Source organism: Vigna angularis, chromosome 3 (assembly GCF_016808095.1).
Source record: "Vigna angularis cultivar LongXiaoDou No.4 chromosome 3, ASM1680809v1, whole genome shotgun sequence".
NCBI lineage: Eukaryota > Viridiplantae > Streptophyta > Magnoliopsida > Fabales > Fabaceae > Vigna > Vigna angularis.
Window position 1 is genome coordinate 34,803,053 of NC_068972.1, and position 72,089 is coordinate 34,875,141.

A 72,089-nucleotide genomic window follows, 5' to 3' on the forward strand; every position below is an offset into this window, starting at 1 on the left:
AGACATGGAGAAACTATATGAATAATGGAAAAGCATGAGATAGTGAAACCCTAAGAGTAGAAGAGGAAGCTCCTGCCTCTAGATCTGCCTTTAGAGAGTAGAGAAGTGTGTTGTTGTGTATCTCCAGCCAAAGATACAAAACCTAGAGCGCCTGGGTCCTTTAAATAAAGTTGGAGAAGAGTAGAAACAAGACTCGGTCCAAAAGAGTCGAAACAGAGCAAAAACTAAGTCGGATCTGCGACGCACGACGCTCGGGCGCCCCATTTAGGGTGCCCGGGCGGTGAACGATCTCATGTAGGGCTTGAGCCTTCAGTTTCACCCAAGCTTCGGGGTTCGTCGCTTTTTCCACGCCCAAGCCTCCTGCAGCTCGTCCAAGCTTTGTGCGGTTCCCTCTTCTGGTGCTTTTCTAGGCCTTTCTGAGCTCTATATCCTTAGTACTTCATCTCTGCTTCCTTTATTAACTCATTTTCTATCAAAACAAAGGGAATTAGTCATAAAATCATCAAATTCAACTTCAACTCTCTTATTCACACAACTTAATGGAAAAGCATGAGTCCAAGCAAGTTTCTAAGTGAAAAAGGTTGCTTTTAGTATCAAAATTACATCACAGATAACACTATTTTAAACCGTTATCAATCACCCAACAACAACAATAGCAACAACAACAACAACAGTCACAGCAGGAGGACGCCCCTATAGATGATCCTACTGCACCTCGTGTGAGCACCAAAGGCTCATGCTCTATTGTAGATCGTCGTACTGATTACAATATTTAGTATGAGTTTTTGGTTTATGAGGATCCTCCGCGCGTAGTGGCCATGGGACGACAGATTACAGGAGGCCAAACCATTCATGGTGCTCCTTTATTGCCCACTCACGCGCGGGTAATGATTGATTATCCAAGAGACCCCCAGGCTCGAGTGCCAATGCCTACATCTGAAATCTAATTCGTGGGTAAGGTCTTAGGCATATTTATAGCTTGGCCTAAGGCTATGATGATGCCATATTTTGGCCCACCAGCGGTATTATATTCTTCTTTTTATTATCTTAAATCTTTAAGTTATAATTAAATGATTCCTAACTTTTGTAAATGTGAGTTGCAGGTCTACCGTCCTGAGAAACAACCAATGGCTCAACCTGTGAATGAGGCTCGTGAGGAAGCAGAAGACGATGATCATCTATCCATATTGACCTCTAGATTAAATAAGTTGAGAAAAGGACTGGCAAAGCTACTGTGGGAGTTAAGAACATTTGGCCTCGAGTGCCATGTTCCATTGTATATTAATTTCGATGATGCATTTGAGATCATTGATGGAGAAAAAATGTTGAACATTGCATGCATACAACTATGGTCCATGTAAGTTTTTTATTTGTTATTTTCCAATTTGTATATTAGTATTATTACTTTTTAATAAATATACTTAACTTTATTCATATAGGTACATGGACACCATCGTAGTGGAATCAGGTCGGCCGTCAGTTTATGGCTTTCTTGAACCTCAGACCATTCAACCATCTGGAAACACATTAGATTCCAGAAAATCATATATTCAAACATGGATGACTGAGTCTAACAGAGAGATATATATCGCGCCATACATTGATGCTTATGTGTTTCCCAATATTGTCAACTTTTATCAAATTTTAATCAATAAACTCACTAGGACTTGGTACATGATAGGGGCCATTGGCAACTCATGGTGATCATTCCAAAAAAAGCACAAGTTGTATGGTTTTGTTCTCTTCATAGGAAGGTGAAAGCGGAGTTGAAGTCCTTGATACAAACGTAAGTATTACATTCATTCTTATCAATTCATTATGATATTAATATACTAACTTATGTTTCAAATGTTTCAAATTTGTTTAGAGTTGTGACTAGGACCAGAGGACAACGACTTGAAATTATATATCCTAAGGTTGGAATTCGTTGATCTTTAACCTTTAATTTTTGTAGTCAAATTCAAACCATTACATTTGACTAAGTTCTTTCACATGTTTTGTGTAATAAGCAGAATGATTCCTGGGCATGTGGCTACTACATCATGTCATGGATGAAGGTAATCCGAGCAGAAATCAAAGGGGAATGGACTGAGGTAGAAATTTACATTTGAAAATATTACAAATATCAATAAACTTTTGACATTAAAATGAATATAATAGTAAAGTTTCCTTGATTTTGCAGCGGTTCAACACTACCTCTTCATTGTCCAATGTAGTAACAAAGACGATAAGAGAGGATTGAGCACGATATTTGAATAAACATTTTAAATAGCTATAGCTTTAGGTTTTTCCTTTCATGATAGTAGCATTTGCTTACTTGTGCAACTTTTAAATTGTGAATAGATGAATATTGTGAATAGATGAATGGAAAACTGGGTTCTTTTAGGTTTTGATGATAGCATTAGCGTCTTTTAGTTTTACTATTTAATTGGAATTGATGAATTAATGATAGCATGGTTTAAATTAATTAATTATGTGAATATATATGAATTTGAAAACTGGTTTCTGTATTTCAGATTTGGTTAAATAAGCTAAAACGAATCAAATCTAAAAAAAAAACACTGACGGTAACGTCGAATTATACATTGTTCGACATTTATATAGGTATCTTAATGTTGAACTATGCATTGAATGACGTTCATATAATGCAGTGAATAACAATAATAATGCAACGCTGGGCGAGAATCTCTACGGCTCAGCGATAGTAACATCACATATCGACAAGTTCAACGTCACATATCAACAACTACATGAGACGACAAATCTTACTATACATATAAATATTTATTCAAATATTGGACGTCACGTTCTTTACTAGTCGACGTAACGTCACGTTGTTGTACAAAATCGATGTTAAGATTACGTCAATTCTCTATCCATTCGACGTTAAGATTATGTCCTTTCCCCTTATACGTGACGTAAAATATTTCTTTAAATATAAATATTTATTCAAATATTACTCAAAAATTAACGTCCACTTTGAACTTCGACATGAACATTACGTCAAATATCTTCCACAGCGACGTCCATTTTACGTCAGTTCCCCCATACATGAGACGAAAAATCTTACTATAAATATAAATATTTATTCAAATATTGGACGTCACACTCTTTACTAATCGACGTAACGTCACGTCATTGTACAAAATCAACATTAAGATTACGTCAATTCTCTATCCATTCGACGTCAAATTGTTCGAGTAACGTTTCCCAGTAATGTTTGACGTAAAATTTACGTCACCAGATATGACGTCGGACTCGAATTCGTCGTTAAAAGCCAAAAATAACTGACGTAATACGCTATTTTTGTACTAGTGCACTGTTTTTCCTAGATAGATGCATCATCGATTATCCACAGATTATTGTTCAATTGATTATTGTTCGGGTTTCATATTAACTGAAGCACATTCTCAATTAATTTGAGATCGATCAAACAATTAACCAAAGTAGATTATCAATCGAATCCAAGACCTTTCTAGATTATTCACATTGAATTCAACCAAAGTACATTCTCAATCAAATCCTATTGTATTTAATTATGCCTATTCTTAAATCTCCAAACCAAATTAAAAGTTAATTAATCAAAGTAAATTCTCGAGTAATTATAGTTGAAATTCTTACCACCAATCATATTGGACGTTGAAGTTTGATAGCTCAATTGACCAAATTACCATCTCTGTTTGGTCAGATGAGGCTTCCTCAAAATCTTTCCAACAAGATAATCATACACTTTACCTTTAAGTTAATCAACATTAAGGTTAATGTGCTTTGATTCATGGTCGACCTGTTTGCCTTGTGGTCGACCAGTACGCTAGTGATACGCTTGATGATCTGAACTACGACTGATAGTTTGGTCTTTGATTGATCGATCGGTCATACGATACAGTTCGAAAAATCCATTTGTAACCAATTATATTAGCATTAGCAGGTCGAGAGTTAAAGTCCACGTTTTATTTTTAATTAAAGAATTATATTCGTCTTTCTTTGCATCATACAGTGTTAGATCTCGTCTTTCATTGCATCATAATGTACTGGATCTCGACTTTTATTACATCATACCGTATTGGATCTCATCTTTAATTGCAGATAAATATACAGTATTAAACACTTTCGGTTTAAAAACGCTTGTTTTAGCTCTTATGATTTTGGGGTCATTATTAAGTGGAGATGGTACCTGATACGCTGTCGTTGAAGCTATCAAATTAATTATACTTTACAAGGCAACTTCAAAATTGTCGAGTTAGTAGTCAACAAAATATATAGGGTTAAAGTAACCCTTAGTCAATTCCCAACGAATACGGAATTGTTTTTCAATACTTGATTCTTATAGAGGCTCTATAAGATTAGTAAATGATATGCAATGCTTAAAAATAAGAATGAAAATTTATCCTAATGAATTTAATGTTCAAAAATGTCGTGAGTTTAATTGAAGAACAAACTTAGAAACAATTATAATTGAATAGACTAATTCCACTATTTTGCCAAGATAGATTCATCATCGGTTATCCACAGATTTTTGTTCAATTGATTAATGTTCGGATTTCAAATTAACTAAAGCACATGCTCAATTAATTTGAGAGCGATCATACAATTAACCAAAGTAGATTCTCAATCAAATGCAAGACATTTCTAGATTATTCACATTGAATTCAACCAAAGTACATTCTCAATCAAATCCTATTGTGTTTAATCATGTATATTCTTAAATCTCCCAACAAAATTAAGAGTTAATTAGTTAAAGTAAATTCTCAATTAATTATAGTTGAAATTCTTACCACCAATTAAAGTACATTCTCAATTAGTACCAAAAACCTATTTAATCATTTGAAAGTTCCTAAATTCAATAAAGTTCATTCTCAATCAAACCTAGAAACCCTTGAACTCATATTATCAATATGCATGTAGATTCAAACACCTTATAATGCAAAAATCATGACTTTTAATGTGATTGAGAGATGAAAGACATAGAAAAGGATAACCCAAATCAATAATCAAAAGAAACAAATACATTAATTCAACTTAACCTCAGAATCCATAATGAAATTACACTAGAATAGCCCTAGAAGCCTAACCCTCCATGAATGGAGTAGAGTACATGGTAAAATAAAAGTGAGAGGAGTGGTGGATGATTGCTTCCAGTGTAAATAGGCTTGATTGGGCTTAGATTCTAAATATTGTGTTGATAAAATCTTTTATCTTATATTTTATATCTTTCAAATATTCAACAGATTTAATTAGTTTTTAAGAATATTTGATAGATATTTCCTGTTGATATTTTCAAATTAAATTAAGGTTTAATCATTTTTAGGTCCCTCTTTATGCAAAAATGTATCAAATAGGTCCTTCGTTTATTTTTATCTCAAATAGGTCTATATTCGTGTAAAATTGATTCAATTACGCCATTGCTGTTAATTTATGTGAATGGCATTAAAAATGCAGTTACGTGGCATGCTGACTTTGTAAACTTGAACCATGTAGCACATTAACGGTTTTAATAATGTAGGTTTTATAATTTTGAAGTAAAAAAAATTGGTATTTCATTAAATCCCTAATTTGAAAACGGGTGTTTAAGGTGTTCGAAGTTCTTTTGCGACGCTAGTGCCTGGGTTGTTTTTCTTCGTAAAAGTTAAAATTTTATGTTTTAAAAGACAAAAGCATAGATAGTTGGGAAGTTCATACTCTCTGATTAAATGACTAAATAAAAGAGAACCAAAAGAAATTGGTGTTTTGAGGTTCTTTCTATTTTGGCTATCGCGGGTTTTCGAACTCGTGGTGAGGTGGTTTTGATTTGAACTATGTTGGTGATTTGCAGCTTAAGGTTTCATGGTGGACGCACAACGAAGGAGATGGACGTTGGTTGATGAAGGTTGATCGAGGCTTTCTTCTAATCTGGGGTTTTGGGGTTTGCAATTAGAGTTTTTACGTTTTACGATTTAGGTCTCTAGTGGTTGCTGGTTGCAAGTTGCGTCCATGGCGGCGCGAAGGATAAGAATGAGGTGTTGCGTTCTACTTTGATTTGGGTGTTCTTGTTGTTCAGGTATGATAGTGGTACGGTGGTCCTGGTTTATGCGCGAGAAAGAAAAGGAATATAGTGGAGGCGAAGTCGCAACAGCTCGCGATCTATAGTTCTTGATTTTGTTTGCAAGTTGCGATTGGTTTGATGGAGAAGATTGAAGGAGGATTTCGTCGAGGAGATGCACTACTGGCAATGGCGCATCAAGATGACAGAGATTGGGGATGAAGGTTTGTGATTAATAATGGCCAGCGGTGGTTGAGGTGACCTGAAGTTGGACGAAGATTGACGACTAGCAGCGTCAAATGAGTTGGAAGACGAAGTGTCAGGCCAAATTTAATAAAAGTCAGCTTTGCAACTTAAGAATCAAAAACTATTACGCTTTACAAGATCAGTTTTTTTGTGTTCTCTTTTAATTGTTGTACATAGCAAGACGATTCCAATTATCAACATGAGTGCATTTTTATAGGATTCAATTACTGAAAAGTTTATAAATGTTGCTTCACATTCGTAATAATATAAAAGAATAAAACCTAACTTAAATCCAAGGATAAAAATGTAATTTTAATTTTTTTAGCGTGTAACGGGTACCTGCGGGTCGGGTAGTATAGTATCAGTACCCGACCCGTTTATAAGCAAGTATTAAAATACTCGTTACCCGCAACCCACGGGTAGTAAATACTCGCGAGTACTAACTGTCCATCGCAGATTTTATACGCGAATATCCGCGGGCGCGGATATTTTGTCATCCCTACGCTTCACTGAAGGAGATAAATGGATATATCCCTTATATTGAGAATGATATCCAAGAAAAAAGTCACATTCTAGAACAAAAAGAGAATTTATGTGAGTTATATAGTCGTGTTAAAAGGGTATATGAAATCAGGTTTAAAAGGCACACCCAAAAGCTTTAAAAAAACTTGTAATCAGGTTGCATATGAAATAGTTTATAAAAGGGATTACCATGATCAATAACAGGTGAAGGGTGTGTTTATTATGGAATCAACAAAAACAAAATGATTCACCCTAAAAAGATATAGATAAAGATGAACCTACAAGAAAAGTAAGACAAGTGCTTGCACTGTGATGGTGTTTTCTTTTGATAGACCCTTTTTGTTTATGTGTGTGGACAAATGAGACAATGTTAAATGGCATAAGAATGAATAACTTGTTTGAGACATAGAAATTCCTTGTTGTTGTCTATTTAAGTGCTTTTGAGTTTGTATCCAATTTGCATTTCAGAAACACTTTTGAAGAGCATGAAAACAAAAGATACTTGTGATTTGTTATGTCACAGATATAACCATGTATATTTAGAAAAGGTATTCATAAAAGAAATATAATATTAAGCTTCAATCATTGTTGGTATGGGTGAAGGACCCCAAACATGATATGATCCTCTCTAAGAAATAATACAATCTTTTTTTAATTTAAATCTTCAAGAGGCACAACAAAAATAAATCAGAGAAGAAAATGAATAAGACAGATATGGAGACGTTAAAATCTAGCATATTGATAAGATTTTCCACAAAGATGTTAATTTTATATAAGAATCAAAGTTCTAATCTAAGAACCAAGAGAATCCTCTCTCAAAAAAGCAAATGCATACATTATGACTCAAAAGTGTTTACATCAGCTTTTGGTACCTCTATATGTAGGCACATAAGTTTAAGAAAACTTAGAAACCCTAAAATAAGCCTAAAACACATAAAAATAACACAAAAATTACATATGTCTTTTCCCTAGCGAGGTCTGCTCGTTCAACAAACACAAATTGCCTCGTCCAACAAATAACATTTTGTAAAATTAAAAATAAAATTACTAATTATTTAATTTCCTAAATCATTTTTCAATTACACTCATGATCTTCATGTTCTTTAAATTCTCTCTTTCATAGAACATTATAATATTCAAGGAGACATGTTTCTATCTTGAACCTTATCATAAATCCTTTTAATTGCAAATTCTCAAGTTTTTCTCATATATGTTTCAGAAGATAGTCCTTTATCATACCTTCCTTGAAGAAAATTTATCCTCAAATTCGCACTACTTGAAGATTTTTTCTTAAAACATAAATGAAAACAAGTTAAAGTGGGTGAGTATACGCAGTATCAGATTTAACAAAAGGTAATTGGTGAGACTTAGCAAGTATACATAGTTCATAGAGGTCACGTTTTGTATTACATGTAATATTACAATTTTGAAGAACACGTTTAACTAAAGAACCATAACCATGACTTGATCTTGTATGCCAAATAAAAAAACATGAATTAAGCACAATGTTATTTACATGAACTTGATTCGGAGAAAAAGGAGGAAAAATGTAAATGTCATTGCTAACTTTTCCTTAAAGGAATATTTGTCTGCTTGCTTGAGATTTGACAATAACATGGTTAGAATAGAACTCAAAATATGCATCATTACCATGGGCAAATTTAGAGCCACTTAAAAGGTTTTTTGATGATAAATGAGATATTTTGCAGAACCAACATGGTTAAACCTACATCATTTCCAAGTTGCACCTTATCCGAGTCTATGTATTGTTGTTTATTAGTGAAAGAAGAAGGATTATACACCATGTGGTGTGATGCACCACTATCAGGAAACCAAACGTTATTTGCAATTGGACTTCTACGAATCGAGGATTCAAAATCATTCTATGAAAAAAAAGGAAAACATAAAAGCGTTAGCATGAGCACTTTGTGAATCTTAATCATATTGATGCCAGCATTTTGTGGCAACGTGACCAATTTTTTTGCAAATTTGGCATTGAAGATGTGTAGAAGGTGATGAAGAAGTCTAAGATCGATTAGCCTATTGTTAGCCTTAAGAACGTGCATTTTTGTAACTGTTTGAGTTGCAACTATTGAGCGTTATCTTCGGCAAGTGCACCAAATCATACAAGTAATATAAATGGTAAGTCCAAGTATCGTTTTCCCAAGAGACTCGTGTAATACTGAAGAATTGTACGATTAGCAACCCATTTAGACTTAAGAACAATACAGAGATTTACAAAACAAGATAAATATACAAGGTGGATTTTGGAAGTGAAGGCACTTAAGAATGTATAAAGGTCAAAAATGATATGGATCGACTTTGCTAAGGATAAGTTTCACCACTTTACTCTCATGCACAGAAAACTTCATCTCATCTACATGAAATACTAATGTCAACCCACAAAAACACTATAACCCTAATCCCTTAGGTGAAAGAGCCTAGATTTTCTTATTAAGCACAAATCCCTTGATCACTCAACAAGCAAATCCGCATTAAGATCTAGGGTCTAAGACAAAAAAATGGATCATGTTTCATCCCTAGAATCCATGTCCTCATTAGGTCTCTTGTTTCAAGTCTAGGTCACAAAAGATATGTCCCCATATCAAATGAACCATAGATCAAGTCATGAACGTCCCCATTACATGCAAGCATTAAGATCGGAAACAAGAAAACTAGCAATTAATGGCAAAAACATATATATATTCAAATCATTCAATAAATACACAAGAAGTTAGTAGCTACATCTATTCTTAACAAGATGGATTCAGTTCTCCATTTCCATGGAAAACCTCAACCTTACAAACATGAATGATGTAAGAAGAAGGAGAACTAAGGAGGAGAAAATGATGTTTCTACATGCCTCAAGCGGCCTTCATGAGCTCCTGAAGTGAAGTCGTGCCTCCATACCTCGTCCCTAAGCTTTGGCAATGTTCCCTCCTCAAAACTCCCCTCCATCTTCATTCTCGAGCCTATTAATGAGTTCCCAAAAAAAGTCAATTCGCTTGAGCGAATTGCATCATTCGTGTGAGTTAGAAATACTCGCTAGCTTGAGTGAATCACATCATTAGCTTGAGCGAGTGCATTTGTTTAGGCGGCTTGGGTGCATTTTCTTGCTAGCTTGAGCAAGTGGATTTGTTTAGGTGGCTTGAGTAAATGGTGCAGGTAGAGACCATTTCTTCCTATCCAATCCTTATTTTTCTGCAAAATAAACACACAAAGACAATTAAACTAATCTAAGAACGTTTAAACACAATTTTTACATCTTTCCATGATAATTATTACAAAAACACATGAAATAGAGATTGAAATAAGTGTGAATATTAGGTAAATATCACACTTATCAGCGACAACTCCTTGTTTGTTGTCCAAAGTATCCTTATTTGTAGAAGGAAGAGGTTGAACATAGATTTGCATCAAAACTTGTGGTTTTAGTATATTTGTGCTTCTCCATATGCTCTTCTTAAGCTAATAACAAAGCTACCATTTCGTCAACGGTGTAAAGATCGAGTCTTGAAGTGATGGAAATGACGAAGGGGTCATATTCTTAAGGGACACCATCCAAGAGATGCTCGATATGTTCGTTTGGTGTAATCGAAAAGCCTATGACAGCAAGAGAATCAGCTACTTCTTGAGATCAAGGAGATATACCGATATTGAATGATCTTTCTTTGGTTGCACTAGTCCAAAAAAATAAAATCTTTCAAGTCTCACGTTCAACATCGTAATACGAAAAGGTCAACGTAAAAACATGACCGGTGGCATTTTTTTAAATAAATGTTGAATTTTGACAATAGAATTTATATTTTCCAACGTCACATGATCATAGACGTCGAAATTCTCGATTTTCGACGTCATATTAAGGAAATTTGATGAAAAAGTTTGGTGCAAAAGTGAAAATATATCCATGTATGATGTTAAATGCCTTAGTTTCAAACGTCAAAGAGCTATAAGACGTTGGAATATCGCTTTACAAACATTATATGTTAGTGAATTCATTAAAACTTTGGACAGGAGGGTGAATATTTATTCAATTTATCTCTGCTCAAATTCAAACCCTTCTTGGATGAAGCTTTCGACGACCAACACATCAAATTTTTCTTTTATTTTACACAAATGCACGTTCAATAACAACTTTACGTATGATTTTCTTTCATTTTAACCGATTGATTTCGTGCACAAATACCTTTTGGAGCATAGGTGTGCTCTCATTTCTCCATTACTGGCAGAAATACTTTCTTTTGGCAACGAACCCACCTTCAAGAAGGTTAGTTTTGATTTGGGATTTTGATGAATTATTGTTTTCATTTTCATTTTTTATGGCTTATAAATTGGTTGAACTTGTTAGTATTGTTGAACTTGTTTGTTGTTCTTACACTGTATACATCCAAAGTTAGGATAAAATTGAGAGTATATTCAAATGAATTCCAAATTACTTGAAAATTTTTTGAAAGCACCAAAAAATCATGAGAAGCCCCCACAAAAAATTTTAGATGAAAATTCAAAGTCTAAGTATGTGAAATATTTTTGCAAAGTTTAAAACACAAAATAAATTGACGAAAAATAGAAAATAACCTTTGTTTGAAAATCTAGAAGGAACAATTGGTCAGGTAATTCGAAAATCTTTTCTACCCCAAATCGATATATAATACTGTTAAATCTACCAATAGGAGCAAAATTTATGGTCGTTTAAAAATATGTAACATATACTTTAGTTTATATTAGTTCATACAAATTTGAAAATGAGTTCTGAATATATGAAATGTCAAAATTGAGATACATTTATTGGTTTTCTACTTCTTAGGTTTCGTAAAACTCAAAATGATTCATTTATTAAAGAAACAAAGAAGATGGACGTCTAGAAGTGCATTTTTGGACGTCATTTAACTCATTTGATGTCAGAAATGGACATTTTCTGACATTAATTGACGTCGAAAATGGCCATTTTCAGAGGTTATTTGATGTCGAAAAATGGTAATTTTCCAACATTAATTAACATCTGAAAATGGACATTTCCAACGTCAATTAACGTCTTCTAATATGACATCGGTGTTTTTTTGGACGTTAAAGACCGAAAAACACTAACGTCATAGCCCATTTTTGTACTAGTGTTGGTAGAGTTGCATCTAAAAATTTATTGGCTTGAGCTCTTGTGTGCGATGCATAACAAGTTAGCCTAAGGTCAAACTGAGATAGGTTGAATTGAGATGATTGGACCCAGTTCAGCCTAGATGGGTAGAGCCATGGTAAGACCATTCAGGTCATGTTATGCCAGACACATGTTAGGTTTCGTCAAAGTAAGGAAAGATTGGATAGTTAGGCCTAAGTCATGCAATGTTGAGTTAAAATGAGCTCAAGTCAAGTTAGGTTGGACAAAATCCAAGTCACGTTGGATTAATCCAAACCTAGGTGAGATTGAGATGGTTTAGGTCAATGTCACGTTAGGTGTGTGCTTAACTCAATGGGTGAATTTTTAAGAATTTAGCCTAATACTCTCTCACTAAACTCCTCTTCCAGACTATTTTGTGCTAACTCCTTCCATATCTGGTTCTCCCTATATGTTGAGTTTCCCTATATGTTGAATTTCTTCATCTTTTTCTTTGAGTTTCTTCTTCAAAACCTCTTGTTTCACTTTCACTAACAATTCCAATTTCCTCACTCTTTGCTACTACTAGAGCTTCACCCACACTCTCTCAATGTGTTGCATGATGAAATCATTAATCTCTAATATATTATTGTGTTTTATCCTCGTTATTGCTATCTTGAAGTTTGTTAACCTCATCATCATAACCTCAGTCATCTTTCGAGCTAATCTTAGGATCCTCTGAAATAACTTTATCATTGATCAAGCTTATCTCATCCATCACCAAGCTCTACACGTCCCCTAGCACCTCCGAGCTCTTCAGTTCCTCTAGCACATTTAACTCATAATCAATCGAGCTACCCTCGTCCAATTTTCATCTCTTCATGTCCACGCTCTTTACAACAATTTCTAGGCTATTTAGGGATCCCATCAAGCTGGCCAAGCTTGTCACATACTCTATCAAGCTCCCTACATACTCTTCCAAGCATTGTAGAGGCATCATCAGCCTATTCAGATGTCTAACTGACTTATCTGAACTCTTCACTTGCTTTATTGGGCTTTCCAAGCTCTCCACCAAGCTCATTGTCAAGCTCTTTACATACTCTTCCAAGTTCTCCATAAAACTCTCCACAAAGATCTTCATTCTACTATCAAGAGACCTTCATGGATTGTTCGAGCTTATTTTTCTCCTCTTTGGGTTCTCAGTCATTTGGTCGACCATTCCATGATAGTCGGTTGCCTAGCCGAGTTCCTCTTGCTACCCAACTATTTTGTCGAGTTCCCTATACTTCCCATTAAGCTTTATGCCAAGCTCTTCACCAAACTCTCCATCGAGCTCTGCTCCAAGATCTCCATGCACAATGCCAACATGTCCATGTTAGTCGGCTATATAATCGACCTCTCCTTGCTACTCAACAATGTAGTCGATTTCTTCTTATCATTCAACACACTTATCGAGCTCTACCTTCTACTCGTTGTCATTGTCAGGCTCTGCTTTTTATTGATCAATGTTGTCAAGCTCTCTTTGTTTAAGCATACTTGTTTACGCAGGTCCGGATCTAGTTTCCCCATCATCACGAAACTCGGGTTGAACTCAGCAACTGGTATCTAATTCAGCGTCTGAGCTCTTTGTCATCAACAAAATTCCTATCTCTTCCTCCGCTTCTTTAGTAAGGAGTTTTGTCTCCCCCTTTGTCTCAGCCCGGTAATCCTTTGCAATGTGGTCAGCCTTACCACGGTTATAACATTTTATTCATCTGCACTCATTTGCATAATGGTCGTGCTTACCATATTTAAAGCATTCTACTCCTAACCAACCTTCCCGATGAAGTACTTAAAAACACTAAAAGGGGGGTTGAATAGCGTTATTGGAAAACTTTTTTGCAATCGATCTGATATAGCACTTTCGTCGAGTATAAAGATTTTACGTAAGTTGTTTAAATGCTCGACCTTGAGATTAGTTCAAACGATAAATTCTTTTCAAGTACTATTTAGAATGTTTACTGTAGTGTTTTAGTGAAACTTCCTTTTCAATGAATAGTTATTTAATATAGGAATCTTTTCTATTTGAAATGAAAATGCAGCTGCAGGTTTTTATAAGAGAAGAATTAGGAGAGAATAAAATAATAAGTGCACAAATATTTTTATACTAGTTCACTCCAACTAAGCTACTTATAGTCTCCTCTAACCTTAGAGGGTTCAACTATAATATTCAATAAGATTACAACTGAGTATTCTCACCACTCCTAGTATCCCTAGACAATCTTGGTATCAACCTGATACGTTTCCTAGTTGAGTTTCGCTTACTCCTGGTTGCACAATATTTTTCAGCACTCATGATATCCCTAAACGCTCATGGTATCCACCTGATACACCATTTAGTTGAGTTTCACTCACTCCTGGTTTCCACTAGACAATCTTGGTATCAATCTGATATGTTACCTAGTAATCCTTAACTCACCTGAGTTAAACAAAAGTGTTTGAATTCTCTTCAAAATTTGTAATCAATCTGATTGCATACAAGTTGTTAGAGGATTACTCTCATAGAGAGGATATATGTTTTATACAATATTGTCTACAAACTCGATAAGTGTTTTTCTTTCTTTTCTCTCTACTTAAAAATAGTATGGTAATATTACAATGAAGTTTGAGAGTGTTTCTTGACTTGGGCCTTTTCTTCTTAGATATTCTATCTTTGATCTTGTGCTCTTTTGTTCTTTTCTCTCAATGATATTTTCTTTTTTCTTTATAGGACGTATTCTTTGTAAGTTATTCTATTCAAAAATTATCCTCTTGATTCTTTCTTCGAATCATCTTCTATTTAAAGGTTTCTCAAAAGATATCCGTTAGACTGAGCTTTTGTCCGAGTCTTGTGTCTTCTTTATCTTGTCGTGTGAAACAGCTATTGGTTAAAATCAACTTATCATAGCAAGCTTGCTTTTTCAGTACTTTGATTAAAGTAAGTTGTACTATTTTTTCTAGCACGACTTTTGATGGAGAGAACATTTCGTGAATGTCTTCTTTGTTTTTAAGGTCCACTTTTGATATAATTTTGAATAGAGTAGGTGGATATTTGTAGTAGGTAATCTGCACAAAGTAGAGTAGATATGCATGCAGTAGATATGTCTTTTCTCTTATCACTTTTTTTTGTTTTTGAATGTTGACCATTTAATGTCATTTAATGTTTGTTTAGAACAACAAAGTTCTTTTTACGTTTTCTACCGTTCAGGTAGTATTTTATCATTTAGGTTTGTCTCTAAAATACCAATAGTTGATTAACGACTTCATCGTTGGACGAAGTGAAGGGTTTAGCTCATGGTATCGTCTAGTATGTTGTAAACGCTTTAATATTCCACTTCCTTCAGCTAGAGCGTTTGGCAAGTTTGTCTTCTACAAGTTTTTGGAATATTAATTGACACTCTTAAAGGCTTTACCAAAAACATTGTCTCAACACTTTTACATCCTTATCTATTTGAGAGTTTGACTGCTTACTTTTTGGTACAGTATAGTTTTTGCATTTAGCACAACTCTCATTGACGCTTTGACTTTGGGAATCGTTTAGTGTTGCGTCTAATTTAGGCCTAAGTGTTTTTCTAAGGCTTTCCTATGTTACTAAGTTATTAGAGATTTTGAGCTTAACACTTATGTGTTCGCTATCTTTATATTCTAGCGATAACATCTTCATGTTCTTATTTCGTTTAATGTTGTTTTGTTTAACTTCAAAACATATGAGAGTGTTTAGATATATAAGTCTTATAGACGATTTTATCTTAACACTCACGCTCTACCTTGTCCTTGGCCACGCCAATTCTGCTGATCAATTTGTTCTTCATTGTTTTCATGCTCATCTCGATCATGACCTACGCTTCCTCAGCCACCTCAGCCTCTACCTCTAGGACCTCGGCCTTAAGTGTTGTGTTTGTCCCTTCAAGTCGAATTGTGCTTGCAATGTTTGACCAAGGGACTCCTTATTCTTCCTCCTCCTTTCTCGTGCGCCTCAAGTGACCCAACAAGTTCTTCAATTAAGAGCACTAGCAAATCCTTTAACTCCTCAAGGGCACAAATTATGCTTTCGAAATCATTTGTTAATGATCTCAAAATTTTCTCCACAACCCAACTGCCTGACAATGGTTCTCCATTCCTGCCAAGTTAATTTACATCGTCTCTATCCGAGTTATGTACTCGGACACCCGTTCTTTGTCTTTCATCTTCAAATTTTCAAACTCTCCCCTAAAAGTTTGAGGTTGGACTTGTCTAACATGGTTATTCCTTATGTACGCAATTTTCAGGATCTCTCACCTTCTCTTGAAGATGCAACTTTTGCCATCTTCTTAAAGTCTGATTCGTTAGTTGCTTTGTACAATAGGTACAAGGCCGATTTTTCTTTCACTCGCATCTTTCTCAATGAATCAATTTGGGCCACTGTTTACTCTTCATTTTTCGCTAGTTCTTTGTACTCATTCTCTATTACATCCTATACGGCTTAGGATCCAAGAAGAGCCTTCATCTATAAACTCCAATTATCATAATTGACTTTCTTTGACAATTGTAGCCGGGACAAACTATTTACTAGATTTGTCATATCTCTCACCCTCTCCTTCTCTTAAACACTCGAGCACACTATTTCATTTTTTTCTTTATTTCTTCTCTCACTCAGACACTCAAAAACATAAAGCTTTGATGTCATGTAAACACAACACATACTATATAATTGTATCTTGTAATTTTGTATACTTCAATGATAAACGTCGCATAGTCATAGAACTAGGAATAAAAACAATAATCCTAATGGAGCAAGTATAAAAAAGAGTAAAAAAAAAAAAAACTAAATATGTAGAGTCAAAAATAATAACAGGAACTAAATATATAAAACTAAAACTAGTAACAAGAATAAAAAAAATACACTCAAAACGAAATTAATATAATTACAAAAACACCATAATTTAAGTTTATCCTACCATAAACCGCTTATCTGCAAATCTTCTCTGGCGTGACCTAGCCTCTCTACAAATCTTCATCTGTCTTCGAATTGCAGTCAACCGCAGCTTCCAATCGCAGTTAATCACGTGCCCTAGCTTTCTATTTCTCTCCATTTCTCTCTTTGGAGTGATCCAACGAGAGGATTGGGTGGAATATCAAAAAGTCCTAAACACAGTTGCTTTACTCTAAGATTAATTAATTGGTTTAATTCTTAATGATTTTGAGGCCATTGAGTGGTGGTACAGAGAAGACATGAAAGTAAATGAGACATTTATTAAGTGCATCGTCAAAAGTGTTGTTGGTTGAATGGTTAATCATGGCGTGTGAGCGTGAACGAATGAACATTGTTGTTGTGCTCTCTAAAACGGAAAATGAGAAATAGCACCAATGCTCACAGCGTTGTCATTTTCATCGTTTTCTTATTCCACTCAAACACACACAACTTCTCACTCAACAATGTCTGCGTCTCTCTAACCATTCCACCATCAGTGGATTATTTTGTGGAAGGGGATGGTCCCCCTCAAATTTTTACATTTTTTTAAATTCTATAAGGTATAATTTTTAATTTTTTTATATTCTATGTAGTGTATAATGAAAATTAAATTAGATAATTTTTTATTTTTTTTATAAGTACAGCATTTATTGTTAAAAAATAATAAAACATAAAATTAAGTACAATAAAAATATTTATTAAGATATGTTTTATTTTTCTTTTTATTATCTTTTGAGTTATTTCCCAACTGTATTTCTCTCTTATTTTTACATGTTTTTTTTCAAAGAAAAAATAAAGTTCGATAGAAATTTATTATTTATGCTCTTCTATCTTTTATATTCTAATCAGGGATGGTAAAAAAAATCAAGCCTAAGATGTTTATGAATAAAATCTACGATGGATAGTTATTATCCATAGATATTTATTATTTACGAGTAACCGGTAGCATGTATTTTAATACAAGTTTCTAAATGAGTCTGGTACGAATATTATATTATTCGACTCCCGGGTATCCGTTACCCACCAAAAATAATAATAATAATTTAATTTATATATTTTAAAGTTATTTTTTTTATTACTCTTAAAAAAAGAAAGTTTTTCAATTAAAAATTACGTAACCCTAATTAAAAATCCTAATTGTTCAATAATTAGTTTCTCTCAAAAACTTTATTTAGAGTTTTTTTCCCTAATATCTTCTTTTTTACATTTCTCGCGACCAAACCCAGAAGCTTCAAACTTCTTCTCTATCTCTATTCTCGCGCGAACAACTCAACTTGGGGAAAATCATTTGTAACTCGCACAAAGGAGTTGGTCTCGTGGTGGCAAAGACGGCAGTGCAGTGATGGTGTGACTTCGGCAACGTTATCATCTTCCCTGATGCCTCAAGGCATCATGCCCCTTCTTGTTCTTCTCCTTCCCTTCGTGCTAGTTTGTTGCGCAAGGAGGGAGGTTTCTTCTCACTTCATTTTTCCTAGTTCGTCTTGTAGAGGGAGGGAGCTTCTATGTTTTGCGGCAATTTTGCAACACAATGGTCCAATTCTCGTGTTTGGCTCACTATTTTGGTATTGAGTTTTCTTTGTTTTTCTTCTGCATGTGGTGGCAAAATATTGGGTTCTTATCTGGAATTGAGAGTCTTGAAATTGGGAATTTAAGGTTGTTGTTTCACGCAATTTAGGGTTAGGGTTCAGGCGATTGGGGTTTTTCCTAACATTGTTGAGTTTGGAGTTTTTTTATCTTCTTTTCTGGTTTGGGAATTTTTGGGATTCTTGGTCTTGTAATGTTTGGGGTTTTCTCTACGTTTCTGATGTTGGGGTTCTATGCATGCAATTTTGTTCTTCCAAATTGAAGGTTACGTTAAATTTAATTAAAAAATTAAATTAAATTTATATTATATTATATATATTTTGTAATTTTATTTTAAAAATGTATAAAATATATTTCTTTTAATTTTTGCGGGTACCTACAGGTTTTAAAATATCTGTGGATATTTTTAAGCGGATACCCGCACAGGTAGCGAATAGGCGCGGGTTGAATTTTTGTTTTACAAGTCGGGTTGCAGGTAGGCATTATCTGTGTCTAACCCGACCCATTGTCATCCATAGTTCTAATTCACTTTTAAAGAAAAAATGTATCTGTTTTGCCTTATTTGATCGTAAAATATTAATTTCATAATACTTTTTATCATGAGTCTTTTTTATAGTCATTTTTTTTATAAACATAAAAAGAAAGTTATCTCATGAGTCTTTTTAAAGTCATTTTAATTGTGGCTTAATTATCACATATTTTTCTTTTAATAATTACTTTCTCATTTTTTTATTAGATTTTGAGAAATTATTCTTTAGTCTTAAATGTAACATCCCAAAATATATAGTAAAAACTATATAAAATAGTAGTCATCATTATAATAGTATAGAACAGTTAAAGACTTATAGATAAAGAGTTAATCTTACAGTCATCCAAATGGCTATAAAATTTAAAATTTTATATACAATGGAGTATTTCAAAACTTATACAAAATAAAATAGACAGCCTAACTAAACTAGACAGCCGTATCATCACCCTCCAAGGCCTGCTCCAGGGGCACCTCATCTATCTCTACTCATATCCAAAAAGATGATCATGGAAAAAGAAAACATCACACAACAAACATACAAACACAAGCACAAGGGTGAGATAGATATACTAAATCATGTCATTAAAAATAGCATACAACATACAGGTTTAATTCAAGTAAAGTAAACTGAATCACACATCCTAACATGTTATACTCTAGACTTGACTCGTTCGGACTTAGAATGAATTGTCGAGTTATGGTGGGTTGTGCACTCATGGTGGCCTCTACTACTTTGCAAAGTCATTGCCAATGGGTTTCACCCTACCACACACACGAGGTTAGTTTGTTCCGGGCCTTGAGGCATACTGGAAGCCCCCAAGACTAAGACCTCCTCCTACTCTTCCCAACATGGTTCAATCCTCTCTATTTGAGAATGAAAGACCATTGGAGTTTCAAGATAACCCCCAAGACTAAGCTCCTGCATTCATTCAAAACAACTAAATCTCACCAAGAGATTCTACCTTAGAATATCCCTTTTACCACTTTGAATCACATACTTTTACTTGGCAACATCCTCAGTCATTTACATGTTATACACTTAATCATACTTCATATTTCAAAAAACATTCCACATAATTCAAATCAAGACAAAGAACAAGGAGCGCAAACTAGATACACACCTTTCGCTCAGCGCACCCCATTTTCAGAGCGAAACCAGGATTTTCTCGCACAGCGACACAACTTGTTGTGAGAATTAACTCGCAGAGGTACCAGACCTCAACCCCTCGCATAGTGCCCCAGGTCGCTATGCGGAAGCTCAGACAAAGACCAATCATCCCAACTCACTCGTTGTGTGCCCCTTTTCGCTATTCGAATAAAATGGCAGTATTCCCAAACCCCAACTAGTCGCATAGCACCCCAATTCGCCATACAGATCGTCAAACAGATAGCAACTCTCTCAAATCATTCGCACAACGCATCTATTCGTTGTGCGAATGCCCTGGCAGAGAGCATCTCAGTAGGGTGACTCATTATGCAAATAGATTCGTATAGCAAGTCTGCATAATCTGCATAACTAAAATCTGCAGAATTATACAACTCAAACCTCCATTACCCATTCTAACTATTTTTCCCAACTTTTAACACTCCTAGATTATATTATATACCTAATTAGACTTGTCTAAGTGATTCTAAACCTCACTAACACCAATCTAAAGTGATTATGAACCAAATCCTAGTCTAGAACATCAAATTTCTCAACTTAAAGACCCAAATTCAATTCTACCACTTTGTACATGTTTTTGACCATTTAAATGACTCAAACAAGTCACAAATAACTTACCTAAACTACCTCAATAGACCAAATGAGCCCTTGACCTCTAATTCTCAAATTCACTACCTCACTTCTTCTAAAATGCCCCCAAAACACCGTAATTCACTTAACCACCTACCTAATAACAATCATAACAGATTTCACATCTCTAACAACTCAATTACAGCAGTATATCTCATCCAAATCAATTCACAAACACCAATTCACAGTTTTACATTTAGACATTCACATACATACAATTCAATCCACTCCAAAAATCCAAATTGTGCTTCAAACAGTAGAATTCAGCATATACACATGTCATACAAATAATTTAAGAAAATATTTAACTCCCCTTACCTCAGAGATAAACTGCCCAGCTCACAAGATTACTTCAACAGTACCTTGCACTGCAAGGAAACTCGACAAAAACCTACAAATCACCAATCAGTGATAGAAAACAGCTCTTAGAACCTAAATTGAGCTGAGAATTGAAGAAGAAAGCTACAAGACACATGCAACAGCACAGTTTGCATGATCAAGACTCAAGAACATGCGGAGAAAGGGGAAAAACAGCTTACCAGCTAGAATCAAGAAATTGATCAGTCAGTTGTGTAGCCCTCTACGCCATGAACGTCTGGGCACCTCCTGATCATCAATCAAACAACTCAGTTGAGAGAAATCCTAGAGAGAAGGTAGAGAAAGAGTAGAGAATAGTGTCTTAGAGAGATGAAGTGTTTTAGATAATGAACCGAGCTTTAGAAAGTTCTATTTATTTTATAATATTATTTTTAAAGTAAAATGCTCGTCTCATTATTTTAATACATCTATCTACTCTATTACTCTATTTTCTAGGTTCTTACATTAAACTTTTTTTTTTAAATAGATATGTTGATAAAGAATAAAATAATAGATTATTTTTAAAAGTGATAAAAGAAAAATTGTCGTTGAAGATGAAACAACATTTTTTCATATATTCTTAAGCATGACACTAATGACCTAATTATTCAATTAAAAGAGTTCTTTCTTAAAATTCAAAGAATTATAGATGAGACACTAGCACAAAAATGTCGTATAATCATTATACTCATTTAGGTCAATCCATTAGAAGTCCAACATAAGACATGATCGATGATGTTTTTGTAAATAAGATATCAAAGTTTAAGTTGACTCAATCAAAGTTTAACATCAATGGACATCGGCCTCCTTATCCCCAACATTAAAATAAGGAATGACATCGACCCACTACATATTAGACGTCAATGGACATCGATGCAGGCATTCTTCGACATAAAATTGCATTTTAAATCAAACCTAGCGTATTTTTTAATCATTGTTCTTTCATGTCACCTTCGAACATTCATCCCTAGCAATGACGACAAGGAGCTTTATAGTTAAGTTTTTCTTCCTTTTCCACCATTGAACTTCTTTTACTTTCATTTATAGATTCATTTATGTGTAAAAAACCAATTGATTCTCCTTTCCCTCTCGTTCATCTTCATTTTCATTTTGAAAGAGAAAAGAGAGATGGCAATCGCATACTAGGCAAGCTTTGCAACGGTGGCGACAAGCCTATTCCACCATCCATCCAACTTCATTCTTGATTTTGCTAAGAATGACAGTTCCCGTTGCACTTTGTCCCTTGTTCCTTGTATGTGATACTGATTATTAGATTTTTTTTTTCTTTGTCATTATTGTTTTTATCTTAGACAATTTTTTAAGTTGGTTTTCTTTGTCATTTTTTTGTTTTAATTAAATTTTTAAAATATTTGTAGTATTAGATTTAGACTTATTATTAGATGTTGTATATTTAAAGAATTTTATATTTATTAAGATTTATTATAATTCTAGTTAATCATTAAGCTATCTTAGTTCTCGTTTGAGATTTAGTACAAATGATTGAATTTTTAATCATTTGTATTAAATCTTGAATTTTCCAATTAGACAGTTTGTAAAAAATATTTATCATAATTCCTTATAACTTGTACATTGAGGTTTACACCTAAATTTGATTATATTTTAGTTGAAACCATTTTTTTTTTGTTCTTCATATGTATACTTGATTATGGTCATGAGTGATCACTTTCATTTTTTGTACTTCAGAGACCAATGTGAAATGTTACTAAAATTTTGTCAAATTTATGATGTTTGATTTCTATTGTAGAAGTGTTAGAAAATTATGATAAATATTGTTCCTAAATGGGTAGGACATCACCTTGTTAAACTTAAAAATTCGAGATTGATCGAGTTTTTCATGAACATAATATGAATCAAAATTAAATGAATAAACACCACATTAGTAAAGAGTATGAAAATGAAGTTTTTAAATTCTTGCAATATGTTCAAGAACACAAAATCTCAATGAACACGATACATAATTTTGCCCTTATGTTTGTTATCTTAATCAAATACATCAGGACTTGGGCATAATGTGTGTTCATCTTCGGTATAGTGATGAGTTATACAGTTTAGACTTAAACATGAAAAAGTATTATACAAGCCTACAATATCACAAGGAACAAATTATGTTGATAAATCGATGAATAATCATTTAGAAGACATGGTATGCGATGTTGAGAAAATATTGAAAAAACTCATTTATACTATTCTCTTAATTAGGAAGAATTGTATCCAAAATGTGATAACTTTACACGACTATCAACAACTTTAAAATTGTTCAGTTTAAAAACGTAAACATTGTCCTCACTTCCTCTCTTATTCTCACAATAGTCTTAATTGTTGTAACATAAGGTTTTGGAAACTCTTCTCTTTGAAGAGTTGTCTCGTAGAACTAAACTTTCAATAAAAGGTGGGAAAAAATCCAAATCTTTAAATTTAATTTATAATTATCAAATTCATATTGTTTTGAATGTATTTTAATAGATTTATCTCAAGTTGAAATCAACATTTTTGGATATAAGTCCAACCCAACTAACTGGATTTGGATTAGATAATTGTTTCATTTTAAAAACTTACTATCAAAATGAAGTTAGGTCAATTTGAGTTATGTAAAAAATTAAGTAAATCAAACTTAGGGAAGTTAGGACCAAGATGGTTGAAACAACTTATGCAATGTTGAAAAAGATTGGGCTTGAGTCATGCAAAGTTAAACAAGGTTGGGCCTAAGAGAAAATAATTTGGGTGTTATTATCTCCACCACCACCACTTCTCCATCCACCTCCCAACCTTCTCTAAAAAAATTTTAATTACAAAAATAACTTTTTTTAATTACAAAAATAACCTTTATTTTATTTTCAATCATATTTATTTACTTTGAATTCAAATCCTATTTTTTTACGCACTCACTTTTCACTCAGCCCCACCACCAACTCTCCTTCTCTTTCTTTTAGATTCCCACCCCCAACTCCACCACATCCATTTCTTACAAATAATACATCAAAACATATAAATTACATTATTAAAATATCTTTAAAATTAATATAAAAAATAAACTAATAAAAATAATTGGAAAATAAACGTATAATCTTTAAACGGATATGTTAGGTTTAATTAGTTGATAACAAAAATATAAAATGAATAACAAAAAACATATTTCTTTTTCAATTTTTTAATATAATTTTATTTTTAACCGAAGTTAATTATAAAACTATTTATACCATTTATAATTTATCATTTCCAAGATAAAAACTGTTTTAACTGGGTTTTATTAATAGAGATTATAATAACTTCTGTGTTTCAATGGAGTTTATTAACAGAGGTTACAATAACTTCTAGTAGTAAAGTTCATTTCTCTCGTCTCTCTTTTTTCACAATCACCCTTTACTCGTTTTTTTATCCTCTGAAAACACTATTTGTACCTTCTCTGCAAATCTTCTCTAGTTTCGAATTTCTGAGTCATCCTACCAAAGGATTAGTTGCTTTACTCTAAATTAGTTGGATTAATTCTTAGTGATGTTTTTATGTATATATTATTGATGTTGATTCCACTGAGTGAAAGTAGGAGTGTAATAAATAGGAAAGTGATAAAAATAGAGTGAGAGCAGAATAAATAAAAGAGATGTTAAGTGTTGATTAAGTTAATCTGTCTCTGTCTCTTCAGCCATTCCATCTACTCACAACACAATCATTAAATTTCATGTACAAGGTATCACACATTTACATTTATTTATCTCCACTTTATCTTTAAGTGATTTCAAATAGGATTTTCATTTCATATAATAGTTAAAATCCATGACTAGATGTTTGATGAAATATGAATTTCATATCTATTTTTTAATGTAGTTTAAATCATTGAACAAACAATATTAACTCTCAATTTAGTGTATTTTAAGAGTGGTATCACTATTAAATTTTTGGGGATTATTATAGAAATTTGACGGATAATAAATGTGTGAAGACTAGTATTGCAACAATAACAACAAAGTGCAAAAGTTGTCTTAAAATTGCATATAATTTAATAATGGTTTATATAAACTCTTACAAAGATCAAAATTCATAACTCAAAATTATACAGATCTTGCAGATACGTCAGAGAAAAAGCAAAACCTTGTATCATCTTTAAATAATGAATATGCTGGCTTGTTCATCATTCATCAATTTGGATAGCAGACATAGGCACTTCAGAGTTGACTGGTTCATCATCACCATCCTCACTCTGGCTGTCTTCAGAATCCATGGAGGCTTCCTTTTGGAAGTAATCAGTTTTGAAATCGTAATCACCATCCATGGGATCCGAAGAGGCTGAAGCTTTCTTATCCTTTTTTCTTTTCTTCTTCTCTGCGCGCCTCAGTTTTGTATTAAGCATACCGTCTGCAGCATATAATTTTTCATTTTGCCTACTTGCAGCACTGTTATCCTTGTTCTTCCCACCACCATCTTCCATGGATTCATCCACCTCAGCCACATTTCCGGGATCTTCGCCTTGGTCAGCTGACTTGGTTTGTGTCTCATCCTACAAGAGAAGATAATGCTTTAATTAGTAAGTGTGAAAACACTAAAATTTCACGCATACAATTCACATCAACAATAGTCAACTCCCTAGGCATCTTCTCCTAAGTCTAAACGGTTTCAATTCAACAAACAAACCTCCAACATCATTTCAGTAAGATTGAGAGGGTGACTTGAAGGAACTTCAACAGCATTGAAGTCATCAACAGATTTAAGGCTCCCAATAAATGAAGATTCATTGTTGTAGACTTCATCAACGTTAAACTCTTTTGCAAATTCAGAAACTATCTTCGTCTCCGAAGGTTCACCTTGATCCCTATTTGGGGGCATGGTATAATACTGAATTTTACCTGAAATATACAAACAGAAAGAGAAATTTCAGTGTTTAGTTCTTCCTCAATTTTAACTTCAACCCAGAAAAGTAATCAGTTCTCTGATTATAATTTAAGAAATTCCATGTATCCGTACCCTCGTTCCAATCATGAAGAATGATTCTTGCAGCAGCAGCAACGTCAACTATTCCACCCTTTTTGAGTTTGCCCCTGACTGTAGCTACCTTCCGCAGAAAGTCATCAACATCACCTACATTGAAACTGGGAATCTTGTACAGAGTTACAAGCTGCTCGGGCATACAGAGCTTTAGAATTTCCTTCACTGCGTTGTCCAAGTTAAAAAGAAAAGGAATAAGTCTTTCAAATTTACTTAACAAGAGTAAGTACAGCTTAAATCAGGATTTTCCATAAATAACATAATTGTATCATGCAAACTTCTAAGCGTTTAGGAAATTAGAATTCTCATTACTAAATCAAACATTAATTTATATCTAAATAAAATGTAAAACAACCAGAGTTTTAAAACAAGATAATAGGAAACATAATCCAACAGCCCGTGCATAAAATAACCGAACGTTCCCCTACACCACCTATCAGTTGCATTTTTAAAACCGAACAGAAGTCTATTTTATAACCAGGATAAGGTTACAAGATTTAATGAAAGGGTGATTTTATCACGGACATCCTGACTCTGGTAGATCAAACCACACAAAACCATAATATTATATACAGCGCCCAATGACTACCCTCATTCACACTATCATTGTTAACACAAAAGTAAACGCAAGTTTGAAAATATTTCAAATAATTGAATTTATAACTGAAAGTCATTCTATTAGAGAAAATGGATGAATAGAGGATAAGAAATTTACACAAAACCAGATATTAAATAAAAATGCACCAAAAAATAGCAAAATCTACAAACTGTTGTAAAATTGATTAGTATTTCTTCAATGTCACGAGCTCATTTTCTTTTACTATTTTTTCATGTAAAATTCCTATAAATCTTCTACCATTCATTTCAACTAAATGCAAATAAACACATGAATAACCAGATAATAAGGAGGGAAATGACTTAGTATACCTGGGCTAATTGGATCCTCTAACTTCTCAATCCTCTTGCAATTTTTTAAGGCAATGGAAGCATCATTTTCTTGAGACTTCAGCATAACAACACCAGGGCAATCTAGCAACTTAACATTTTTGTCCAATTGAACCTCTTGCATTGATCTTGTTAACCCCGGAGTAGAGCCAACATTGACAACATGACACCTTTTTAAACTATTAATAAGGCTACTCTTACCCACATTGGGCAAGCCAATCAAACCCACAGTGATTGACTTTTTGATCTGTCAAGGCAAGGAAGCAAACCAACCAAAAAATGAATGATCTAAAATCAAAGGACAAAAGCATAAAAAACAAAACAATTAATGGATAAGCAATAGACATCATAAACTAAAAAAAGAAACTACACCGGGGAAAATAAAAAATCAGTCAAATGCGAAATTCCCAAAAGATAGGAATGATAACCCATGAAGATGCACACTAAAGCATACTCTTCCAACTTGAAATCTTTATATTTAGTTTTGCAGTGTGATTGGCAAAAGTCGGCACAATCATGCACAAGCAAACAAATGGATGTCAGAGATCAATGTCACCTACATGACTAAATAGAAAGTATGTATGTTTGTATGCATGTACACATGCATGTGTGTTGTGCAAACAAATGGATGTTCAGAGATCAATGTCACCTACATGACTAAATAGAAAGTATGTATGTTTGTATGCATGTACACATGCATGTGTGTTGTGCATGCTTTTAACTAGGTGCAAACTTCACTCTTTTGTGTAGATTTAAATTAGACCTAAACCGAAATATCTATATTTGGATAACAAAATCATTTTCAACAGAAAATAGCACCAACACCACAATGGTATGAAAAACATCCCTATTTAAAAAGATTGATACTTATCTTACACTAGAAGTGATGATTCAGAAAAAGGCATCAGCAATATAGTGAACATCAATGCCAACAATTCTCAAGTCCCAACTAGAGGTGATATCATTTTAGGAGCAAGTACGATAGACATAGGCTTTAGTAATAATTTAATTTCTACTAATATGTGAAAAAAAAAGTGTGATCTACCACTTTATTTTTCTTTTTGAGCTTGTGCACAATACACATCCACCTGCAAGCATTTCTTCAAATTGAATCCAAAAGTAAGTGACATAAAAAACATGAAAACCAACCCACTTAGGTTCTTCACTTCTCCCTATATTTATACTATAAATTTATTTGCAAAACCTTCCGATTTTATATTTGGTTCAACATTTAAGTTTGCCAATTTGTCAACATTCAAGTTTGTTTTTCCAGTAAAGGCATCCTTTACTGTGGAGTTTTCATGTTGAGCTAGTGTATCCAATGCACATTAGCAAGAATGCATGGAAACATATACACATATACACACCGGACAAAAAAAGACAGCAGCAAATACATGAAGGTTTCTCAATCATATATCAGATAATAATTCCATAGAGGGAAGCACAACACAGGAATCAAAATTGTAACTGTCAAATAATTCACATACAACTAATTCAGCACAAAAATTTTATTATGAAATTGCAATTTTACAAACAGTCATCACCATTAAATCTGTTACCTCATGACTTCTTGAGTAATTCTTCAACAATTTGAGTAGAGTATCAGCTCCAAGACAATCGCTTAGTTGCAAAATATCACTTGATTTGGCTTTGACTTTCTTAGAAGATATCCACCCTAAGTTTGATCTTTGTTGTTGTGTGCTACACTTGAAGGCCACAGTAGGTAATTCTTCTCTAAGGTACTTGAGCCACTTTTCTAAAGCTTCTTTAGGCACAAGATCTATTATAAGGATCAAATGATTAGCCAATGCAAAAATAAATATTCCAAAATGGAGAAAGGAGACAATATGAAATGTGATCAGTAAACTACCGATTTTATTTAAAAGCAACACGAGACGTTTATCAGGCCCCGATTTCATCACCATGTTTTCTATCTCGGGACAGCGAGTCCCCAGAGGATCCCGGGCATCAAGGACCTCCAGTAAGACATCAGAGGCGTCAATAACCTTAACAAGATCCTTGTAAAAGGCTCTATCTGAGCTATCTATGCAATAAAAGAAACCAAAAATAACAATTGTAAGAACATAGGCAAGCAAGCACCTGATAGTTCAACCAAACTGTCAGGAAATTACAAATAAATACACACCTCTGGTCTTCACGGCAGTACCAAAATCATTACTATTTTTTTTAGAATCCTCTGGCAACGTATCACCTTCCTCCTCTAGCAAGCCCAATTTCCTTTTACGAGCCTGAAACAAGTAATGAATAGTAAGTTCCTAACTGCAAGAGAAACAGAAACCACAAATGACTAATTTCTTCGTAGAATTCTTCTCTTTCCCACCCCAGTTTGAAGTAGACATCAATCAGCCCTGATATAATAATACAAAAAAAAAATACTTCAATGTACCAATAATCAAAACACCCTCATTATCATCTCTCTCTTTCTTCCTATTACATTACACCACCAATCATTCCTACACTTCTCTCACTAGGAACAATCAAAACCCAACTGTCCATGAATCACTTTCTACAAGAACAAGGTTTATATATTTATTTAATTTATGACGTAACATAACAAATCATAATCGATAATAAAAAAAATGCACGAAATGTGGAATTTAATAAATATAAAGCAATTACCCGTTCCTTGCGTTCAGCTTTCTTTTGCTCCAATTCCTCAATGGCCTTGGCTCTTCGAGCTTCAAGGGCTTTGAGTTCCTGTTCCTTAAAGGGCCAATCATTGGGAATACCAGGATCCTTCTCAACCTTTTTTTTTCCACTCAGCCGAAGCTTCTTAGCTTCCTTCGCCTTTTTTTTGTTGTGCTCCTTCACCTTCCGGATCACCTTGTACTTCTTCTTCAACGAAACCCTCTTACTCTTACTCTCTGCAACGCAACAGTTTCACCCCAATAATAAAAAAACAATTACATCATTGTACACTACTGGAATCAAAGAACAGGGATTAGGGTTTTCTTACTTTTGCTCTTCTTGACCATTTTGTGTTTTCTACCGTCACAGGATAAAAATGATAATCAGGTCAGAAGAAAAAACTGAGAGAAGAAGCCAAAAGATTTGAAGGGGGCGGTGGAGAGAATAGAGAAGAGGGTGAAGGAGTGTATTGTATAATTAGGGTTTTGGCCCAACTTTGGGGTTTATTGTTATTTAAAATTTAAAATGTAAAACTATATTAAATTTGAAATTCAATAAAATTTGTTCTTTTGATTTTATTATTAGTTATCAAATAGTGATATGAGATAATTTTTTATATGCTTATCTTTTGATATACTAAAACATGAATTTTAATATGCCTATATTTTTTTAATAAGAAAATATACTTAATTAAATATATTGTAATAAAACTATATAATGTAACAAAAAATTTAAAAGCGATTTTCTTAGGCTAACTTAAGCCAAATCTATTAATATTTTGTGCTTAAATAATTTCGCACGTGTTTCTGATAAATACTAATTAGGAGTAAGATTACAAATTATAATTTTATTATTATTATAATTTAGTACATATTTAGCTTCTACAATTGAATTTTATTAAAATATAAATTTATATATGTGTGTGTTGTGTAAATATTATTATATTTTAAAATTCTATTAATGAATAATTTATATATTTATTATATATGTGAATTCTTTATACTAATGAAAACACAATTCTAACCCTTCTACTTATTTATACTCATCGTTATAGAACTATATTAGTCTTTAATCGTTTATAAAATAAAATAAAACAAATCTCTTTTAACAGTCATAAACTTAAATAAAATAAAATGAACAAAAAATTATAAGATAGGATAACTATAAGAGTAAATATACAATAATGATTCACTTTTATATTTATTTGATATCTAATATAAAAGTAAAATAATTATAAAAATATAAATTTTTATATCTTTTTAAAAAAGAAATAAATAAAAAATAAGAAAGAATAATATTTAGAAGATTTATGTACGTGAAATAATCATGATTATAATTTTATGTTCCTTAAAAACTAATATTTTATTTCAGATTTTGTGTATAAAAAATATTTATTTACGTTATCATTATTCATCCAAAGTATTCTCATGAAAGCTATGTAACTGATATAATCAATATTAATTCAGTAGTATATAGAAGAACTTTTTTGTATTCATAAAATACGGTTTATGAAAGAATAAGAGAATAATAAAAATTAGAATAATAAGATCTTATAAATTATAACAATTATAAAAACATATAAACTGCATAAAATATTTTAGGTAAAAAATAATCAGTTTGTTAATTATAATTTAAAAAACTTATTAAACTTTGATAAGAGATAATGAAATATTTTAACAATATTTATAGTTAAAATATTATTAGAATGATATTTATATATAATATACTATAGATAATATATAATATAATACATAATATATAAACGTATATATAATCGATAATGTATAATATATAAATGTATAGATTTGAGACTGACATATGATGTAACATGTAAAATATTATTAAAATAAAATATTATATATATGATAATAAAATCTTATAAGATAACAAACCTTCAATATATACACCTCTATAATCATCTAGTCTCTTATCTACTTTCTCTCACATCTTACTGAAACAATCAAAAAAACTATTCCTAAGCACACTATTAAGATGATTACTGGAAAGAGAAAAGCAATGCCAAACAACACAAAGAAAGGATAATCTAGTGGTATAACAGATCATCATAACACAATAAACATTTCATTATACATTATATTACACACATAATAAACATTCATCCTAAACATGCCACAGACTTAGACTTGACCATTCGGATACAGAATGTCGAACTATGGTGGTTCCTGCACTTGTGGTGACCTCTACTGCTTTATAGAGCCCTTGCCAATAGGTTTTACCCTACCACTCACAAGGTTAGTCCTCAAACGCCCTTTTACCAATTAGAGAAAGGTCCATCAGGCTAAGACCTCTTGCTACTCTCCACGACATAATCATTCATCTCTATTTGAATTGGGGTTATTAAGAGTGTCAGGATAAACCACCAATACAAAGCTTCATACATTCATACAACAACAACACAAGGCACCACCATGTATCATCTCCACGAGAATCATGAAATTACGTCCATTAATCATTTACTTAATCAACCACATATCCATCATCAACATATCTCTCTCATAATCATATATATATATATATATATATATATATATATATATATATATATATATATATATATATATACACACACACATACATATACTTCACACAAACATTACATACTATCACATGAAACCTCGGATTATACATTAAACAACCAGAAACACCCATACAAGGCATCAAAAGTCACATAAAAATACAATTTTTTCATGGCATCTTGATTCTCATATTTAGGTAAGAAAAACAGCTTTGAAACCCTTACCGACAGCTCCGAAAGGGTCCCAAACCCCCAAAATGACCTAAAGACGTCTAAAACAGACATCCAGAACCCTGAAAACCCCCCGAAACAGGTGCAATGATGCTCAACTGCACCCAGTGGCACTCGGGCACCTAGGGTTGGCGCTCGGGCGCCCAAGGCTGGCACTCAGCACCTTGGCCACTACAAATGAGCGCTTAGGGTCCTGTTTGAGCGCTCAACGCTATTAGTAAAATCAAGACTCAATTTTTTCACTCTGAACACTTTACCCCCAACTTCTAAAGGCCTCTAGACCTTCCAAACCTTGTGAAAACTCTGAAAACACTGTTGTAACTTAAAATGACTCATTAAAACCTAATTTCTCTCCTATAAGCTACCCAAACTCAATTATACACTTTCTAACCTCCGTATCAGTTTACAAACTGCATGACGAAGTCTAAATACACTTTTTAGCATACTCCTACACCTCAAAATACTCACAGTCATTCTATTTCAAAATATCACCATGTAAAACCTCAATTTAGACCAAAAACACTCAAGAACTCACCCCAAGATGACACCAACTGTTCTACACCATATTTTTCTCACTTAACAACTTAGACAAGTCCTAATAGGTCTCATATCATCCTCCCAACTGCCCAAAACTGTTTACATTCATTACTTCAAAATCTTACTACTCAAAACCCCATTTTTACAATAAAAACACCTTAAAACTTCAATAAATCACTACCCCTTTCTTCTATAACAAATTTTAATCCACTAACACCTCTAACAAGTCTTAAATTACTTCATAACAGCCTCAAGTATCACCCTAGGTCATGTGTCTTTATGTGGTTCTGGATAATATTTTTACTGTTTTTATTGTGGAGTCTAGTTATATGTGTTTAGGGAGTTGTGGGAAATGGGTTTGTTCTATTTCTACTATGCATGGTCTTTTAGGGTTTGTGTTTATTTAACTAACTTTGTTTTAGTATTTCTCTTTAAGGTTTTGTTTATTTGAATGGATTTGGGGGAGAGTGATTGAGGGGATTTGATAGGATTTGAAGATAATTTTTGTTGTTGTTTATTTGAGTGGATTTGAAGGTAAGTGAGAATGGATTTGGAAATAAATTTTTTTAATCAGTCACATCAATTAAATCCTACACCAATTCTCACAAATTTTACTTTCAAATCCATTTTTACTTACCTCCAAATCTACTTAAGTAAACAACAACAAATTATCTTCAAATCCCCTCAATCACTCTCCGCTAAATTCATTCAAGTAAATAAAGCCTAAGTGATATTAGAGAAAGACATATGAAGAAGAAATCGTATCTTTTTACATGTAAGTACATTTTCGGAGACGAAATTTTTTGTGTGTGAGGAGAATGTGGCATCCTAAAAATTATAATAATTAGAAAAATATAAACATAAAGTTAAATATATAAAGTAAAAGATAAAATATTTATTAATTATAATTTCAAAGGTTTATTAGATTGTAATAAGAGATAATAGATATTTTAATGATATGTATAGTTAAAATAATATTTATATACAATATAATAAAGATAATATATAATATATAAACGTATATGTTATATATTATATTATATGTAAATTTTATAAAAATATATAATATAAACTTATATATTATAAATAGTAAGGATAATATAAAAACGTATATTTTTTAATGAGTTAGCATGTCTTGTGGTCACACGAATTGGCGAGTTAGACTAGATGAGTTCTTTGAATCAGGTTAAAATATGTAACCTAACCTACCTCTTTCTTGGAAGGTTGGCAGACTGGCCTGATTGGTTTGACACCATTAAAATTGAGATCCTTATGGTGGAGTCAACCCATGTATTTATATGATTGTTATTTGAGTTTATGACTTTTATTGAAAAATATTTTCAAACTTATAATGTGATAAAAATTACTCTCATGATAACTATAATTTATGTTAGTCTATCCTTCTATTTTGGTGTTGTAATTTTTATCAGTAATGATATTTTTTTTATATGAAAATAAATGATACAAGTATGGAAAAAGATGCATAATAGAGATGATAGTGGTAAAAACCTTTATCTACCATTCTTGATTTAATTGACGGAAGTTTACATTCACCACTCGTTCGGTTGTGCGTTTAGTTTCTATCAATTAAATTTATTGATCTTGCATTATAATTCATATTTTCACTTTGAATATCTATCTTTTTGGGATTTATAATTAGAATTACTATTCTGTGATGGTGTATTGAACAGTTGAATTCCTTATTGTCTTAATACTTTTTAGGCTTAATACCCTCTTTGGTCCCCAGTTTCAGTGGTTAATGTCAATTAAGTCCCCATTTATGAAAGTGCTTTTAATATGTCCAAAGTTACTAAAATTAGTATCAATTTTGTCCCTTCCGTTAACTACTACGAAACGGAGTTAACGCGTTGATGATGTGGCAGTAATTATTTGCAACGTGGATATAGTTTGTTGTGTGTGTGGTGACGTGTATGTTACTGATAGAAGTAACGTTGTTGTATTAAAGATTGGGTAGGGTAAAATTTGGGGAAAATCTGATTTAGGGCACTGATACGCGAGATTAGGGCAATTGGAAGTGTGAGAGAGTAGATAGAGTCATTGTCGCTGACGAAGATTGCGAGCACAGAAATCGTGGATACATCTATCTTCGTTGGATTTGGAAGGTGCGTTGAGACGTGTGTGGGTATTACGAAATTTGCGATTCGAAGGTGCGTTTACGGTAGCCTTTTATCTGTGTTTGGTTGCTTTCACCATGGTCCCCCCCCCCCTCCCCAAAAGTTTGTTTATGGTCTGTCTGTTTATTGTCCCCCATTATCTGTGCATGTCCTTTGTTTTTTCTTGCGCCATTGTGGTTGTGGTCCCCCCTGGTGGACCATATTTGATTATTTTTGTAATTATGGTTTTGTAATTGTTCTTTTGTAATAGTGTTTTTGCTTTGTTTTACTTGTTTTTTTGGGTAGATAACATTTGGGTTAAGCAATCATTAACTTTAGACAATTTTTATATTAGTTTAGATGGCCAACTCAGACGTTGAAATTGTGTTTCACCATGCGGGGAAATTTGAGAATAATGGAACATTTAGATACCACTATGGTCAAACCACAACTTTAAAAATTGATCCAGATCGATGGAGTTATTTTGAAATATTAAGCATTCTTAAGGAGATGGGTTATAGGAATGTAAAGGCTTTGTGGTATTCATTGGGTCGTGGTCCTGTGTTAGAAGATTGTATGGAACCTTTATTAGATGACAAAGGTGCATGTCATGTAGTGAATATTGCTATGTTGAATGGTCAAGGTCATGTTTATGTTATACACAAGGTGTGTGAGCCTGAGTATATTCTGGAGTTGGAATACTCTTCCCAACCAGATATTGTGGCACCTAGTGGTGAAGCAGAAGTTGGCAGAGAGAGTGTTGAATTGGGTGTTGAGATGGAGGTTGGTAAACCAGAGGTTCAACCAGTGGGTAATGTAGAGCCTAAGGTAGAGGCTGAAGTACAAGTAGAAGGTGTGGTAGAAGTTGAAGTAGAAGTTGAAGTAGAGGCAGTGGGTGATGTACATGTTGTGGTAGAAGGTGAGGTAGAAGTTGAAGTACAGGCAGTGGCTGATGTAGATGTTCTGGTAGAAGGTGAGGTAGAAGTTGACGTACAGGCAGTGGCTGATGTAGATGTTGCTGTTGAAGATTATGTAGAAGTTGAAGTTCAGGCAGTGACAGAAGTAGATGGTGCTGTAGAAGATTATGTAGAAGTTGAAGTTCAAGCAGTGGCTGATCTAGATGGTGTGATAGAAGGCGAGGTACAAGTTCAGGCTGAGGGAGTGGCTTATGTAGAGCCTCATGTACAAGTTGAGGGAGTGACTGAGGTAGATGGTAATGGTGTGGATGGACAGGGTGAGGGTGATGTACATGCTGATGAGTATGATGTTAGAAGTTGGACTGGGTCTGAACAGGATGTCTCCACTGACGATGGAGATGAAGTGGAATGTGATGTATTTGAAGCTAGTAACCAAATAGAAGTTGGGGGACCTCGAGGTTTATCAGAAAGTGATTGGGAATCTGAGAGTTTGAACAGTGTTGCTGAAAGTGATAACACAAATGATGATGATAGAGATGGGTATGGTGATTTCATTTCTTTTTCAATGCCCAAAAGTATGGACCAATATCAATGGGAAGTGGGCACCTATTTTGCTGAGAAAAAAGATTTTACAGAAGCTATAAGAACGTATGGAGTAGAGAATGGAAGGAAGTTAAAAGTTTACAAAAATGACAAAAGAAGAGTGTGTGTCAGATGTTGTGGGGCAAAAGGTAAATGTTCATGGTATGCATATTGTGCATATAAGGCAGCTGAAGATACATGGCAGCTGAGGAAGATTATAGACAAGCACACATGCAGTAAAGAATTTAACATCTGTTTAATGACTTCAAAATGGTTGAGTGGGAGGTTAGAAAAGACCATGAAAGAGAATCCGAATATTAATCTATATAACCTCCAAAACAAAGTTTCTAAGAAGTGGAACATTGGTGTTTCTAGGTCTACTACCTGTAGGGCAAAAGCAATGGCTTTAAAAAGAATTGAGGGTGATTTTAAAGAACAATATAAAAGAGTTTATGATTATGCAAATGAGTTGCTTCGGTCTAATCCTGGTTCAACTGTGAAAGTCAAGGTTGAACCTAATGAGGACAATCCAATATTCAAGAGAATGTATGTGTGTTTGAAGGCCTGTAAAGACAGCTTTGTGTCTTGTAGGCCTATTATAGGTTTAGATGGTTGTTTCTTAAAAGGAAAATATGGAGGTGAGTTGTTAACTGCAGTTGCAAGAGATGGGAATGACCAAATGTGTCCTTTGGCATATGCTGTTGTTGAAGTGGAGAATAAGGACAGTTGGCATTGGTTTTTACAATTGCTCGTTGATGATCTTGGTGGTGTAGAGCTGTGTTCAACTAACACATTTATTTCAGATCAACAAAAAGTAAGTAACGTAGCCCAATGCTGTTATATATTCTTGTTTTGTATTATACCGTGTATAACTTGATGTTTGGAACTGTGATAGGGACTTCTGCCAGCATTACAAGAACTTCTCCCTGGTGTGGAGCAAAGATTTTGTGTTCGCCATATTTATGCAAATTTTAGGAAGAAATTTCCTGGCCAAATTCTAAGACGTCTATTATGGAAGGCAGCCTCATCTACACACCCTGCAGCATGGGAGGCAGTGATGAGAGATATTAAAGAAGTAAATCCAGATGCATTTAAACACTTGCTAGCAATTCCACCAAGGTAACATATATTGAAATCCATTCTTCTTGTTTGTTTGCCTAGCTGATTATATGTAACTGTTTTTTTTTATGTTAGATTTTGGTCACGTTCAAGGTTTACGGGTACAGCTGTATGTGACACCTTAGTCAATAATATGTCTGAAGCTTTTAACAGTGTCATATTACATGCAAGAGGTAAGCCCATAATTACAATGATGGAAGACATTCGTTTGTATCTCATGAAGAGATGGTCAACAAATAGACAGAAAATAACTACATTTGAAGGTCATCTTTGCCCAAAGATAAAAAAAAGATTTCAAAAGGAATTGCACATGACTCAATTTTGGCTACCTAGGTATGTCAACATCTGCACATAAGAATTTGGATTTAATGTTCATGTTATAATTTTTGTTTCTATATATAGTTATTTAAATTGGTTGTCATTGCAGTTGGGCAGGAGATAAAATATTTGAGGTCAGACACACTTCAATGATTGGTGAGAAGTATGTGGTTGACATAGACCAATTGGATTGTAGTTGCAGAAAGTGGACTTTAACAGGCATGTCATGCTGTCATGCATTAGCTGCAATGAATTTCTTAAACATCAATGGGGAAGACTACGTGCCAAATTGGTTTAGAAGGTCAACATACCAAGAAACATACATCCCAATCATATACCCTGTCAACGGTCATCAACTGTGGGAAATGACTTATCAGCCTGATGTTTTGCCCCCACCTAAAAGGACTTTACCTGGTAGACCAAAAAAGAAGAGAAGGCTAGAGGCTTGGGAACTGAAGAAGGATGAGACACAACTAAAGCAAAGTGGGACTCGTAAGAGATGTTCCATATGCAGACAACTTGGTCACAAAAGAAATACATGCCCACAACGTCATCCAACAAATCAATGTGAAGCAAGTCAGCAACCTCAAACCCAGCCAACTTCAGGACCAAGTCAGGCACCACAAACCCAGAACAGTACAGGACCAAGTCAGGAACCTCAAACCCAACAATCTACAACAGGACTTTAGAAGTTATATACAACTTCACTTGTATTTTGAACATTGACATCACAGTATGATCAACTTTAGCTTAAGTATTACAGCCATTATAGGCTTCTTTGTAAACATTCAGTTGTACTTTGAACTCCATTTTGAAGTGGCTATTTTGTTAGCTGTGATGTGGGTATGTAGTTAATTACAATATGTATTTGGATGCTTAAAATCTCAATGACAGTTTATCTTTTGGATGTCAATTTCATTTCCAATTTCTGATTATAATGTACACATTTCCAATTTCATTTCCAGTTTATCTTTTGGATGTAAACATTACAGGTACTCATATTTTTCAGTCCAGGTCACACTTATATTGTACTTATATTTTTCAGTCCAGGTCACCTCATCTACACTTATGAGGTGCTTAAACCACTTCTTCATGAATGTGCTTAAACCATGATTGTGCTTAAACCACTTCTTCCGTTTATTTTTATTTCAAATTAAACTTCACAGTGCTTATGTTGTATATATCAGACAACATTTCAATTCAGACCACAAATTAATATGCTCTTGACAATAAGGCCAAATTGTTCTTCTCATTCATTACAAAACATCATATTACAATAAACAATGATGATGTTCATCATAGTAGAACACATCATGGACGACTAAACAAAATACATACAACGATGATATTCATCAACCCCATCAAACATACCATCCCTAACCACATCTTCTCCCTTTTTTGACAACCCCTAAGAGATTTCTCCAGAGTATTTATCTTTCTCCTTTGCCAAGCAATAATATTACCACCATCATCTACATTATCATTATTACGCCATTTAAAGAAGTTGCATCCTTGAAATTCTTCATTTCTTGTCCGCTGTTCAAAGTATCCAACCATAAACATTTAGTTAATCACCAAAACAATTTATAACAAAAATTAAACTACAAACCTTGTAATTAGGGCAGCCCCAGAATTGCTTCCCCTGGTTCTTAACTGTTCTTGCCACTCTCAACACAGCAACCTCCCCATAATGGCATATTTGGTTTGCAACGAATCCCCTTGATGAAGCACCACCAGAGCTCCCCCATGAGCAAGACGAACAACCTTGATTGAAAGACATTGCCAATACGTCGCGAAGCTCAAAGCGAGACAACCACCAACGATGAACCACTTGTCCAACCAACTAGGAACGAGCAAACACGAACTCGGCCAACACGAACCGCGAAACACGAACCACAACCTTAATGCCAACTCAACATAAACATCCAAATCGTAAACAATAACAACACAGACGAAGAAGAAGAAAAATTTAAGGAAGAAGACCTCTGGCGTAATGGAGAAGAAGACCCTTATTGGTGTTTTATGTGCCCTAAATCACTGCCCTACCCAATCTTTAATACAGCAGAGTTACTTCTATCAGTAACATACACATCACCACACACACAACAAGCTATATCCACGTTGCAAATAATTACTGCCACATCATCAACGCGTTAACTCCGTTTCGTAGTAGTTAACGGAAGGGACAAAATTGATACTAATTTTAGTAACTTTGAACATATTAAAAGCACTTTCATAAATAGAGACTTAATTGACATTAACCACTGAAACTGGGGACCAAAGAGGGTATTAAGCCTAATTTTTAAAAGAATTTTCTTTTTCATTGTTAGTTGACAATTTTATATTTTTATAACCATAAAATAGTTTTTTTTAGTACCTGGTGAATAAATGTGTTTTCTGATATTGTTAACTAGTGGTATCATAGTTTATTTTTTTTTATAATTTTACTATAAGTATGAGATTATATTATTTTAGTATCATCCCTAAATGTTACGAGAACAAGTAATTAAAAAAATTGATATAGAATTTTACATGAATTATTTTTAAAATTATAATTTACATATAACTTTTAATTAATTAAAAAAATGGTATTCAACATTATATGTAGCTTTTAAAAATAGAATAAGGTAACTTTTTAACTTTTTTTTTCTATATTTTTTTCCAACTTCAAGTTTTTCTACCAAATTGAGAAAAATAAACTAATTAAACCTACTTTCAAACCTGTCACATACTGAAATTATATATGTTGTTTAAATTAATTTTACAGATAAAATTTAAATGAAAGAAAAATAAGGTCTTTATACAGATAAAATTACCAACTATACATTTATTTACAATCAGCATAAATCTTACAAGATCTTTTGATTTTGATTGAATACAAAATTAGTTAAAATCCACAGTAATTTCTGGATGCTGGGAAAGGGGTTCAGCAAAATTACTATTTTTCCTATTTCTATCAAAGAAAAAAAAAAGAATTCAATACCTAAAAGATTAGCACCAATCTTGGCATTCTCCCGATTCCCTTTACGATACATAATTCAAAACTATCAACTGTATGACTATGAAATAACATTATCATAATCTTCATCATCAGTGTCATCATCTTTATTGATTCCATTGGCACTATAATCTTCATCTTCTTCTTCATCTTCATCTTCATCTTCATCTTCATCTTCATCTTCATCTTCATCTTCATCATCAATCTCAAGATCTGCAGTTTCTGTTTGACTAGTGACATCAAGAATATTATGAGAGGTCCAATCAGGAGGAAAGGTCTTTTGTAGGGCTTCTGTAAGCTCCCCTCCTGTTCTTTCAATCTTGCGTAAATATCTTGACCAATGAACCGCAGTTCCCATGTCAACAGTCATCTCAGACTCTACCATCTCTCTACATATAGACAACAGGCCACTATATGCGTATGATTGAGCAAAGGTTGCCCTTGATAGCAAAGATGTCACAAGACAATGGTACACTGCTTTGTCTGGTTTCAATCCAGCTAGTTTCATCTCTTCAAAGCAACTCAAAGCTTTCTCAGGCATAGAGGCTCGTGCCCAACCATTTATTAGAGTGGTGTAGGTTTTAAGGTTTGGTTTTATATCAGATGCTTCCATTTCTTGGATAATCTCAGTTGCTTTCTGGCAGGAAGAAAATAAAAACTGACTAACAGGTGATATAAATAAATTACCATCCAAAACCATGCCCTAAGGTGGTTAGGGATAAACTTGGCAATAAACAGAAAATAAAATAAAAACGAAATTTTTTCTAAAGCTAAAATTTCATAAGCTAAAAACAAACTTTTGGAAAAGCTAATTTTAACTTCTTTTTCTTATTTTCTTCTTCCAAACTTGTTTATGAAGAAGTTCATCCAAACACATCAATGAAGATGCAAGGAATGAAACACTTGTATCTTTACTTTTAATCCCTTTTAAGTAAGTAATCACAAACTTAATAAGTTAAATTCATCATACCTGCATATCTCCAGCTTTACAACAAGCATTTATAAAAGACGTGTAGGTATGGATGTCTGGTCGAACTCCTTCTTTTTTCATTTGCTGCATCAAGTCTGCAGCCTCCCAGACATCACCTCTCCGAGCCCAACTAAAAAAGTCAAACAAGGTTACTAGAATACAGCGCAAGTTGTGAAGCCGCTAATGGATAAAAATATTAAATATTCCAAGCACGTACACATCGAAAAATATATCAACATAAAATGATAATTCAAGAATACACACACATAAATAAATGTTAGACAAAATGAAAACTTCAATTTTCATTCAGATGGAATTTATTCATACCCATCAATTAGTATGTTGTAGACAAAAGTGTTCCTTGGAATCTTTTTTGCACTCATTTCTTTTGTGACTGCAAGGGCACTCTGCATTCTGCCTGCCTTGCAACATGCCTTCAACAATGCCTCATAGGTATAGACATCAATCTCCAAACCCTCATTCCTCAACGCGGTAAAGTACTGAAAGGCCTTTTCAGTGTCACCCAGTGAAGCATAACCTTGCATAAGAGTTGTATATGTGTGTTCATTCGGTCTAATGCCTGCCAGATTCATTTCATCCAATATTGCTACAGCCTTGGCCATCTGCAAGAAATGTAACATTATTTACAGAAAGTGTTACATAATGTATGACCACTAAAACAACAAACCTAACAGAAACATCCCAGTATATCTATTGTAATCCAATCATACTAAGCAAGAACTTGTTAAGACAGAGACACTTTGATAAGTGAATAGACAACCTTTCGTGAAGAGTATAATCCTCATCGATTAATATAGTTTCATCTAGACAACCCATGGTTTGGATGATAAATAATGATACATTTTGATAAGCTATTCATAGTAACACAACCAAGAAAAAAAAAATGTTCCTATGATTAAAAGTGATTTGATCAGTTAAAGCAACATCGTGAAGAGTATGTACAATACAATGATTAAATGATGACCATCAGAGAAAGTCAACATGAAAGCAATAGACATTGAAACCACACATATGTACAACAATTAGACGATGACTATCAGAGAATGTTAATATAAAATCAATAGAAGCTATTGACACGTGTACAACACAAGATTCAAATTTTATTTGCTATTATTCAATCTTCACCAAATGCAGGTTGCAAATTCCCAGTGATTCTGAAACAGTAAATCAACATTTCCTATCTTTGTGTGATTAATTTGTTGATAGTAAGACAGAAAGATGTTCAAAAGAAAAGTAGTCCTTGCATATTAAGTTGAGTGCAACAGAAGATATCAACGAAAATGGTATCAACCTCTGCTAAAGAGTACTGACAAAGGATAAAATCAACATGCAAGCTTCAACTGTCTTTTTAAAGATACTTATAAATAGAAATTTCTCCGTGTAAAAAAACCAATGATCTTGCGTAAAAAATCAATGCGTTGTGCCTTTTTTGTTGCCAAATCATTTAAATGCTGATATATAGACAATCTAATAGGCAATAGACAGAGTGACATTTCTTTGTAAACCCTTCACTTTGTGAAATGTATTCTCTCAACAAACAGTGTCCTTAGGTCATATCCTCTCATAAAAGAATTTTCCTTATAATCTTTCAAACAACTTTGTTTTGTAGCCAAGAGTGGCAATAATAAAATACTCGGAAAAACCAGAAGTGACTTAGTGTTAAAGAACATCTGTGTAAGAAATGGCCCATGTGAATAAGTTCTTGGACCTGCTATCTTCAGTATGAATAAGAGATAGCACTTTTTATCGTCAATGGTTAGCCTTTATTTTAGTGTTTCCCCAATTCTTTCAAGTATGCAGAATTGTTGAAATCTTATAACAGTAAGAAGCAATGGAAGCCAGTGCATGCAGCAGCTCTGCCAATTTTAAATTCATAGCAATCAATTGAATTAAAAAAGTTTCCAGCTATCATAACTTCAAGAAAGAACTAATACTAAACAAATTCAAGCTAAATCCTTTCTAGAAACAGCATTATAAGTACTTAGTATACCACAGTTAGCTCCTTGGCTATTTATTTATTTTTTGAAAATCGAATAAATAAACATATTTTATAAGGAAAAGTAAAGACCAAGTCATGTCATTTGTTTATTATAATAAACAATTGTTTATCAACCACAGGTTACCTGGCGCTTCTCAACAAGGCCAAGAATCAGAGCATTATATGTGTGTACTGTGGGAATGCAACCACTCCTCCTCATCAGATCAAATACCTCCAGGGCTCTCCTCATCTCTCCAGCTCTTGCAAAACCATGTATAATGGGCAAAAATGTGCGTGTAGTAGGTCTATGTCTCTCCTTCTGCATTTGCTTCACCATACGAATAGCACGATCCATATTACCCATTCCACAAAAGGCTGTCACAATGTTATTGTAGAGAACTACATCGGGCTTCAAACCATCCTTAGTAAAATCTTCAAAAATGGAGAATGCATTAGCCCAATCTTTTAACTTCAAGAATCCATTGATCAACATAGAGTATGTCTTCATGTTATGTTCTATGCCACTCATTTTCATCGTTTTGCTTATCTCCATCGCTTTAGAGACTTTTCCTATCTGAAAAACAAAAGATAAAACAGATTAGGCATCAACAAGCTAGAACTACTAATGGCATATACATTTGCTTACTTGACCAAAATTGGGTATCAAATATAAACAGATTGGACATGATGGACAGTTTATTAGCTGGAAATGAATTGTCTATCAAGTATTGATTTCATGTGCTTTGCAAGGGATTTGATAAAGAATTGAAAACATTGATATTGGATCATGGTATTTCAAATATAGTATGACAGTCTTAAAAGCTGTTCTGACAAAATTAAAAGAAAAAAAATGTTTAACTTCTCAGAACTTTCATAGTTTTCAAAAGAGAATTCATGACAATGAAAACTAATTATAACAGAGTGCAAGGATCAAAGTGAGGATTAACAATTGATAAAAGAGACTTACTTAACAGATAAATAAATGGATTAATAATTGCAGGGGAGCTTATTTTTCTTCATGAGTGAACAACTTCTGTTCAAATTGGTAGATTGACGCTTGATGTTTAAACCTAAGAGCTCTTGTCAAATATCCAAACACTCACTGCTTCCCATTCCTAGTTTACTTATTTCCTTGTATTTTTTTATTCCCTAGAAAATCATTAAATAATTGATATTTCCATATATTTGAAATTTATACTAATCTCAATATGAAGGGTGCCTTAAATAATGTGAATTTTATTGGAATGATCCACATGATAAGACAAAAATATGAGGTTTTGGGCACTCATATCTTTAGGGAACTAGTGAGCGAATAAGCTTAGCCAATTTTGGTCTTGGTCCCAAGAGCTATGCTTGGTGGGATAATATACCTTCTTTTGTTATACCCCCACTCTTGCCTGCCAATTTCTAAATTCAGATTCTTTTCATAGATAGATATTAACTTCCTTATTATACCCCCACTATTGTTTTGATATCCTTTATTTTATGGCAAAATGTGTGCAACAAAATCAGGTAGTAAATACTGAATATATAAATGATCCAATTAATGTAGAATGTTATGTCTTACCTTGGTGTAAAGATTAATAAGACAGCCATAACTGACAACTGAAGGAGAGAAACCACATTCCTTCATCAAAACAAAGAAATAGTTTGACGTCATTTAATGAAGAGTGCAACCATGCATAGCAGTTTTACATACCAAATCCAAATAAATCAGTGATTATGTGAGTAATATAACACATGCTAAATTAAAGGGTACAATTTTTAAAAAACTAGAGACACTAGTGTAAACAAAACTTAAAGAAACATGTATATTTGATGCAATAACTCTCTAGAAATTGTTTACCACCTTTTTCTTTCAAAAACTACAGACATAATAAGAAAAACTATTAATATCTGCATAGCGACAGATAAATTCATTGAGAAACAAGCTGGAAAAAAAAATCTATAATAAATTTATTATGTTTGAAATCTAACATCAACTATAGACATAATCAACTATAGTATATCATTAAGTGTAAATCTCACTTTAGAAGCTGGTTTAGTAATGAGTTAGGCCTATAACTCATCTTCTAAGATGAGATCAAAATTTATCATAACAAGGTTTGTTAATATATCTTGTCACTCAGTATCGACATGTTAATGGACTACCTAGATATACCCCCTCTCATGCTCAATATGTCTAATTCTTGACTTGAGGGAGTGTATTGGAGATATGGTATAGATTACCAATATGTTAAATTATAGTATATAAGTGAGTCAAAACCGTATCTTGCATGCTAGTTTTGTGAGATTTAGTTAAGTATAAAACACACCTTCTAAGAGATTTGAAAACAGGTTGAATAGTCATATTTAACAGTGAAGTTGTCAATTTGACTCATAGTCCATGGATCAAATCAAACCCACTCCTAAAATAAGCCCTCTTTTATTAACCCACCAAATGAGTGGGTTGAAAAAGACCCAGCCCCCCAATAGTTTAGGATCAAGGCCAAAGTGGGTTTGACCCACTATAACATTAAAATAAGACTTCAATTAACTCCTGCATATTGTTATAATTGCACAAGTCCTTTAAATATTTCAAATTGCAAATGGATCCCCAAATATTTCACATTAATTGTAAATTGGTCCTTATTATTCATTATTTGTAACTTAATTTCAAGGTTGGGGCCCAGCCTAAATCATGCTCAAATCATTCTGACACGACCTGACATGGCTCAGACCTAATCCAACTAGGCCTTTCTTGACTTAAACCCAACCTCACATGGGTCCGACACAACTCAGCCTGACATCGATCCCACTTGAGCTCGGCCCAATCTGACCAAGCTTGACTTGAGCTTGACCAAGTCCCACTCATCTTGATCTGGGCTAGGCCTGACCCAGCCTAACATGGGGAGGGAGCTAATTGACAATGGTTTCCACCAACGGTGAGTGAAGATTCTCCATGACTTGCTCTGATGTGAAAACCCAGAGCTGGAGAGTGGAAAAAGCATGGCTGGCTGAGAGATTTTTTGTGAGATTTCAAGTCCAAAAATATCATTTGATTCAATACTGTAAGTGTTGAGAAACAGAGATGTACACAATCTGGAAGTTTTATGCTTAGGTCATCCTATTGTATTCAACATTCTTATGGTGTGAGACATTTTCTTTTAAAGATACAAATGATGACAGAAAAATAAACACATAACATGCCAAAAGTAGAAACTAGAAAGACTACAGTAACGGTGATGAAAATGATAAACTACAAAGGAGCTTATACCTTTAGTCTGCCAAACACAATCAAGCATTTTTCTTCATTACCAATCATTGTATAACCATCCATCATGGTATGATATATGTCAATAGGAGCATCTATCCCTTGTTCTTCCATCTCCCTCACCAAGGCTTCAGCTCTATCCATATTACAAGTTTGACTATAAAAGGTATCAGGATATAAAAAACAATGAGAAAAACGAAGGAAGAAAATTGAATAGAAACGGCAATCATTTGAAAATGAACACAAATTGGAAATTTACAGAAACAGAAATGTAATAATAATAGACAGAAACATTAAACACACTAGTGAATAATTGATGGTTTTGTTCAAATTTTTACCTAACATTGAATTAATTAACAACTTGATCAGCAAATTTTGTCATGGCAAATATTGATACTAACATTATGTTTATAGTCCTTCAAAATTTAGGATAAATCTGATATTGGTTCCCATTTAAAAGAAATCAGTTTAGTCTCTCAAACATAAAACAAATATGGTTATAGTTCCTAAATACTAAATTGGAGGGACTAAAATGATTTTTTTAGAACTGTTTTCAGTCCCTCAAATTTATTATTTAGTACTAAAACCATTTTGTTTTTCAAACTTGAGACATAAAAATCAACTTTATTTGGGGAACCACAACAGGGTTCACCCCAAATTTAAGGACTAAAAATTTAATTAAACCTATTAATATTTATTTCCCAGCTAAAGGTTTCACAATAAAAAAATGGAAATGAGAAGTAAATTTGGAGGACAATTCTCCATTTAGCAAGGTTCTACCCAATGCCTACAACACATACAATTAAAGGTCTATCATGCAAATAAAAATGAAACCTTGAAGGAAATATGAATGATTACCAGTGCGCATAAATTATGCTCCCGTAAATGACAGCATTTAAAGATGGCAGCTTCTCTTTTGCCTCCTTAAACCAATGATCTGCAGCACTTCCAAAACAACATCAACTAGTTATCTCCCTGAGATACAAACTGACAAACTGACGCATTGATTTGAACTCATTCATCAACAGGCCATCAAATTATTTCCCCATATAGAACTAATCAAAACTTTCACACAAGCACCAGGAAATGTGAGAGTGAGGTTATTTAAGTATGAAAAAACAGAAACCAGAAAATTCAAAGATAACCAAAATATCCAATCACTTAGACATCAGAGAAAAACAACAACCCAACCGTAGCAGTACACTTCAATCTTCACACTTTGGTGGTTGGGTATGAGAAGACCAAGGGAGTTCAACAAGTGTTGCAACGTTAAAGTTTACCAGGCTTTTATGGGGAAAAGTAGAAGGGCCAAACAAATGACGGAGTTACTGATGTCATCTAACCTACAAAAACAACTTTCACAATAAAGTTTATACAGGTCTATGGCTTCCTTAAAAACTGGCAAAAATAGGAATTGTATTTCTAAGGTCCATTGGCAATCAGCCGCTACATTCCATTCTGGAATTAGTTGACTGCAAGTTTTGAAAGTTTATTTTTTATTGTTTGGATTCAGTTTCTCCATTACACAATAAATACAATGCTTTTCCACTAAAAGAAAAAAAATGGTATAGAAACTATCCTTTCAAGATTCATCCCAGTGCACTGAACTGACCAAAATGATAGTTTTGGACTAGTCACACGAGATGCACAAGAATCATCCTTGGCACCTTTCATTTTTTTTCCCTTTGGCATGGTATAAGAGCTGAACAACAGAGTAGTCTGAATTCAAACCTTGCTGGCTACATTGTTCATAAATTTATGATAAAATTTAAAAATTCAGCACATTTAAAGTTGGCATGCGTACTAACCATACAGCAAGCCCAAGGTAATGGGGCAATTTAGAGAAAAAAAAACACCATATATAACTTCACCTAATAGCTTAATCTATAAGGATAATGGGTACATGACCAAAAGAAAGAAAGAAATAACTAAAAAGTAGAAACATTACATCAACAAAAAGATACAATAATGGGAGAAATTTATCTGGTTTACTTACTCAGCATTGCCCATTCTAGCAAATCCTCCCACAATTATACTGTATGTTACTATAGTCATTTCAATGCCCTCTTCCTTCATCTTTCTAACACAATGTAAAGCTTCTTCCATGTCTCTACCAACTGCATAAGCATGAATCAGACTGCAAACATTTAACAAGCATTAATAATTAAGGTCAGAAAAAACAGCAAATATTGTGCTTGTTAATTTAACTTTGAAAAAAAGAAAGAGTGAAAAAAATAGGGATATACTCTCCTTAAACCAAAGAACAAATTAAAAATGGAAAAACATAACAAATACAGAATTCCAAATAAAACCCCTAAAGAAAGTATTAGAGTTCTAGAGAGAGAGAGAACAAAAGAGAAACAGTAAAGGCAATTTGTATTGATGAAAAGTTACTTCTCTGATAACAAGGACACTCTTCATATAGAGAAAGAAAAGAAACAATGTGGAATTTCAAACACCATCTCACACCAAAAATTGGACATCTCAAGCATGAAACTAAATATTTGAGGTAGTTCAATAGCAACCCAATACTTGGTGACATGATAGACCCAATAAATTTCATTAAAATAGGCTTTGATACATCATAGCAAGTGGACTTTCAGTCTGATTCATCCTTACAAAAGTATTTGTAAAGTGAGGTTTGCACTCACTTATATATTATAATTTGACTATATCTTCAGTTGATGCGAAATCTCAACCAAGAAAACTGCTTGAAGGATGAAAATTAGAAATATCAGAGATTCAACAGTTAAATATTCTTTTTCCCCAATCAATATTCAATAATATTCAACTTTGAAAAGAAGAGTCAATGCATTCACATGCTCATCTCTAAAAAGATAACACTTCACAATCATAATGTGGGTATAGCTTAAAAGCTAAAAACAATTTTTTCTGATGTTGATATTTAAATTATACCCAGATCTAGAGCAAAATATTTAAAGAATTTACCTACTATACACATGAGAAGAAGGCTCTATTCCCCTTGCTCTCATACTCTCAAATGTTTGCCGTGCATGATGCATGTCCCCTCGTCGTGCATAATATTTAACCATTAAACCATATTCTTTTCTAGCAGGCTGAAAAATTAATGACAAAGAAATGAATCCAAGAACAAATACTTATAATTCAAATTACAGAAGGGGCACACTAAAATTTTCCTTCCAACCTTTATGGGTATGCACAAAAAAATGTTACTACCTTTTCTAAAAATAAAAGGAAGCATGTCACAAATCTAAAAGTATTGGCTTTGACCTAAAACATACATTTTTTTCCTTTAATTTCACACAAGAAATAGACAAACTTAATAATTAAGGTAAACAATAATTTTTAACCCATAACAAAAAAAAAGTAGCATTACTATAATGCTTTGTCTCAGTGATTTTTATGTTTATCATTAACTCTGAGACTTTAGACACATATTGCTGCATACATTAGTGTGCGAAAAATCAAACAGAACAGGCTGGCATAACTGAAGAAAATCAAGATACCTATTATCTATCCTCTCTAGCTACCCTCAAGAGTCCCACCTATTCAACAAGAAAAATACAAAATAAAATGTCTTAGCATTTGCCCTTCAGAAATTGAAACTAGATACCACAAAAAAATATCCATGTCTTTGAAACTGCACCTTTAATTCCATATTCATTTGAGTCTAATATCAAATTTTCTCTTTAATTTCTAAACCATCATATTCAAGCCCCCTTGTTTTAATATCACTTTTACCAATGTCACTTGTGTTATTATTTATGTACACAAGACACATAATTCATGGATGAACCTTGCGAATTACAATTGTGGGAAGTTTGTTTTCAGAAAACATTCTGTTTTTACTTTATTTCCTACTTTGAGAGGCATGTAAAGTAACACCGAATAACTCTTCATGATTTTCTACTGTCATTTTTACTGTTTTCACTGCTTCATATTGTAAAAATGTCAGTCAAGGTAGCAACTTAAAAATCAACCAATTTAACTTTTATGCCTTGTCCTTGTAATGCCAACAAACTATAAATCATAACAAGTTCTACTTTTAAGATGTCATTGAAAAAGGAAAAAGTTTCCTCAAAGTGAAATAGCTGTCCAGTCAGAAGTGTCTTCTGCAAGTAACTACTTATCCACTTTACTGAAAAAAAAAACTAGAGAAGTATCCAATGAATAAATCATCCATTTCATCACAAAAGTATTACTCTCTCTTGCATAATCCTTTAAATAAAAAAATTATAAAGAATCTCTTCAAATTAGAACATGGAGGTTCAAAAATTTACACTTTCTTGTATTTTTATTGTAATATGTCTCAAAGTCCTCTCTAATTATTTGCTTATATATATTTGAAAGGATTGATCTCTGGTAAAAGTGTTAAGTATTTATGATGTTGTAGGTGAGTATGGGGGAGAAGACTAAATTGATGGATATTCCTCTGAATGTGATAGGGAGAACATTTATCCCATGCTAGCTAGAAGATTATAAAAAATGATTTTTGGATATCTTTTATTTGCAGAAAAACTGGATTCTCATGCCTTCACACATTTTTTTCCTGTCAAAAGAACCTGTTACACAATATAGAGGACAACTTCGTCTTCTAAGCCAATTTTGTAAGATTAACTCTAAACTCCCATTCTAAGATGATATTAGAAACTAGTGGAGGAAAACATAAAAGAGACATTTCTATCTTCATAGTTAGGTAGGTCTAAATCTACATTCTAAGAATTCCTATACTAAAAGAATAGGAAAGTTATATTTCCATGGAAATGTAAAAGTTACCAACTAACCCCACTACGACATCTATTTTTAATTTTCCATTTTTAAGTATTTTAAAATACAAAATGTATTCCTAGCATCCTTAAATCCTATCAAAAACATTTTTAGACATATATAACAACCTTGAGAATGTAATTTGTCATAATGCAGCAGCATAACTTGAAGCAAACCCCTTTAGGAACTATTTATATAGGAAGTTTATATACATACAAGTATAAATTATATGTGTGTGTATAGAAGAAGATGATAAACCTTCTTAATTTTCTCGAAGGCTGTCACAACGGCCTGCCAATTCTCGGGCTGGGTTTCCAGAATCTTCTGGAACCCCTTCCTTGATCCGTCCCTCTCCTCATGCCACGTGGATGGATACTCTCCCTTGTCGCCATTCCCTTCCAACCACCGCGCCCGCTCTTGACTCTTCTCCCTCATCCTCTTACCGTCATCCAGCTTCACCGTTAGCACTCTCCCGTGAAACTCTACGCCGTCAAATTCCACAGCTCGCATCGCCGCCTTGTCCGCCGCCTCGTCCTCGCCGTCGTATATGACGAACGCGAAGCCCGCGTTCCGCGCCGTCTCGTGGTGCCCCTTGATCAAAATGACGCTACGTATCGCCCCGAACTGCCGGAAGAACTCCGCCACCTGAGGCTTCTTCACCCACGCCGGAAGGTTCCCCACGAAGATCTTCCCCGGCTGCCGGAAATCGGTTTGGGAATCGGAATTCGAGCCCTCGTCGCCGCCGCTATCTTCCGCGACGGTTTCAGTTTCATTCACGGGCGGCGGCGGCGGAGGCGGAGGAGGGGGAGGGGAGAGTTTGCTTGTGAGCCATAGCTTGTTGGCGAGGGGGTTTGAGGTTGGAGTGGTTTTGAGGGATTTGGAGGGGCGGCGAGGGGTGGCGGAGTTACTGGAGTCTGAGGGAGGTTTGAGAGAGAAGGAGATGGTGGTGGTGGTGACGGTGGCGGTGGGAGGGTGGTGTTTGGGGGAGAAAATGGTGGTGTTGGTGGGTACGGATAAGTGTGAGGTGCTGAAAGAGAAGGGTTCCATTGTTATCGTTTAAGGTTTGTTTGTTGTACTGAGTACCTCAACCATAGAACCTCGCAACTCTCCACTGCAGTGGTAATACGTAAGATATTTATTATATTTTTTAGAAGGTAAAAATAATTATATAAATAAATATAATATATGGGTTAAAACTATAAATATTTGTTGGTTATTTGTAATTTTATTATTTATGTCTAAAAAAATGGTTTCTGTCTTTTCAACAATTTTAGTCTTTTAATTTCTAATTATCCATGATATCGATGATTAAATTTTTTTCTTCGCAATTTTAATCTTTATAATTTTGTTTAACGTTTACTTCAATTATCCTTTTTTTTCTTGTTACAGTCAAGATGCCATATTTAAATTTGGGAAAATGAATTATATTACTAATTTTTTTTATAAAATTGAAAACCTTAACAACGGACAAAGTCGGAGATGGTAATAATTTTTAAAAACTGAAAAAAATTAAATAAGGCTACGGATAACTAAATTATCAAAATTACGAATAACCAAAAAATAAATTAATAAAATTAAAATTGCAAAATCATATATGTAAAAGAACATATATAATAAAATTACAATCAAACCAAAGAATTTTTAATGCCTCTTTTCAACTATGGTAAAATTGTTAATTTTTTAATTATATTGATTTTAATGAAGTTTGGTTAGATAGTATTTGGTATTTTTAATTATATTGATTTTAATAGTTTTAAATTTAATTGTGAAATTTTACCAGAGTTAATTCGTATAATTTTTTATTAAAGTTTTAAAATAATATTTTTTAACATAAACATAAATTCATTTTATAGCATTATTTGAAAAATCAAAAGAGTTATATCGAGATGTTTCAACATGCTCTCTACTTTTCTGATATCCATCAAATTTGAAGTTCTTCCGAAGATTACACTCAGCCAAACTACTATTTCTTCCACCAAACTATCACATGCCTCTTGTACTCTACACCCTTCATTGGAATTATTCATAAGAAACTGCTACCATTAGCTCTAATTCAAACACTTATCCAAAAACCCTTACACCATAAAGACTTGATCTGTTCTTCTTCACATAATCATGTTAACTTCTTTTGATTCTCACAACTCCTTTTTCTTCACTTTTTAACTTTGATCAATGATAGATGTATAACCACTGACCTACCTTCTTGAAACACGAAACTTCTCTTGAAGACCACAAACCATCAGAGAACGATTTGAAAACAACTAAGTCACCCTTGTGTTCACACCCCAAACTGATGAAGGAACAACATCATTCCGTCTTCAGTTGTGTTTGTCAGACATCCCTGATTCATTTAACATTGATTTGTATCTATTGCTTAATCCAAACTTGATGCACCACCACTGCTTTTCCTTTTCTCAAAACGAGGAACACCCTTGGAAGACCAAAAATCTACTTAAACAAGGCGATCAAATCCCTTATAAGATTATGCTCTAAACTTGCTAAGAAACCAATTTATATAATCTTCAAACCTAAACCCTATGATCGGCTCCACAATCACCACATCAGTTAGTCATCTTCATGTACTTATCATTACCAGCTTAACTTAAAACCTTCTTCAAGAATCACCCCCTTCAACTCAAAATCTTTAGTAACACAACCCTGCCTTTAAACCTATAAACCTCATAATACTCTTAGCCCACAACTAGTGCTGTCAAAACGGGTCACCCGACCCAACCTGGCCCGGCCCATCACAGGTTGGTCACTTAGTGAGTCAATCCAACCCGACTCATTTATTAGTGAGGCAGAAAAATTCGAACCCAGCTCGACCCACCACGGGTTGGTGGGTTAAACCGGTTGGCTCACTAGCTCACTTAATTATAATTTTTTTAAATAAAAGAAATTACAAAATTTTTATAATTCAAATCTAAATAAATTTCACTCTCAAAATGATGTTATACTCAAGACAATTCAAAATAATAAAAAAAAAAGTACAATACAATCCACATATAATGAGCCGAATGGTATTTTTTGGGGTTTCATAAGATAATAAAATAAAATTAGGTGGGTTGGTGAGCCAACCCGGCTCACCATGAGTTCAACCCGGATGAGCCAGCTTTAAATGAGTCAAGTTGAAAATTGACCCGCATAAAAAAATTACATTTTTTTCAAATCCAACCTGAGATGAACCCATGGTGGGCCGGATTGACCCGCGGTTGTAACCCATTTTGACAGCTCTACCAACAACACCAACCCTTTGACCTAATCTGAACTCACAAACACATTGTCTTTTGTAGTCCAACATCCAACATCTACTTCTCTCTTAATTAAACTTAGTCGATCTATCAACACCGCCAGAAAACCACCCTAATGAATCTGACTTTAACATGGACTGCAACTTCATATCCTTAAACGTTTAACCAATCCAAATTCTTCGCTCATACTCGATAACCACTTTAGTCGATTATACTGTAGACACCCTTTTTCATCTATTTCAAGACCTTACTTCTCTTCTCCTCCTAGTTCTCTAACCTTACCTTTCTTTAACAATTGTCGTTTTTCATCTCAAACCGAGGTCAAACATTTCTTCTATGCAAACCACTGATCTTGAACTTTACTCCAAACTTGACACTATAGCACCCACTTGCGTATAAGACCTAAGCATCTCCTTCTAAATATCTACTTAGCTTTCTACCCTTACAACACTTCATTCTTCTAAAAGACTTCATTTCCTTTCAACTTAGAAACTTGGCCTTACACAGCTACTCATCAACCCCTTGGTCCAATTTCGAATTCTTATTCCTTTCTTAACTTAAGCTTCAAACCTTCCACCACTTTTGACCTTTGACATTATTGACACACAGAACCAAACTGATTTTTCAAACCTCGCTACACTGATGCTTACCCAAAACTCCTTTTATTCTGACTTTTAAACTCAATTCTTTTTGTGAAACGTATGATATATGATCACTTGAATCTGTTCTTGAAAACTCCCTTACCAAACTGATGCTTCTACCTTCCAACATCTTAATTCATCCTTCAGAACTCAAAAGCTCTGGTCTTCTAACTCCTTATCATCGAGGCAAGAATTTTTTTCTCAAAGGCTTTAACCAATTCTAATGAAAGTATGCATGTTAAGTTTTCCTTGAATCTGCATTCGTTTATCTATCATTATAGAGTACAATACACTACTACAAAGGCAAGAATAAGACAAGAATCACTATAGCCAACAATAGTGGAATCACAACCCTTTGTTTCCCCAAACCTTTAGAATTATGAACGGAAAATCATCTTTGATATGGTCATTAGTGTGCACCCTCACTACTTTTATAAAGATGTTTTCTGTTCTTAATACTTCCAGTTAGATACACAACTCTACTATCTATACTTGGAGAACATGGTAAACCATACCATTTAGACTCAACTTTCCACAAGAAAGGCAGGACAAACCCACAACTTATAAGTCATCCTAAGGACGAACTACTCTGATATCATTAATGTAACATCTCATTTTTAATAGTAAAATACTACTAAAATGAATATAACATATATGATATTGAAACTACCATAAGAAAACAAACTTACGAAAGACAAAGTCTACACATGTAGAATCATCTGACCTCCCAACTGTTTCACCCTCACCTCTCACTAGAGCAACCGTAAAGAATTTCTCCCTAAGCTCACACCATTAAGGTGATCATCGCAAAAGATAAAACATACACAAAGACAAACAACACAAAAACAAGGATAAGATAAAACACAAAAAATTAATGATATATATATATATATATATATATATATATATATATATAAACATTTAAATATTATACACATGATAACCAACTAAACACTTTATGCATGATCATATTTTGACTAGATTGTCCGGACTTAGAATGAATGTCGAGCTATGACGGGTTATGAACTTGTGGTGGCTTCTACTTCTTTGCAAAGTCATTGCCAATGAGTTTCCCCCTACCACACTCACAAGGTTAATATGTTCCACGCCTTGGATCATACTAGAAGCACCCAAGACTAAGACCTCCTGCTACTCTCACCACATATGTCAAACTTCTCTATTGGAGAATGTATGATCATTAGAGTGTCAGGAAAACCCTAAATATTGAGCTACCTGCATTCATTCTAACAACACTTGAATCACACCAGAGAGTTCTACCTTGGAACTAAATTCACCACTTTAACAACCTTTGAAACCATGAACATACATTCCTTTACTTTCACCTTGTATATTAACATATATAACATTTAAACATACTTCAAAAGACATCAAACAACTAAACCAATAATTGGAAAGTACTTAAAAACCTATTTATTTGAACCTCTAGAGTGGCGCCTAGTGGCACCACACCGTGCCGCCCAACAACATCCAACCAGGCAGTTGCCGCTCGACGGCCTCCCCACTATCCTACCCAGCGATGGGACAACAACCAAAAACCACTTCGAATTGGACTTTGGGGACCCTACCCTCAACTTCTAAAGACCCCTAAGACCCTCCAGAATTTAAGAAAACTTACACTACAAGAAAAAATTGAATTACATACAACCAAAATCCGTATATAAGACTCAAAATCCGTATATAACACTTGGTTACATATGGCTTACATACGGGTAAAAATCCATATATAAAACTGGCGTAGTTAAGTTATATACGGATATATCCGTATATAAGTTATATACGGATAAATCCATATATAAGTTATATACGGATAAATCTGTATATAATATTCGTAGATAAGTTATATATGGAAAAATCCGTATATAATATCTGTATATAAATTATATACGAATTTATCTGTATATAATTTATCTAAAAAATTCATATGTAGATTACATACGTAAAAATCCGTATATAACTTTATGACTTTATAAAAAAAATTAAATAATTCCATTTCTGCATCCAATAATTAGAAGCTTTATATATTTGATAAATGTCAAACACAACTGCCAAATTAACAAAAAATAGTATCAAATTATCAAATAATAACTGATTGTCTTTTACATAGTAGTAAACTAAATTACTTATACAATTGGCTATCGGTGAAAAACTGTCCAGGAATTGCTCCACCAATGTTTGAAGCTCCACCAACTAGCCATTTATCATCAAAGTGGTGGCTCTAAACCCCAAACCGAGAATCTTCAACTCTTGTATTGATGAATAGTTTAATAGCTAGTGTTAAATCCAATGAAATGACCTATCACAGAAATAATGAGAAACCAAGTTATAGAAAGAGTCATAATATTATAGTTAAAACTGCAAGGTTTATAAGAAAAATAAAGATAATTTATCTTGTTATAAAAAATGTATAGTAAATTGTAATAAGAAATTAACTCCTAAAAGTGAACAATAATAATTGAATATGAAAAGTAAAGTGTAATAATAAATTAACTCCTAAATTGTAATAATAAATTAATTGAGTTTGATTAGTTGAACATGAATTAGTATAATAATTCTAATAATAAGTATGAGCAATTTTAAAATTTCAAATAAAATAGAAAAGATAGCTACAATTGAAAAAATTTAGTACCAGCACAAACAAAGAGAGCAAGATGATGGGGCATTCAATACAAGAAAAGGAAAACAGATCAAGAAAGAAAAGCTATAAAATAAAAGAACATGCAGCTAAAATGAAAAGAAAAATAGAAACATGACGATTGAAATGATTCAATAGCAGTTTTAAAAATACAATCCAACACAACATTAGCATTAGTGATTAGAAGAAAGGAGCCATACACATACTGTTGTAAAAGATAATATCCTCTAAAATATAAAAACATTTTTTATTAACGTATATATCTTAGAAACCTTTACTTTATATCTTAGAAAAAAGATTTAATTTTCTTTCATAATTAATTGCTTTATATCAAGTAGTCCACATTCCATAATAATTTGGTTGCAAATAACTATGCCCTCTGAGATTGCTACATCGATCTGACCAGAAAAGCCAATAGAAAAAAACGCACCAGTCCAATTTGGAAGCCACATCCAAGGAAAATGTAGATTCAATTGGTGTCATGGCCTCCTCAGAAGTCTGCATAATGATGTAGAAATGTTTTCTATTATAAAATCAAGCCAATATAATAGATATATCTGGGTTAGGATTTATCTTGAAACTGAAACAGAGGATTCTCCTGAAAGAGTGGGTAAATTATAACATCCATAGACTACTATTACTGGGATTGTTACCATAAAACAATAAAGAGAACCCAGCTAAAGCTCTTCAGAACATGTCTAGTTGCTAAGTAAAGGAACTGGCATGGATGATGAAGCAATGACCATACATACAAATTTAGATTTAAAATTCGAAAAATCATGATAGTTACTTTGCCAGAAAAACATGCTCTCCTAACTTAGGCACTCATGATCTACAGCTTTAAACACAGCCAAAATATCATACATTTAGGGGCATAAATTGTCTCATTGGCACAATATATTTTCACTTTTCCTGGTATATCAGGAGCAAATTTCACGCCATTCATATATTCTGATGTAGGTAGTCTTTAAAGAAATGACAACTCTCAAATTCTTTGTAACATATAGATGGCAAGAGATAGAACTATCATAATGGCTTTCTCCAAGCCAACAGTAGCTATCTTCTCCGTGAGATCTAATGCTCCGCCGATAATTGTTGCCTCTTCATGAAAGCAACTTTCATGATCTAAAAAACTACATACAGGAGCCGAACTAAAATAAAAAGGGAAAAATTTAAAAAAAAAATCAAAATGAAAAACCATTAAATCTCAGAACGATTTGAAATGAAACAAGAACACAAGAAGACTGCTCACTTTCTATGTTGATCGTTTAGAATCTCCGCAGCAGATTTTGTCACCACTTCTTGCTTTTGGTTCAAAAACAATCCCAACAGCACCTTCAGTCTTCAATCCAGCCTCTTCTTTAGGTTTCAAAAGAGTAGCAGCGCTGAAACGCCGTCGGGTGTGATTGATTTTGCGGCCACTTGACGGAAGAGCCTCCGAGGAGATGACCAAAAGAGCGACGCGAACTCGACTCGAACTCCTTCAAAGCTTCCTTGATGAGCAAACGCAGCAAAATAATGAGACGAACTCAAGATCGAGAGCGAAACGGAGAATAAACGGAGAATGATTGGAAGAAAATGTTAAAAAACCCTAAACGAATGAATAGAAGCCAGAATGATTGAGGGAAAACTCCAAAATGGAGGAAGTACCCTATTCTGGACCGAAGGAACCCTAAAAATGGGGAGAAACTTAAAATGAACCGATTAATCGGTTCAAACACAAAATTGATCGGTACAAAAGTGTTTAAACGACACAAATGGAGGTTTAATTGGTGGAAATTGAAGAACAAAAGGGTTTTAATTAGTAGAAAAGTGGTTTTAATCAGTTAAAAATGAAGGAAAAGTGAAGAGGAGGATGAAACCCTAAGATTCGGAAGTGGTTCTGTATATGAAAGTGAAAATGGAGAAGGAGAGTGGAGAGTTAAAGTTAGGGTTGCAGAGAGATCTGAGAGTGTAGAGTTAGGGCTTGAGAGAGATTTGAGAGAACACACCTCGAGTGAGTGTTCTACCAAACCAACTTCGAATTAATGAAATATAATTTCAATTTTTTTTAAAATAATTAATTTCCAGTAAGACAACACTTGCTTTTACTTACGTACGGATTATAACACTTACATACAGATGTTATTTACAGAAAACTCTTCTGCCACCACGCACGAAAAGTACATACAGATTTTATATATGGATATATCCGTATGTAAAATTCGTATATAACTCTTTTTGTAGGATCCGTATATAATATCCGTATGTAATATTCATGTTATATACGAATCAAAATCCGTATGTAATTATCGGTGGATAATAACCATTTTTCTTGTAGTGTTAGAGAACCCTGTTGTAACTCAATTTGACACTTGAAAACCCATTTTCACTCCTACAAGCTACCCAATTTTATTTCTACACTTTTAAACCCTCAAACCAATTTACAACCTGCATAAACAAGTCAAAATACACTAGCTAATACACTCCAAAACCATAAAATACTCCCAGTTATCCTACTTTCCATTTCCAACCCTTAAACCCTCTAAATTGGACCAAAAACTCAACCTATGAAGTCATTTACAATTACAACACAAATTCTACTGGTTTTAGCACCTAGACAAGTCCTAATAGGTGTGATAACATACTACTAACTTTCTAAAACAGTGCATACCACTTACCTTAACATTTCACTACTCAACACCCTCTTTTTATACCAAAAACACTTGAAAACAACCCCTATATACTACCCATTTTATTACATACAGTTTTTTTAACCATCTAACCCTCCTAACAAGTTCTAAATTATCTCATGACGGTACCAAAACAGTTCCCATAACATTTCCATACCTATTTCTAAATTTCACTACCCAAAATCTCTCCTTTTTAAGCTTAAAATCTAAGTAACTTGATCCTTACTTTCACAACTTATTGAATTCTGTTTCAAACAATAAAATATCCTCATCACACACAATTAAAATAGTATACAACATCAATCATATCATCATGCAAATTACAATAACACTATATCATCAAAACACTAATTTAACATATGATAAATTTACCCAAACACACTAATTTTTTTTTACTAAAACGTCTATAATTTATATAATTACTAAATTTACACTACAAACACAATTAAACAAAGTTTAGCTTCCCTTACCTCAAAATAACAGCTCAACCCAAAGAAACGTTCCGCCAGTCGCTTGAAACGCAAGAAATTTCTAGACGAACTTGCTCTAAAACATAAATTGATCGGTTAGATTTGAAGACGTTGATGCCATGATCATATAGGCACCTCTTGATCGTCAAACATATGACTCAAGAGCAAGAACATTTAGAAAAAAAGTAGAGAATTTTAGAAAAGTGATTTCTAAGGAGATGATGCGTTTTAAAATAATAAAATTCTTTTATAACAAAACTAATTTATAACTAAATCATTTAATATTAAAATAATCGAGTTTCACTATTTTTAAACTATCCTCACTTCTAAAATACCATTTTATGAGGTTTTACAGTAATTATATAATATCATGATTAAATTTCAATTTTTTTTATAAATTTAAATATTTTTAATTATCTTTTTATTAAATTTTGTTAATTAAAATTTTTATATTTTTCAATTATTATTTTTTCTGAGGGAGGTGATGTTATCTTGCATTATTTTATTGTTTATTTGTATTCACATATTAAAAAAAATATATAAGTTTATGCTATTACTAATAACAACAAGTGACATTTTTTCTCACATTGAATAAAAGTCACCATCCTTCCTTATTTCCATCTTATCACCTATATAACTATCAAGAGTTCTATTAAATTGTCCATGTTATTTAAGAGAAAGTGAATGAGTTTAGGGAATCTGAATAACCAAAATATCAGAAAATAGAACCACAACAACTACTATTGCTCTTAATAGTATCAATTTCTTTACCAGAAAATTATTCTGTTTCACCAGAAACTATTGGTTAGAAACCAAATACATTAATTCATAATTAGACTTAGAAGAGTAATTTATAATAAGATATGTGAAGATAATAACAAATAAATAATAAATCAATAACAAAATGACACAATATCATATCAAAATATTACTAAAAAAACTGTCTCAAAATATTTATTTCCTCTTCTAATTAACCAGACACATCTTAGTACACTTCAAACTTAGTCAAGAAAATCCTATCATATGATCCTTAGCTTGAGAAGGTAGAAGCATGCTTAGCACATTTACGAACCTTAGCAGTGTTGCATTGAAGAAAGAAATAATTGATTTCTTCCTCAACTAATTCTCCTAATCTTTACTCTAAATCCTAAACCTTAGACCTTTAATTTTTATTCTAAATCCTAAACTTTAAATCAATTAAAAAAACATAAAGCTACTTAATTCTTATACGGCAAAACCAAGCTATGAACATAATCATAAGAGGAAAGATTAAATTTGTCCTTGTCGTAAATTTCACGACCCTCCATTCTATTGTCTCTGATGTTCCACCAAATAAATTCTGATTTTGATTCGAGACCTGTGTCTGCAAGCAGCACGACATCATCCTTCTCACGCATACAAATCATGTCTATGTAACGTGGACAGTAGTAACAAATTGAAGGACGATTCTTATAATGCAGCAACTTTGACCAAGATTTTTCATCCCTAAAGTCCCTCTTCAGCCACACAATAAAATCATTCTCATGATAATGAGAAAGACACAAACAACCATTCAAAACCTCAAGCGCAGCCTCATCAAGACTAACTTCTAAAATCCCATCAGGCATAGAGAAATAACTGCAACTCTCCTTCTTTAGATCGTAAGAAAATATTTCTAACTCGTTCATTTTAGTTTCATCATCACCAGCGCGGGATTTCGGATATGCTAACCAGTTTAAAGTACCACACACAAAAGCACCACAAATTCCACGAAGCCTACGGTCCATCAGAATGGGAACAGCATCACAAGTTAAAGTATTTCTCCAACAATTATCCTCTAAAGAACAAACTTTTACCTCCAGTTTCTGTGATTGATTCTTGTTATTATCCAATAACACAACTTGGTAAGTGTCACTCCATTCATCGTACCCAAACCCATACACCAACCAGAAAGGATATTCATAATCGCTGCGATTAACACGAATATGTGGGGACTCATTACTCATCACCCTTGTTGCGGGATTCCCCATCCAAAACCAGTATTCTTCAAATTCGAATTCATCGTCAACACAAGAATCTTGTAAGCACACCAAGCCGTTGCAGGAACCCAAAAAACTGTTCTTGCGGTTGAAGGGGAGATGTCTGTGAGGTAAAGTTTCGAGGGTGGATGATGGGTTTTCAAATAAATCTTGTATAGGACAAACGATGGCATAATGTTTTGTTCTATAGCTAGGGGAATCATCCAAAAAGGTCAATAACGTGTGAGTGTCTTTTACGGACCTTTGAAGGTGAAGTTTCACAAATGCAGAATCAGAGACAAGTTGGTTCCACCCTTTTGAAACGCACATGAATCGCAGAAGATCTTTCACCGGAAGCCACGACAGAATTTCCATGATCATATCTTGGGAAAGAACGCAACTAGTCTTGGAAGAAGACATTGATGAAGAAGGAGAAAACCTATTTTACACAAAGGTGCAAATATTTAACTGTTGAGGAAAATAAAAATGCAGATTGAATGAAGGAAAAAACAGAGAAGGAAAGACAAGTGATCACAGTGACGATGAAAAGTTGTTGCATGCTGCAAGATTTTGTAGACAGAATGTGGATCCAGAAGAAATACTATTGAAAATTATATTATCACATACCCAATAGTTTTTAACAAATCACTAATTTATTTTAAGAATACAACATTCTACTATTCACTCTTATAGATAATTTTTATTTTATTTTCTAGGAAAACAAAGAAATACGAAAGAACCTTTTTTTTGGATCTTACCAAATCTTCAACGTCGATTTTGGAATAAGTGGAGAAATCCTAAAGATGATTTGGTTGCTCGTTTTGAGTGGAAAACTCCTCCTGATTGACGAAAAAAAGAGATCTACCTACAAAATAAAAAATACTAATTTTCTCAAGAAGAAGAAAGAAATACGATTGAAAATGATATTATCACACACCCAACAAATTTTAACAAATAACTAATTTATTTTAATTATACAACATTCTTTTAATAATCCATAATTTTTTTATTTTGTAAAAATGTAAAGAGAATCAAAAGAACATTTTTTTCCATCTTACCGAATCTTGAACGTTGATTTTGGAATAAGTGGAGAAACCCTAAAGATGGTTTGGTTGCTCTTTTGGGTGGAAAACACCTCCTGCTTGATGAGAAAGAAAGCCCTGTCTCCACGAGAAGTTATTATGAAATGAATATTTTTCAAAATATTAATTGTATTTATATAATTAAAATACGTCATCTATTTTTCTATTAAAATAATAATAAAGAGTATAACAACATTATAATAATAGAAAAATAAATAATAATTAATATATAAGATTTAATTATAATATGTAAATATATAATCCAAATAGATATATGTTTGGACTACTTTACAATAAAATATTTTATCGGGTCGCTCTTAATATAATTGTGGAGAAAGAGTGTTTCATCTTCCACCTCCAACCTTTCACCTTATGAGTCGAAAGACCCACTAAATGGTGTCATATGATCAGTTGCACCTGAATCAAGAATCCAAATATCTTGAGACACTTGACCAACACTATTGAGACAAATCTTACCGATCTAGAGGGCTTACTCATTGATTCAACCATTGCTTCCAAGCGCTCTAGTTTCTCCTTATAAGCTTTCATATCAAGATCTAGTGGTTGTGGATTAGATTGTGAAGAACTAAATTGATTGGTGGCTTCCTGTTCTGAGGTAGTATGATTTACCCATATTTTAGTAGACCCTTTGTTGTTTCCCATGCGTTCGAGAACATTCTTTCTTCCATGGAGTTTGAAGCATATTTCCTTGGTATGTCCAGATCTTTTACAGTATGAACAATAGTCCCATGAGTACCTTTTTCAAACGTCTTTCCCCTAGCATTTGTTCCCTTGTGGACTCCCTTTCCAGTTGTCATGGCAGAGCCTGTGTTGGAGATCCCTCAATTTAGCATGACAGTTCTCTGAGTTTCTTCTCCTCTTACCATAAAAAAAACTTCTGACAAGGATGATAATTTTTCTCTTCCAAAAATCTGAACCCGGATTGGGTCATACTCATGATTCAAGCCCTGGAGAAATTTAAATATTCTTCCCCTTTCAATGAATTCAGCAAGAGCAGCAACATCTATTTTACACATCTTTATTGTTTGGTTCTGATCGAATTCCATCCAAAGACCACTCAGGATTCTGTGATATTCTGATATGGAAAGAGAGCCCTGTTTTGTATTAAATATCCTATTCTCAATGTCATAGTAAGCAGCAAGATCCTTTTTTAAAGAAAAAGTGCTTTGTAAATCATCCCATATTTCTTTTGCAGAAGAATGGAACATATAATTTCTTCTTATCTCAGGAATCATGGATTGTCACATCCAAGTCATAATTAATGAATCTTCATTGTCCCAAATTGAGAAATAAGTTTCATCTGGTCCTGGTCCTCCTCCATTTATGTGATCAAGTTTTGAACGACCCTTGAGAACCCTTCGAATAAATTGGCTCCATTGTAAGTAATTCTGACCATCCAACCGATCGGTACCTCCTATATATTGGTAGGTCATTAGGTACTCCCAAAGGAACCCTTTTTACTTCAGACATCGTGTAGAACGGAACTAGGAGTCTCTGGTGACCTTTTCCGAGACAACAACGGCATGTGGGCCACACCGAGAAGAGGAGCAAAACCTTCAAACTCAGATATGCTCAAATATAGGCCAAACGGGTCGTAATCGACCCCAGGAACGGACTCAAGAGGCTCCGGCGACCCTGTCTGTGGCGGAGGTGGGCGCGTGGGCTACACGCGCTGGCGACTATGGCGGCGCGTGGCGGCTCCTCTCACGGAGCGACTTTCGGCGTTGTGATCGCCGGTGTTGGGCACACCTTTCTGCCCTATCAATGACCCCAACCGGCGATGACGACAGAGACGGCGGTGGTCGAACAACGGCGGCGGTGCGACTGTTGCAGCGGAATGGAGCCCCAAGATATGGAGCTCTGACACCAAGTTGAAAATGAGACTAATTTATTATTCTCAATCATGAAAAATTCATTCTCATATCCTCTATTTGTAATAATCTAATTCTCCTAAAATGGGAAATAGGGAAACTAGGAAAACAAAATAAAATAAAAGATTATATATCTATATCTTCTAATTAAGAAGATTCTAAAGATATTTTCTCCAATTACAACAATTTTGAATACATATATCCTTCAACCCATTAAAAATTTGAAAACATTGGATTGAACCCTTAATTGAACTATCAAAAATAAGAAATGTAGATCCAAATATATTCGTCATCAATCGAGTCTTTTTTGCTTGATTGCAGAAATACAATCACAATCATATTTATGCGCCTCATATGTTGCGCCAAATCATTGTAGCTACTGAAAGCAGTAAATTGCAATACCCTAAAACGCCAAAACGGAAGATTCACTCCACTGCCGCGTCGGTCTCCCTCACAACGCCACCGTTGCAGGACGCCCTCGCCGCCAACATTGAGTCTGCTGCGGTGAAGAAAAAGAGCAATGGGTTCTTCCATTGAGTGAGGGTGTTTCTCTCTCACGCAGGAGGAGAATACGTAAAGGAGGCGGTCGCCGGCGATGAGTCTGTTGATGAGCGGCTTTGTCGGCGACGCCTTTGGCCGACTGAAGGGGGTTGCTAGCTCGGTGGGTGTTGTTGTTCTCACGGAGAAAGAAGAGGGGATGACCCCCGTTTTGTCTAAGGAAGAAGAAAAGAAGTTGCGGCGACTGCGGATAGAAGGAGACGCTGACCATTGAAAAAAATCCAACGTGGCAAATATTAAAAAGGAAAGATGTCATCACTACCTCAGCCAATTTTTAACGCCGTTAGTTTTGGGGGACGAAATATTATAGTTTTCTTAAGGAGAAGGATCAAAGCGTACCTTACTTTGAAAGAGGGACGAAAAACAATTGAGGGACTAAAAACAAATTTAACCCTTTTTATTATTATAATAGTTATATTAAAAGAAAAAATAAAAATAATTAAAATAAAAATAGGAATAATGAAAATAAAAATAGAAAAAAATATAAAAAAACAATAAAATAAAATCTTGTTTAATATATTTAAATATATAAAATTATATTAAAATAAAAAATTAAATAAAATAATTATTAAAAGTTAAATAAAAACAAAATTTTAAAAAAATTTGGTTAATCGAATATCCAAATCGGTTAAGATACTTTTCTAATTTTTTTATTTAAGATTTCATAATTATTTAATTTAATTAAAATTATAATGTTATTTAATATTTTAATAATAATTAAAATATAGTCATATTATAATAATAGTTATGTAAAAAATAAAATTAAAATAATTAAAATAAAAATAGTAATGATAAAAAAATAAGATTAATATAAAATTTGATTTAATATATTTCAATATATTAAAGGGTTAAATATGTTTTTAGTCCCTAAACTATTGGTCGTGTCTGGTTTTTGTCCCTATTTCAAAATAAGGTACAATTTGGTCCTCAATCTTTTCGAAACTTTGGTTTTAGTCCTCGAAAACTAACACCGTTAAATATGTGCTGATGTGTCTAACGTCTCTGTCCACGTGTTCTTGGTTTTTTGCTGACGTGTGTTAAGTCATCTGGGGATGGAACTGATTCCTCTTTAATCTGGAATGAAATTGGTACTCAAAATCAGTTACAATTGGTGTTGGTGTTGCTGTTCTTTGTTTGGGTTTGGTTCGTGGTTCATCTGCGCGTGCATTTTCGTGGTTCATGTGTTCGTTCTTTGCGTTTGGTTCGTGAAAGAAAGTGATTTCTTTGTGGTTTGTTGAGGTGGTTCGTTGAAGAAGAAAGGCGATTGTGTGTGGTTCATTGAGCAAGGTAATTTTTTAGTTCAAGTTTAACTTGTTTTCTCTGTGATTCGTTGAACAAGAAAAGCAATTGTGTGTGTAATGGGCATTTCACTGTGCATTGTCAGTCTAATGTGGGAAGTTTTCATTTGACCTTGTAGGAAAAATGGTTTTTGACGTGTGTTTGTATCATATGGGGAAGTTCATGAAGAACAAGGGTCTACAATATGTGGGAGGAGAGATACATGTTATTAGGGGAATCGATCCCGACATGTGGTCATACTTTGAAGCTGTGGGATTTGTTAGAGAATTCAAGTACTGTGGAGAGTTCAAACTTTGGTGGAAGGGTTCCAAAGGAAAGGCAATGAACAACCTCAGACCACTGACAGATGACAGAGAAGCCATTTTGTTGGCTAACTATGCAGAGGCAAATAAGGAGGAAGTTGAAATCTATGTTCAACATGGCCAACCCAGTCAGGCAGAGGAAATTACTTTTCTTACATTTGGTGAGGAGGCAGAGGAGGTAAGAGTACAGGAGATGGAGGAAGAGGTTGTTATGGATGAAGAAGATATTGGTGGGGTGGAGGGAAATGTTGAAGTAGAAGACTTGGTAGTAGATGACGAAGAGGGGAATGTTGAGGGAGAAATTGTGGAAGAGGAAGAGGAAGAGGGGAATGTTGAGGGAGATGAAGAAGAAGGTGAAGAAGAAGATGAAGAGCAAGATGAAGAAGAAGATGAAGAGGGCATTGTTCTTGAGGACGAAGGGGTGGAAAATGTTGATGACAGTGAAGAGGAGAGAATGGCAAATGGTGATGATGGGTTTGGGATGGACAATGTCACGGTGGAGGAAGAGAGAAGAAATATTAATCCAGTTTTGGATAGGTGGAAGAGAATGAAAAACAAAAATACAAGTGTTAGGAGCAGATTTGTAGATAGTGAGGGGGCATTTGTCATTAACGAAGAAGTTGGAGAGCATGAGATAAATGAAGTTTATGATACAGAAGAGTTGTCCTCAAATGTAGATAGTGATGAGGATGTGAGGGACAATAAAAGGCACTTTCCAAAGTATAAAGCAGAAGATATGACTAAGGGATTCAAATTTAGATTGGGAATGGAGTTTAAGTGTTTGAAGGATTTTAAGAGTGTCGTACAGGAGCATAGCGTTTTGAATGGAAAAGAAGTGAAGTTTGTGAAGAATGATTTGAAGAGGGTAAGGGCAGTTTGTAAGAAGGGGTGTGGTTTTGTTATTATGGCTAGCAAGGTAGGAAGTAGGCAAACCTTTAGAGTCAAAACTCTAGTTCGACACAAGTGTGGAAGGGGGTTTGGTAGCAAAAGTGCAAATGTAGAATGGATTGCACATGTTTTGGTTGCCAGATTTGTCAATGTTGCAGGTGTAACACCCAAATATAATAAAGGGTATTACTGGTAGTAGAGACTAAATTAATCTGATATAAACAATCAAATTTTATTTCAATTCCTCCAAAATACAATACCAAACTTACAAACTTTAAACAATATAGTCTTCACCACTTAACATAAATTTGAAATTTAACTTATAAGTCTTACACAACATATATTTTCCAATACAATTTATTCTTTTTACAAAAATCCCTAAAGTTTTTCCCCGCATCTCTCTCATCATCTCTAAGCTTTTTCAACCACATCTGCAACATTATCTATTCACATATAACATGAGTTATATTATCATAGCATAAACAAATAAGGGTAAGCCAACCATATCATACAATCATTAAACTTATAATATAAATGTTACAATCATGTATTTCTGCAATTTATAAATATCATTATCCCGATGTCATTAATTCATCATTTTTTTAATCATCTTTCTTATTTTCATAAACCTTACAAGTATACCATGCTTACTCACGAAGCCTTATGGTCAGACAGCTCTCTACCTACTTCCTTAAGCCTCACCTATATACTATGTCTTACTTTTTGAAGCCTTATGGTCAGACCTCTCTCTGCCTGCTTCTATAAAACTTACGAATCATATGTTTATGTCAAAGCCTTATGGTTAGACCACTTTCTGCCTGCTTTCATAAACCTCGGGTGTTACTTTGTTCATATCAAGCTCTCATGGTATAAACCAAACATACTACTCCCAGTAGTAAATATCATTTCATAAGTAATGATTTCTCATATCCAATCCAACATTTCATAAAATCAACAAATTATACCCTCTTATCCACCTAACTCAATCATGTTCATTCTTTAATTATAAATTGACAATAACCCGTTTTGATGTCAATACCCAAAATAAAGTAAACATATTGCCAGATATCATCCTTCATATTATAAACTCATTTTTTTTACAAGTATAACTCAACATATTTTCACCAATCAAAGGTCATAGATCAGCCAAAATACATCAACATGTCTTAGGAATTACATATTAAAGTTTGGGCTCAATGTAGCGGTAAATGAAATATATATATATATGAAGTTTTTACCATGATAACTTTATGCATCTACAATCAACTTGTTTTATTTTATTTTCATCCTAGTAGAGATCTTTCTTTACCCCAATTGGTCACCGGAGAGGACCCAGATGTCTGAACGCATCAAACTCACCTTCGACGCCAACACATATGACTAGTTACAACTGACTGGACCAGGCCAGGGCTGCTCTATGATCAGGGATGTGCCAACTCAGGTTTTTAAGGTTCCTCTATCCTACCAACAAAGGAGGGCCCTCAATAATTAACAATTGATTTATTTAAATTATCTACCATGTTCTCTTATGCTCTAAATCTGAAATGCCTAATTTTAATATTTTCACTTCCTCTCACAACAACCTCAAATAGTATCTGTACATCTATTTAATACCCATATACAAGCTATTACAGAACCCTTACTCTAGACCGTCCAACAAGATTAATTTCAGCCAACAAACTCATTCAAAACAGATTAAATTCATCACATCACAACATGTACAATTTCACAGTTTTAGTTATAACACCCAATATAATAAAAGTCATAAAACAATTTTACAAGAGGACACCAGTTCAACATTCATATGCATATATTTTTATAAAATAAATTCATACAAAAATAATTAGCTCCCCTTACCATTAAAATAATATTAATATAAAAATTCAGGGGAAACAAGAAGTTGAATCTGGCAGAGCCGGTTAGACAACTTCTCATCCTTCCAGAAAGATGGAATAAAAAAATAGATAAAATAGAAAAATTTCTGGGGAAACAAGAAGTTGAATCTGGCAGAGCCGGTTAGACAACTTCTCATCCTTCCAAAAATACAATATAAATAAGAAATAAAAGGTGTGGGGAAACAAGAAGTTGAATCTGGCAGATCCGGTTAGACAACTTCTCGTCCTTCTAAAAATACAATATAAAGAAGAAATAAAAGGTGTGGGGAAACAAGAAGTTGAATCTGGCAGAGCCGGTTAGACAATTTCTCGTCCTTCCAAAAATACAATATAAAGATATAAGAAACAACCAAAGCTTTGGGGAAACAAGAAGTTGAATCTGGCAGAGCCGGTTAGACAACTTCTCGTCCTTCCAAAAATACAAAAGAAACAAATAAATGTTCTCATTCAAAATTCAAGACCATACA

At 33.7% G+C, this 72,089-nt stretch overlaps 3 protein-coding genes and 1 long non-coding RNA gene across 4 annotated transcripts; all 4 read right to left on the bottom strand.

Moving 5' to 3' along the window:
• Positions 1 to 25,092: 25,092 nt before the first annotated feature.
• On the bottom strand, positions 25,093 to 30,188 carry LOC108326529 (guanine nucleotide-binding protein-like NSN1). Its single transcript, XM_017560082.2, has 9 exons — positions 30,028 to 30,188; positions 29,691 to 29,935; positions 29,197 to 29,299; positions 28,921 to 29,094; positions 28,610 to 28,830; positions 27,033 to 27,297; positions 26,085 to 26,270; positions 25,755 to 25,966; positions 25,093 to 25,620 (listed from the first exon to the last, which is right to left on the bottom strand). Exons 1-9 carry the CDS (start codon positions 30,044 to 30,046, stop codon positions 25,255 to 25,257), a joined length of 1,791 nt encoding a protein of 596 aa, XP_017415571.1. The 5' UTR covers positions 30,047 to 30,188; the 3' UTR covers positions 25,093 to 25,254.
• A 10,644-nt stretch (positions 30,189 to 40,832) lies between these two features.
• Positions 40,833 to 53,150, bottom strand: LOC108326334 (pentatricopeptide repeat-containing protein At5g04810, chloroplastic). The gene is made up of 10 exons (XM_017559781.2): positions 52,281 to 53,150; positions 50,223 to 50,350; positions 49,270 to 49,410; positions 48,132 to 48,218; positions 47,277 to 47,430; positions 45,588 to 45,647; positions 44,166 to 44,594; positions 42,349 to 42,644; positions 42,022 to 42,151; positions 40,833 to 41,688 (listed from the first exon to the last, which is right to left on the bottom strand). Exons 1-10 carry the CDS (start codon positions 53,067 to 53,069, stop codon positions 41,113 to 41,115), a joined length of 2,790 nt encoding a protein of 929 aa, XP_017415270.1. The 5' UTR covers positions 53,070 to 53,150; the 3' UTR covers positions 40,833 to 41,112.
• Positions 53,151 to 57,929: 4,779 nt separating this feature from the next.
• On the bottom strand, positions 57,930 to 60,627 carry LOC128195917 (uncharacterized). The gene is made up of 3 exons (XR_008247807.1): positions 59,820 to 60,627; positions 58,998 to 59,065; positions 57,930 to 58,228 (listed from the first exon to the last, which is right to left on the bottom strand). It is a non-coding gene; the product is annotated as an uncharacterized LOC128195917 (long non-coding RNA).
• Positions 60,628 to 62,926: 2,299 nt separating this feature from the next.
• On the bottom strand, positions 62,927 to 64,081 carry LOC108325676 (F-box/kelch-repeat protein At3g23880). The gene has a single exon (XM_017558772.2). It carries the CDS (start codon positions 64,079 to 64,081, stop codon positions 62,927 to 62,929), a length of 1,155 nt encoding a protein of 384 aa, XP_017414261.2.
• Positions 64,082 to 72,089: the final 8,008 nt, after the last annotated feature.

What these genes read in the sequence shown, in the direction of transcription:
- LOC108325676 (XM_017558772.2), bottom strand. Translation starts at nt 64,081, where the DNA reads ATGGAAATTCTGTCGTGGCTTCCGGTGAAAGATCTTCTGCGATTCATG.
- LOC108326334 (XM_017559781.2), bottom strand. Translation starts at nt 53,069, where the DNA reads ATGGAACCCTTCTCTTTCAGCACCTCACACTTATCCGTACCCACCAAC. An exon ending in TTATTAATCTTTACACCAAG is followed by an intron (nt 44,595 to 45,587) that starts GTAAGACATAAC and finishes TTTGTTTTTCAG; the next exon opens with ATAGGAAAAGTCTCTAAAGC. An exon ending in GCCTTGTTGAGAAGCGCCAG is followed by an intron (nt 42,645 to 44,165) that starts GTAACCTGTGGT and finishes CATTTCTTGCAG; the next exon opens with ATGGCCAAGGCTGTAGCAAT.
- LOC108326529 (XM_017560082.2), bottom strand. An exon ending in ATTACTCAAGAAGTCATGAG is followed by an intron (nt 27,298 to 28,609) that starts GTAACAGATTTA and finishes TTGCCTTGACAG; the next exon opens with ATCAAAAAGTCAATCACTGT. An exon ending in TCTTCATGATTGGAACGAGG is followed by an intron (nt 25,967 to 26,084) that starts GTACGGATACAT and finishes TGTATATTTCAG; the next exon opens with GTAAAATTCAGTATTATACC.